The sequence below is a fragment of the Bubalus kerabau genome, chromosome X (genome assembly GCF_029407905.1).
Source record: "Bubalus kerabau isolate K-KA32 ecotype Philippines breed swamp buffalo chromosome X, PCC_UOA_SB_1v2, whole genome shotgun sequence".
Taxonomy (NCBI): Eukaryota; Metazoa; Chordata; class Mammalia; order Artiodactyla; family Bovidae; genus Bubalus; species Bubalus kerabau.
The window spans coordinates 24,022,048-24,093,157 of NC_073647.1; the positions used below are offsets into that span (position 1 = coordinate 24,022,048).

The following is a 71,110-nucleotide window of genomic DNA, read 5'->3' on the forward strand; positions in this document are numbered from 1 at the left end:
TGCTTTCTTCCTTCTCAGACCTTCTAGGGTTCTGGGATTCCAACTGAGAGAGAGGGAGGACCATGGGAAAGGACCCAGTATACACCCAATATCACATCTATTTAATAATAATGCCCAGAAAAGCAATGTTTCCAATATCAATTTGGTCAAAAGAAAAGTAATTGACTTTTAGAAACCTTGTAAGATTTAACATATCTGTGAAATCCCGTGTATTGGTCAATTGGATGATTTCTGCTGGTTTTCCCCTATGGACGGAGGAGCCTGGAAGGCTGCAGTCCATGGGGTCGCGAAGATTCGGACACGACTGAGCGACTTCACATTCACTTTTCACTTTCATGCATTGGAGAAGGAAATGGCAACCCACTCCAGTGTTCTTGCCTGGAGAATCCCAGGGACGGGGGAGCCTGGTGGGCTGCCGTCTCTGGGGTCGCACAGAGTCGGACACGACTGAAGCGACTTAGCAGCAGCAGCGGCAGCAGCAGCAGCAGCACAGGAGAGGGCCTTGCCTGGAAGCCATGCTCCTTTTCCCCACTAGATGGCATCAACACTCAGCCTTGCCAAATAGTGTCTTTTCTGTTGTCATTTCTGCCATGCTCACTCTTATCTATATGTTGGATCTGGGACCTTGATACTTAGTATTTATAGTTCTACTTTCCTGAGCAACTAAACACGTTTCATTTCAATTGTAAGTAATCATCAATAATGGCACAGATTCTAAAAAACACAAAATGTAAAGCTAGGAAAGAAGCAAAGCCACAAGGGAGTAGGATCCTTTAATTTGTAGAGGATGGAACAGAAGTGGAGTGACTTGAGGTCACCAGGTAGGTAGTGGCACCTTAAGAACTAGAACTCAAGTCTCCTGAGTCACAGTTCCCAGGTCTTCTTTCCTTCTTTGGGGAGGTCAGTATGCTGTTAGTTTCATTGAGAAGCTGTGTATCCTGGGGCAGATTGAGTTCCTCATCTGTAATATGGGCATAATAATAGTATCTACTTCATAGAGTTTTACTAGAATTAGAGACCATGTATGTAAGAGACCAGGAGGCACAGCACACTCAGGGAGGCATGTCCCAGACAGGCAAGTGTGTCACACAGGTGTGCCACAAGCAGGTATGCCCAAAGGCATCTTGTTCCACAATTTCCCATACGAGTCTAATACAATATATGACTTACACAGTGTTCCTTCTCTTTTCCCCATAGGGACAGTGCATACCTTTCAAACAAAAACAGTAAAACTCAATTAGCCTCTTTCAGGGCTAACATCCTCTCAATGGCTGGTCTCTGGCTCAGGTATTAAGGTGAACTGTGCCTAACTCCTGGTTTCTCCCTCAGGGACACAGCCACTCCTTCACTTACTTGCCAGCTTCTTGATTCATCCACGCCAATAAAACCTGAACCAGGTGAGGACCACAACCCCATCTAGCTCACCGAACGACTTTTGAAACATGGATCACTCCATAATCGGGAGCAATGGCACCGGCAGCGGTAAGTCTTTCTCCTGATAGTTCTATTGAGGGGGAGCACTGTATTTGCAAATATCACAGTGTAACTGAAATCAGGGACCCCCTTCCCAGAAACTGTTCTTAAAATAGAAACGACTGAGTCTCTCCCAAAAGCCTAGAGCTGTGCCAGGTTAGAGTCCTAGAGCATCACCATGACCATGTGAAGTCGCTCAGTTGTGTCTGACTCTGCGACCCCATTGACTGTAGCCTACCAGGCTCCTCTGTCCGTGGGATTTTACAGGCAAGAGTAGTGGAGTCGGTTGCCATTTCCTTCTCCAGAGGATCTTCCCAACACAGGGATCAAACCGAAGTATCCCGCATTGCAGGCAGACGGTTTACTGTCTGTGCCACCAGGGAAGCCTAGAGCATCACAGTAGCCGAATTAAATCCAAGTGATGACCACGCCTCACATTTATAAAATGCCTACACATCTATACAATGTTTTGTTTACTCTTTGCAAAGCACTTTGGGGTTTTTCTCTCATTTGATCCTTGAAACAACACTGGAGTAAGTATGGCAGGTAAGTCCCCATCTCATAAATGAGAATATAAGAGGCAGGACGAGATCAAGCACAAAAAGACCTTAGAATCAGACCTGAGTTCTTATCACAGCTCTTGTACTTCCTAGGTGTGTGACTTTGGGAAAGGTAATCTTTCTAAGCCTCGGTTTCCTCATCCGTAAAAGGAGGATGAGCGTGGTAGTTATGACGATTAAATGAGATGATGCATGGAAGCCAAGGTCTTTAACACTCAAAATATGTAACCTGTTATTGTTAAATAATTGGTAATTTGTGACAGAAGTCAGAACAGATATCTCAAGTCCACTGGGCCAAATGGTCAAACCAACACATGCAACATAGATCCACAGTGAGATTTTTCTCTCTGAAATGGCAGGTTTTTCTTACCAACTAATCTTTGAAACCAAAATCACCTTTTTGTCCGTGATGGAAATTTACAAGTGAATCACCTTTCATTTGGTGAAGCCCTTGAGGCAGTCAACTTCTGTATGTTGCTTTTCCTAGGTTTTGGCCACTTACTGATACAGAACTGTTCATCCTCTTCTGTATTAGCATGCTCACTTCTGCTCCAAGACTCTGTGCAGAAGCAGGAAGTTAGGAAAAGGCCAGAAAAGCACTAACACTGCCAAGGGCTGAAGGGTGGAGCGCGCAAGGCCAGGCTAGGGAGTTTCAGCCAAGAACTCGCAAGTTCCTTTTCTATGCCCAGACAGAAGAGTTAAACCACTTTTTTTCTGACTGCCATAGCGTGCCATCACTGATGACACACAAACACAGTAAACGTGCTATTTCTCTAGAGAGCAATCTTCTTTGAAAGCTCTTTATATGCCTCGTTCCATTTTTGAGAACATTTTCCAAAGAAACCAGCTAAAAAGGACCGCAGTGGGTGGGAGGGTGGCAAGCTGTATAAGGTTGTTCCAAGCCTCGCTATATATAATGGTGAAACGCTAGAAACCACCCAAATGTTCAATAATGGTAGCGTGTTAAAAAAAAAAAAAAGTAGGGTATGGACCAGATGGAATGTTCTTTAAGCATTAAAATAGTAAGTATGGGGTCTGTGTTAAGTGAAAAAAAGAGATCAAGATGTGATATAGACACAAACATTACAACTCTGTAAACTCAAAATGTATGTGGACATAAATATCAAGGAAAGAAAATGTGTAATGCATAGAACCTTTTAATTTCATTTGCCTTAGCAACTGTGCATGCCACTTTGCAGATGTTATTTTAATCCTCCTGACAACTCATCAGCTAATTTCAACACACAAAAATGCCCCCTGCTGTGGTGATCATTTGGATTGTGTATAACAGCATTTTGAAAACTTTACCATATAGAGCTCTGCCGTTTACTAGCTGTGTGACCTTGGACAAGTCAGTCTCTCCAAGTGGCTTCCTTTGTAAGACGGGAGAGGACAGCGGACTAAATCTCTAAGCTCCGGAAATTGAGTGTCTTCGAGGTATCCAAAGAGTCCCAGTTTGAGTTTTTCCATCTTTGGCCTTTCCCCAAAGTGTCCCTTCACAACAGATTGCCTCGGAGTGTGATGTAAAATGTCAGTGGAGAAAAACAGGACTTTTTTATTTTAAAACTAGACATAATACAAAATGTTACATTACTCTCTGTCATGTTTCCATGAATTCTGGGGACCTGGCTGACTGTGCTCCTTTGCGACCACACACACCCAGAAATTTGGCAGAAGTGGCAGGGAGGGGGAGACGTAGTCAGAAAGAATTTGGGACCAGGCTCAGACAGTGTTAGGGAAAAAGGGTGAAATTCTCTGCTGTGGCTTCCTGGAAGCCAAAGGGAAAATAGATTCTGCTTTGTCTTCAGTTAGCATTGAAATAAGCCTCTCACGCCGGAGGCAGCACTTCCCGCGGGTGTCTGCCCGGCCAGCGGAGGTGGGCGGGGCGGTGTGTTTAGCCACGTGACTGGGTTACCCCCTTCTAGAGCTTAAAGGCCAATGTGCTTCCCTCTTTGCGGTAAACTGCTGAGGCTGAGGATGAGCTTCCGAGGCGGATTCTCATCTGAGGCTGCTTTAGCTTTCGATTACCCTCAGGGGAGATCCTCTCTTCTTGCAAGTGCTAGCTTCCAACCAGGCCGTTTCCATTTGTAAGAAGAGTGTCACAAGCATCCTAGTGACAGCCATCTGTGTGTTTGGACTGTTATCTGCTCCCGCCTTGTGCGTTCCCCACCGGAAGAGGGGCCTGGGGGAGGGGACGGCTGGATTCTTGCCACCTGAAGGGAAAAGGCCCCACCTTGACCCCGCTTCCCCGCCCCCCACAACAGCTGAGGGAAGCAGAGACGGAAGGAGGGTGGTAGCAGGAACACAAAGAGTCCCGGCCTTCTGTGAAGCTCCAGTATTCTGCTTTAAAAGGAGATTTCTGAATGACCCTCATGTTTGTTCCCCGCCCCCCTCCCCCGCAAATAAGCCCTTTTGTTAGATAGTTCCACACTATTAGTACTCTTTGCATGAACATTTGATCTCTTATCTCTGACTGCAAAGCCTTCTTCCAGCATTTGGGTTGCAAAATGTTTGTGCTCTTGGCCTCCTGTGTTCATTCCCCTGTCTGGTACCTGGTGAGACAACTCCAGCGCTCTGGACTCAAATGAAAACTCTGTGCGGAGGAGGATGGGGAGGTGTGAGGGCAAATGAGGGCGAAAAAGCAGGATTAATAAGTGTGGGATTATCCTGATCTGAGCTGTATTGTATATCGTCATGATTAATAGTATTAGGCATTTTAGGGGAGAATTCTTCTGACCTCATAGAATTATTGTCAAACTAAGTGGATCAACGTGGGGAAAAAGTGCGTAACTCAAAGCCTGGCACATAATGCATGCCTCTGAAATATTAGCTATTGGTATTACTATTATAGCTATTGTTATTATTACTAATATTAGCTATTATTACTACTACTTTATGTCTAGCTCATACTGTATACTGAACATCTGATGCTTTACCTCAAGTGATTTCAAGATTTATCAAACAGTTTTAAGCAATTGTTTCCTCATTTTACAGATGAGGAAACCTAAGCGCAGGGTCAAAGAGTCTTTAGGTGGCAGGACTGGGAAGCAAGCCCAGATATTTTGAGCTCCAAAGCCCATGCTCTTTTTACCACACGTGCATGTGTGTTAAGTTGCTTCAGTTGTGTCCAGCTCTTTGCAACCCCATGGACTGTAGCCCTTCAGTCTCCTCTGTCCATTGGAATCTCCAGGCAAGAATACCGGAGTGGGTTGCCATGCCCTTTTCAGGGGATCTTCCCAACCTAGGGATTGAACTTGCGTTTCCCTGGGAATCCTGCATTGTAGGCAGATTCTCGACTGATGAACGACCAGGTGACAGTGGGCAAGAGGCAAGTTGGTAGCCAGCCAGTCACTAAATTTCGAACGTTTATATATAATGGCAGCATTTCTCCCTGAACGAATTTGCTTCAAATATCATTCCCCCTTCTTTAAACAGAGCAAACACATCCCTGACTCACATGTGAACAAAGTCCTTTCTCATTTAGAATGTTCTTTCCCCTGCAGTCAGCCCTGTGGCAATTCCACAGGCCTGGGGCCAGATTCCAACTCACAGTGGAGGATGTGTGAAGACCATAGGCTAAGAAAATCACACGAGACCAACTGAAAGCGGTCCCCAAAGTGCCATCTTACCCAGTTCTTTCCCAGCAGGCTGAGGATTAAGATATAAGTGAAACATATGGAGATGGGAAAAGCATATGTCAGGCCTGCTGTGGCCCACGTTCCTGTTAAGTGCACACACGGGGTCATTTTTAATCATGAAAACACCATCAAGCAGGCTGCCCAAATATTTCTACAGAACTGAAATTGAAATCAGTGCTTTATTTCTCACACTTTCTTTCTGAAGTCAGCCTCTTCAGCAGTTTCCCAGGGTAGGCACATCCAGAAGGAACCAGAATTTGGCATCCAGGCTCCTCCTCCCAGAGAAAGAAAAGAACTGGGTAGATCCAGAAGACTGAACAATTCCTCCTGGGTATGTTTCAGTTGAATTATCTCCAGGCATAATAATATTGACAACAACAAAAACATATTGAACACAAACCCTCCACAGAGCACTGCGCAGGGTTCTGAGGGTAACACATACATGAATTTACTATCCAATAAATAGTCACTATTTATAAAGCCTGGTTTTAAAAGCCACTTCTTCCATGAAGCCTCTCTGGCTTGGCTGGTGCTTGATCATCTCCTCCATCCCCACCTCCAGATTCAAGTAACAGCTGTATATGGCCACTCTTTTGGGATTCCTAGGTGGCTCAGTGGTAAAGAACCCACTGCCAATGCAGGAGACGTAAGAGACATGGGTTCAATCCCTGGGTCAGGAAGATCCCCTGGAGAAGGGCATGGCAACCCACTAGTGTTCTTGCCTGGAGAATCCTATGGACAGAGGAGCCTGGAGGGCTACTGTCCATGGGGTCGCAAAGAGTCGGACACAAGTGAAGCAACTTAGCATGCATGCTTGGCCACTCCTTAAGCCCCAGCATAGACCACCAGGCACTGTTTTGGGTGGCTCTCGCCTGTTCTGGCTCCTAATACCTCTGGAAAACTCGCGAGAACTCTAGAGTTAGATTATCCTGAATTCGAATCATGCTTCTGTGAGGCGGGGTGAGGGTAGGGGGAAGCGTAGAGATCAAGAGATCGGCTTGAGCCCAAATGTTTGTCTGGTTTTGCTGTTGCAGACAGAATAGGGTTCCTGTGAGGATGTAGTGAGAATTATGTGGAGCAGCAGGTAGGAGCCAGTTCACTGGTTCCTTCACAATAATAACCGTTGTTCAACATCCTTTAAGTGTGTCTTTCATACCTCAGCAGGATCTCCATCTGTTTCCCTCCCATGTCCGTTTCAGTTTCATCGGGAGGATATAGGTCAAATTCCAGCTGGATTACATAGTGGTTCCTAGCACTGGGTCAGCAATTCTCACTTTTTTCCTTCTTCTTCTAAAAGATTGTGTGCACAGCCTTTCACGGGTGTGCAGAGGAAAGTTCATTAGATAGGGTGCTGGGAGACCTGGGTTCCATCAGCTGTGGGAACTTGCATCAGCAAACCTCTCTGAGCCTCAGGGGAGAATAAGAGGACTCAATGTAGTGGCCTTGATGTTCCTTCTCAGCGCTCACATTCTGTGATCTGTCCTCGACACTAATATCTAGAAACTAAAGAAAAGCAATGTCAAGGGAATGTGTCTTTCCTGAGAGCAGGGAAAGATGTTCTATTTACTTGGCCTCAGAGATAATGCTCTTTTCCTTTCCTCTGCCCCCCACCCTCCATCTATCCCAACACTTTGAAAATTCTGGAGGATTTTCTTTTCAAGGGCTTGGATGTCTGGCTGACTCGTAAGTTTTTTTCTATGTTACTGAATCTTTCAGCCCAGCTGCATAGAGAGATGACAACCCGTTGGAAGCCTGCTTCACCTCTTGGCTGCCCACGTGTGCATCCCCGCAGACCCACGTGCCTCAAAGCATGTGCACAGAAGTTCCCCTTTGCCCTGTCAGGCCCTTTTGTCTCTAAGAGTACACATTCTCTAAAGAGATCTGTGAGCTGGCCATGAAAAAACAATGAGGCTTACGGTGCACGCTTTTGACTCCCCAAGGATATCAGCCCAGTGACAAACAATTGAGTTTTGCAAAGGGATTCTCAAGAAGAGCCCGAGTTAGGGACAGAATTGTTGAGTCCTTTGGCTGACCCTGGGAAACTTGTCCTTCTTGGGTGGCAAGGAGAGGAGATTCTTGTGCATTTCACTTCCTGTGTGTGATCTGGCTTTCTTTGGAGAGGAGATTCTTATGCATTTCACTTCCTGTGTGTGATCTGGCTTTCTTTACCTTCCCAATACCTGGGTTAGCTTCTTTTCAAATGTAGGTATGACTGTGTGATATGGGTGAACTATCCTATGGAGGTGAGGGTGGGAACGAGAAGGAAAACTGTCTATTCAATGTGTTGTACCACCACACTCTGTCTCAGGAAATTGTGGTACAAAATGTTCTCAGGCTTCCCTGCCTGGCCCCTCAGGGTCTGTGACGTTCCTCCCTCCATTGTAATGCTCACCCCAAGGCCTTGGCCAGACCTGGCTTTCAGTGAACCCTAGAGCAAAGCATTTGCCTGCCCTTAGTGAACAAATGTCAAGTATCAGGATGTACATGACACCAGATCTGTATTTGAATTTTTAATATTTGTCATCATCAAAGTGTAATGATGATGCTAGATCTGGATTAGAATTTTTAAATATTGATCATCATCAAAGTGTAATGATATTAACCACTCAGGCTGAACTTGACATCACGCTAGACATTCGGTACATTTCCTTGGTGGTATATGTTCTACAGTTAATCCCACTTATAGAATCAGAAACTCTGGGAATGGGGCCCAGCAATCTGTGTTTTAATAAACCATCTCAACGCCTCTTTTCCTCTCCTCTCCCATCTGGATTTTACCAAGGTTTAACTCTTTTAGAAATTTCAAAGTGTCTTTAAAGGGCATTCCTTGATATTTTATGCTTTTTGGCATCCCCTGAAGCTCCTTTTATATTCCAGGCCCTGTATTTAGAAGGAGAAGACACAGCCCATGTTTGCTCTACTGTATTTGAAGTCAAGCAAAAAATATAAGGACATTTTCTTGCCCTTTAATAATTTTAAGTCTAGACCTTTTCAACACCCCAGTGGCCATTGAAAATATTTTCATTTCTTCCTCCTTCAGTACTGTGGAGGCTTTCAGTACTCTTTCATTCATTCAGAAATATTCATTACAGGATAAACAGTGAAATAGATGTGGCACATTTTCCTTTACACATACATATTGAAGTCAGCCCTGAGTACCTGGCATTTACAGTCTTAGCTGAGCCTTCTAGAAGAAAGGCTGCTTAAGAGAAGTCATATTTATCTCTATTGTCAGATATATATTAAAAATCCATTTTCAATGGTTTCTTATTGAATAGTTTGTGTCCATCTTATTAAAGACTTAAGAGACTGTCATAGTGGTTTTGAGTTAAAAGATTTAATTTTAGGAAGACCTCCCCAGTGATAAAAAGTGCATGTCTAGGGACTTCTCTGGTAGTCCAGTGGTTAAGACTCTCTGAGCTTCCAATGCAGGGGCTCAGGTTCCATCCCTGGTCCTGATGGGGAAACGAAGATCTCATGTGCCACAAGGCTGAGCCAGAAAAAATAATAGGCTGAGTGTGGGGACTGCATCAATGGAGAAGTGAAGGCATGGGCTAGGAATTAAAAGTGGACTAGGGCTCATCCTCGGGTACATTAGAAGACACAGTGCAAGAAGTACTAGATATACATGGCCTTGAATCCTGGCTCTGCCACTTGCTAACTGTGCTAACACCAGGGAGGTTAACTCTTTCCTTATCTGTAAAATGAGGAGATAACAGAAGCTGCATCACGAAGTGGTATAAGAATTAGATGAAATAATCCATGTAGAACCTTAAGCACTGTGTCTGCCAATGTGTAAGTACTGGACAAATGACATCTGTTACTAAGTAACAGTAAGTATCTAAGACTCTAAGATGCAGCCACTGCTCCTAGCAGATTGCGCCACCACCGTGACGCCCTTCCCATCTGTTTGTCTGCTCCAACTGACAGTGCTGGCCTCTTCCTCCTCTCCCCAGAAGCTCACGCCCCCCACCCTGGTGATCTCAGGACATGAGAATCATTCCCCCACCACATCCCAGGAAAGAGCAAGGTCACCCTGGTCCTCAGTGCAAAGGGAAGGGGAAAGGGGGGAGTGGGAGAGGGGGACTGAAGGGTCATTGGTGTGGGAGGGGGTCGGGGCAATGTGCTGCAGTAGGAATTTTGGAGCTGGGAAAGCTGCTATCAACCAAGCAAGAAATGACCAGAGCCTGAGGTGAGCCTGGAACTCAGAGAGAAGGAAAGTGCAGATTTGGGAAAAGGGAGGAAAACGTGTGAGTCGAATTGGAAGAGATGAGTCCAGAATGAAGCATCATTCTTCCCCCTGTGTCACGGCCAAGCGGCAATAGATGTGAGACAAGAGTCAGAAATGAGAGAATGAAAAACCAGAGCCCTGACTCGACTGTGTATATAACGGATGAATCTGGCAGGTAGTCTAGGATGCAGAGGGACAGTTGTCTCACGGCTGTGAAGCTTAGAACTCTTCCCGCAGGGCTGTGATGGTAGCAGTTTCAATACAAATTGTTAGACTTGATAAGTGCACTGAGTGTTTATTACATATGAATTCAATGTATTAGTAGAAAAAAAGTGACAATTCCTAGACCTAGTATGAGTGGGGTTTCTGAATATTTTTCCTGCTGGTGTCAGGTTTAAGGGAAAAAACAGCCAAGTAGGAAAGAAATAGCAGGAATTCAGGGTTTTTTTGCTCACTGGGGAACATAGGCTTTCCAAACAGAGGCGGAGAGAAGTTAAGTGGCCTGGGTTGTTTCCCAGCTCTGAGTGAGTTGGCTCCAGAACACACTCAGTCTCCCCAAGATGGCAGTCTTCAGTTCCAAAATTTTTCTGAGAAATGTACAGACAGTCCTGCGGGGGCTCCTTAGGGAGCTGCTGTAGCCCCAGAGATACATCTAAGGGGGTCTTCCCTGTCTCTTTCTAGCCAACCAGTCAGGCGCAGGATGGGTGGTCATAAAAGCTTTTGTTGAATGACTCACCTACTGAATGTTTCACAGTGATCTGTCAAAGATGTTGGAGAAAAAGAAGGGTTTATCTATCGATTAAAAGAGACCTGTTGGTGACGTTCCAGATAAATTCATCAAAGCTGAATTTCTGTGTAGGTATATGTGCTTTGCTTGTGCCCTAATCATGTGTCTTAATAATCATGGCTACCATTATGTATATCATGCAGAACACTGGTGTCTCTATACAAGTAGGAGCAGGGCTTCAGGTACTATAGTGCCGAAAGTTCCCCGCCCCCCCCAAAAAAAACACACACTAGTATTTTTTCAAATTGAAGTCTAGTTGGTTTACAGTATTATTTTTCTCCACCAATATTTAAACTACATCTTCACCAACACTTACTTTCCACTCTTAAATTTTTGCCAAATCTGTAGGTGTAACATGGTATCTTGTGGTTTTCATTTGTGTCCTCTTGAGTGCTTAAGAGTTTGAGAATCTTTTTTTTTTATGCTTATTGCCATTTGTGTTTTCTCTCCTGTGAAAGGCTTGCTCATGCCTTTTGCTCCCTTTGGGGGGAATTGCTTTTTTCTTAAATATTTTTTAGATCTTTATGCATTCCGGATAGGAATCGTTTATGAATATTATATATGTAATATATAATTATGTATCTGGAGTGATTAACATCCATAAGTCCTCTCCTTCACTTTCAAGACCTAAAGACACTCTAAAGATAATTCACACAACTTTGAGACCTAACAGTGTCACGAGTTATTCTACAGTTTTAAGAAAATCTTTCCTTGTGATCAAGCCCCCTAGAGCATCACAGGAACCCTAGAGCATCACTCTTCCCTCAACCTGGGTCTTTCCATCGTGTTTCAAAGACTAGCAAACTCATGATGCAAGCGCACCAAGGAGGCACTCAAGAAGACCTCCATAAGTGAACAAACGAATGAAGGGAAGATGTTCCTGCGTTGTTAGGTCAAGTGAGGAAAAAGGAAATGTTGGATGGCCGGCTGATAATCGGCCGGCCTCCAGGATGCACGGTGCGAGGAAAGCAGGGGAAGTAGAAGAGGGTGTCTTTATTCACACCTGGTCGTCACCGCCCAGCGGCTCACAACTTGGTGCGCAGAAGGCAGCGCTGACCGGTCGCGGGTCCGAGGTGGGCGCGGCGGCCCTTTGGGCCCCGCCCCTTCCCGCCCCCCGACGACGCCACGGCGTCGGCCCCGCAGCGGCCGCGCCAGAGCCTGCGCACTAGGGCCCCAGCGCCTGTAGCGGCTCCCGGCTCGGCTGCTCCGAAGGTGGCGGAGCGCGCAGGCGGCGGCACATCCTTGAAGGGACTGCGCGAACGGATGGGTGAGCGGGCCGGCGGCTCCCGGGGGTTCTCGGGCCCGTGCGGGACGCGGGATTCCCGCGGCTTCGGGGATCGTCGGAGCGGGAGAACTCGACTCCGGAGTCGCCTCGCGCGCCGTCGGGTCCTCCTCTCACCCCCGTCGGAGCGCCCTGGGACGGGACGGGTCGCCGAGAGGGACCGAGGGCGGGAGGGGAGACCAGCCCAAGTCCTTCAGCCCCGCGGTCCAACTGCCACTGCCGACGGCCGCACCCCCTCCGGCGGGCGGGGCCCGAGAGAACTAACGGGCGCTACTGGGGCGGGAGGGCGGGCGCCTGGCCCCCGGGAGCCCGAGGACAACCCCGAGCCCCGCCTGCCTTTGGGGGGCGGCGGGCAGTCCTGGAGATTTCCCTGAGCCCTCGACGCTCGAGCTTTCTTCGTCTTCCACAATCGGAACCCCGGGCTCTCCGGAGGCTTGACCTCCAGCACTCTCCTGGTTAGGATCTGGTTAAGGTCCTGTGAGGAGGGGGCCGTGAGGGTCTTGATTTGAAATTTGGGATGAGACTTGTCCCCATCCCCCGCTCCTCTTGGCTTGCCTCCTGTAGCACGTGATCGCCAGGGTGTCACCTTCCGTGGGACGTCTTGCAGACCCTAGGCTGAACTGAACGAAACTCAGCGCTTCTGGGTGCTTTCTTCTAAACTGGTCTCATCACCAAAGAAATTTTGATCCCAAATCGTTTTATTTTATAAAATTTGGCAGCGCATGGCTTAGCCCAGGAGACTGCTCCAGTGCTTGAGCTAGTATATGTTGCTTGTGGGAGGTTGCTTTTAGTTCTCGAGCTAGTTTCCTCCTATATGAGCTTGAGTACAACCGTCTTCTTGATTTGATTGAAGTCCTTCGGGAATTTTCCATTTGCAGTTAAATTAATTTAGACTGGCTGCAATTGGAAGGGTTTATGTTACTTCAGAACGCTTTGAATTAACTCCGCAGAGACTATGTCAGCAGCAAATACACTTTCATTATGGCACAGGGGGAAAAACTCTTATGTCTTTAGTTTATTATGGTTCACCTACAGGGAGAGTTTGCAATAAATTCAGATTGTTTTATTGCTTATTGGCACCTAAGGTTCTCTGACATTGACTTATTTCACTGATTTAAACTAACCAGCATTCTGGATAACCGCGCCCCCCCCCCCAACGTATTTTTTATATTGAACATTGTAAAGTATTTTTAAAATTTTACATGGGACAGTTGCTTGTAATTCACAGTATTTCAAACCAAAAACTTGAAAACAAAAAAGGCTTAACCCAGAACCCTAGTTGACATCTTTGCTGCCCATTTCATATTAGAAATGAAAACATCACATATTAAAGTTTTCAGAGGATCACCTTGATGAGAAAGAACTTACTTCATGGTCACAGCATTTTCCTGAAGGGGACAAAGGGTCAATGAAATGTGCTGCCACTCTGTGGCAATTGCTACTTTTCTCCTATACAAATAACAGTGAGTAAACTTTGTTGCTGTTTTAGGCAAAATTCCTTGAATCCCCCTTATTTTTGTTGTTCCCTGATTGCAAATTTCTTTGGTTTCTTTTTTTTTTTTTTCTTAATATTTTCTCACCCTCTCCCTGGCCTAATGACATGCAAACTTTGAGTAATAAGGCCATGAACAGAGAGCCTTGGTGCGGGTGGAACGGATCTGCAGGGGACCCCACCACTCCAAACTACTCAGCTTTGAAGAAGGGTGGATCCAGGACTGGGCCAGCAGCTGTGTGGGAAGGCTCAGGGACTGGGTTGCTGGAAGACAGTCTGCTGCTAGATACCACCGGCAGCCTAGCTTTGAAGACTGCATCCAGCAGGAGCTCAAGACTTGTAGCAATTTACCTCTTATTCTGTTACCCAAACAACAGTGAAGAGCACTATATTCGTTAATCTGTAGCAATTTGGTTTCATGGTATGCTTGTTTCTTGCCACAACCATAGCCCTTCTTAAAATACTTTTTAAAAAACCTTTCATTAATTTTTTTTTGCAATCTATGCCCTTTGCTAAGTAATAAAAAATACTATTTCACTAGTTGATGTGATTTAATGTTTCCAGTTAGTACTGAAGAAAGGCCATGGAGAGGTGGGGCTGTAGATTTTATGTGGAACTCTGTGATGTCAAGAGCAACAACTGTGGCAGACAGTGCAGAATTGCTAGTAAGTTTTGGGATGAATATTTATCATTGATATCTCATAAGGTTAAACATTTTGGGGTGATCGTGCTTGGGTGCAGATTTAGGAAGATTATTACCATTCTTGAAATAACTGTCTTAGAAAAATGTTCTTCCTTTCTTGCATTTTGCTTGCCCTAGTAGAGCAGAGCCCTTATGACACAGATTATGTGTTGAGGTAGGAGGTTTAGGAGAGAAGCAGAAATTTTCTACTATGTTGAAGTCAGTAATGACCTAAAATGCTTTATGTCCAGAAGGGGCCTCAAAATTTCAATGATATCTTTTAAAAGTCTACCAAGTGTAAAATATTCTTTAACTTTGGCATTCTAATGGCACCTGTTTTTGGTTCATTTTATTCTGAGGCTTTTATTGGGTTAGATAGCTGGAATGATTTTTATTTTCTCCTCGTAGAAGGAGAATGGCTGAGTTCCCTGGTGGTCCAGGGGTTAGGACTCTGCTGTCACTGCTGAGGGTTCATCCCTGGTTGGGGAACTAAATTGCCACAAGCCTTGAGGTGCCACCAAAAAAAAAAAAAATTGAGAATCGTTTTCTTTTTGTATTGTTTTTTACACATTTTCTTCAAAGTTAGGCTTTTCTTAGCCACAGCTATTTCTTTAAAAAAAATAAAAGGGTAAATGCTTTATTTTAAAATAATTTCCATTGCTGTATTTCCAAAGTATGTTTTATACCAAAACCAATATATTTCATTTACTTATTGTTGAATAAGTTGTATACATTTAGATCTTAATTCCTTGTGGTATTTTAAAAAGAAGTAACCTTAAAAGTAGCTGAAGTAGGAGTATTAAACTAAGTCATATAAAGGTTGATGTGGGTTTTGTACAGTCTGGTCCCTCATAATTATGTAATATTTCAAAGTAAAGTTGCAATTGAAGTAAGTTCTGGCTTTACCAGTTCCTGTCTGTGTAATCTGGGAAAGTTATATTTAGCTTCAGTTTGCTCATCTGTAAAGAAAATAATATCCACTTCATAGGATTATTATGAGAATTAAATGAGGTAATCAATGAAAACAACTTCATAAATGGTGAAAGTGATATACATTATTGATTATGGCCGTTTTTTGGAAATACAGATTAAGAGTCATAATTCAGTTTTAGTAATAAAATCTACATGTTTTCTTATTTAATCTCCAGGCAGAAAGTAACTTTTAACTTTAATTTGGAGTTTAGAATTAGTATAAGAACTATAGAAATACTCTATTGCACCTGTTACTTTAAAGTGAATTAAATTCTGCATTGAATGGAGTTGAATAAAATGTTTCTTTTGTTAACTCCAGACATGGAGGCTTTCCCCTAGTGTCTGGACATTTTTAGAGCCTGTCCTTTTGGTGAATATATTTCTTGTCAGTAGGAATTTGGAAGTAAGGGTCTAAAAATCAGATTTGAGGGACATTTTCTGGTTGTCTAATGGTTAGGACTTGGCACTTTCACTGCCATGGCCTGGGATCAATCCCTGGTCAGAGAACTGAGATCCCGCAAACCACCCTGTGCAGCCAAAAAAAAAAAAAAAATTAGATTTGATATTATAACCTGTATATGGTATGGTTAATTATTGCCACAACAACTACTTTTACGTTTACTTGTGATTAATAAGATCTTTAACTGTGGTAAAATTGTACATTTTGAGGGAAATTGTCCTTATGGCCAACTAAATTGTGCCAAAATATGGACTTTCCTTAGGACTTTTAAGCAGGAAAACGGAATATACAAAAGCAGCGGTGGTTTTCTCTATGCTCACATAGAAATGTGAGTGGAAGGGGTGGGTGTAGGATGGTTTATTTAACTTATAGACTATATAAGAATTGTCTTAATACACCAGGACTGAAATTCAGAGAATAATTGTGGTCCACAAAATTGATAAATTCCTGAAGAAGTTTATAACTGAAGAAGTTTAGAAGAGTCTAATCTTCAATTCAGATTTAGCTAGATCGTGGATTATCTGAGCTATTTGGTCTCTGGGATTAAAAAAAATCATTTCCCCTTTTGAAACGGTGGTCTCTATGGCAGCAGTTGTGTGTCACTTTCAGGGTTACTCTGTCAAATGGCTCCCAGATATCTTTCATCAGTGGCAAGTAACATCTCAGAGTCCATTCATTCTGAGTACAACCACAGACCCTCTAGTCTCTTATTTTAACTGCCCGTCTTCAACTGTTGTGCGTTTTTCTTGATATGTAGAGACCAGAACTGTATGTATGCAGTATCACAGGGGCATGTTTCCTGTGCTTTTATACTAGGGTAGAAGAGAGTTTTCAGTGTTCTTCTCCAGGTCCTTCCTGAAGATGCCTGCTACTGTGAGGCATTTTAGATACAGTCATACATGGAAAGAGTTCAGGGAATTCCCCAATAACTTGTTTTGGTATCACCCACAATTTTAGTTTTTCTTACTTTCCCTCAAATTGTGCTCCCACACTCTTATACTTAACCCTTATTGAAGTTTATTGACCATTTTCGACCTGTTTACACAAGATGTGTTAATATTTATTAACTTGGTATTTTCCTACCTCGAAAAATACCATCCCATTGGAACTTCTTTGAGTGTTTCTCAGCAACTGCAGAGGCCTGGGCCCCATTCTCAGAGAGTGGAAGTGGGGAGGGGAAAGCATTGCTCATTTTTTTTTTAAAACAATTTGGGTGACTACTGGGGAGCCAGGGTCGGTAGCCCCTGATCAAGGTAATTTATAAATGTTCTCCTTAATATTGGGCCCAATCTCTGAGGCTCTCACTGTTGACACTTGTGCTACCAAATTCAAATCTATAAACTCCAAATCTTGTTTAAATTCGCCCAATTTATGGCGAAACATTTTTTCCGACTCCTTGCCAGCTCAGTTTTCCTAGTACTTGGTGTAATGTCTTGTCTGAGGCATTTTTGAGATCTGTTACTCATGAGCTGTTATTCGTCCACCAGCTCATGCTGCTGCTTCCACTGACAACTGTGTGCAGATAGGCTGGCATGTCTACAGTAAACAGGGTTAATTCTTGGTTGAATTCTTGTTGAACATCATAGGTGCTCAGTATGTCTTTGCTGACCCCGAGTCATCTGTCATGCCTTCTAGAAGAGATGCTATCCTTTATTCTCGAAGATACAATTTGCCGCCCCTGGATTAGCTGTTTGTCTTCTTAATATTTAATCCCTTTCCTTTATCTCCCTGTATTATAGTTGCTGCTGCTAATGCCATTGCTGAAGAAAGACGAAGTCAAGGTAGCTTTAGTTCACTTGCATCTCCGCCTTCAAATATAAAATCACCATTTAAGCCAGGTATAATTTCTAAAGTACTTTAATCGATGTCAAAGTGTTATTTCCTTTACGTTTGATATCCTATTGATATCTAATTATATTCTTTTTTTTTAGTAATAGATGGCTCTGTGCTTAAAAATGACATCAAACAAAGATTAGTAAAGGAGCGGAGACAAGAGAAAAAAAGACAAGATGATGGTATTTTTTAAATTAATTTTTATTGGAGTATAGTTACGTTATAATGTTGCATCAGTTTATACTGTACAGCAAAATGAATCAGGATGATGGTATATTTTAGACTTTAAAAAAAATCAAAATGAATACATTTTACATGAAGGTTACATATTTTCAAAGTGGTTTTACTTTTTAATCTTTTTTTAATAGTATATGTTATACAGTATGTGTTACTTTTTAATTTGTGTTATATTGGATTAAAAGCATATACTAAATGAGATAGAGAACAATATTTGGCCAAATTGTTTTATTTTTGAAAGAGTAGTTTCTGTTAGCTTTAATTTTCTGAAAACTAAAGTATGAAAATTTCTTCAGTGTTTGTAGAAACAAGCAAAATGGGGATTTCAGTAAAAATGACTCTGAAAACAAAAATGAAGGAATTCCCTGGAGGTCCAGTGGTTAACCCTGTGCTTTCACTGCCAGAGGCCTGGGGTTCAATCCCAGACTGGGGAACCAAGATCCCACAAGCCATGGCACGGCCAAAAACATAAATGAATTTGCTAATAATCTTACCATAGATATGGTGTCTTTCACGGATAGCTATGCTGTCTCAAGTGTGACTTGGTATCAATGAAGATCTAAAAGAATCCTCCAATTAAAATAAGTAAATTTATATTAAAAAATAATATTCTTTTCTAAAAGAACCATAATCTTGAGAGAATGCTTTTTCAGCTATTTATTTTCCTCATCTGGCCCTGTAAATCCACTGCAAAACTAGTGCTTACCTTCATTCAAATGGCATAGCAGTTGTCTCTGTTTTGGTGAGGAGCAGTTTCTTCCTGTAGCTCTTTAGAAGAGTATTTTTACAACTGCATGGATGCTCTTCAGGCTTTAGTGAGAGGAAATTTGAATGTCGGAAAACATCATGCTGGTCAGTAATATGGTATGTGCCTAAGCTCATGAAGGTCAAATTGGCATGCTTAATATGGTCTGTTTAGATGAGGCCTTTAAAAAGAAGTTGCGTATTAGAAGGGAAAAAGCCATATGTTCTGGCCATGTGTTTTTTAATTCTTATTTTAATGTACAGCATATTAATCTGATGGGGTTTGACTTCAGCTCAAGTCAGCAGAAACATCACATGAAAGACAATATCTCTTTTGAATTTGGAATTTTAGTTTGGACAGGAGGAGAGTCATTTAAGCCAATTCAGTTCTCAGGAGTTAAATGAACACCCAGTGGAAATGATTCTTTCGTGGCCATCTCTGGTCATTTATATAATAAATCTTTAGTTATTAGCACAGGTTATGTTATTTTTAAGAAAGAGAATAAAATACACTAACTTTCCTGCTCTGTAATGTGGAAAACTTAAACATTTTCTTGGCTCTTACCTTGCTTTTGGAATATTTCAGCTAATAGAGAGACACAGCTACTTCAAAAAGAAAGAAAGTCTAAGATCATATATGAAAAACAGATGGAAGAAAAACAGCGAAAGCTGAGGGAACAGAAAGAAAAGGGTGAACAACGGAGAATATCTGCAGAAAAAAAGAGAAACGAAATGTTAGAGGAGGAACGGGTATGTGTTTTTCTTCTTTGTTAATCAGATGATACACTATGTTGCCTGGTTCTGCAGTACTTTTTTCTTAGCCCTTCTCTGCATTTATTGGAACCGACCCCGATTCTTCTGGAACTAGTACCAATTCTTCTTTGGTCTTTCCTTAAACATTAGCGGCTCTTGCCCCATCCTGATCTGAGGCCTGAGTTGAGGCTTAGTAACTGAGGTGAAGGCGAGCCTTGCGCATCCAGGGAGAGAGCCCTGTGCGCCTGCAGGGTGCCTGCAGCCTGGGCTTTGTTCTGAGGCGCGCTCTCTCTCCTACCAAAGGTGTTGTCCCATTGCCTGGTATTCACCACCCACTCTCAGGCCCTCTCTGATAGGGCCCCCTCTGCCCATGACCGACCACCCCCCTTCTCACCACTGCCCTCATTGTGAGAGTGGCAGAGCCCAGCTGGATCAGAGCCTTCCACTCTCCCATGGTTCCCGGCTCCCTTTTGTTTGCTCTCTCTCGCTCTCCCCTTATTGTTCCTTTCTCTGTGCTGTGGCCTTGCTCTCTTGCTATCTGGACTCTGTTTGGGTGTCTTTGGCACTCTGTTGATACGAGTCACTACCTTTGTCCTGCCCTCTCTTTCCCTCCCTGTCCCTCTTCAGTCAGTTTGCTTTTGGCTCTTTCTCTGTGGGCATCTGGTTACCTATCTGAATTTGTAGGATTCTCTCTGACACCAAGTTTTTCTCCTCTAGGTTGTTGCACATCTTTACTATGAGTGTCCTTGGCTCCTTTGGAATTGGCATGTTCCATCCTATTCTTCACTGTCATTCTCTCTTGCTCTTTGTTCCAGTGCCCCTCAAGTGTCCCTGAGGGAGCCTTGGCCTGTCTCTGGCTCTTTGTCTGGCTCTGGCCCTTTCCCGCCAATAGCACCCCCTTTTTCTTTCTCCTTTCTTTGTCTTAGCTTCTCCCTCCTTTTTGCTCCTCATCTTTGGAGTTTCTGCCATTGTTCTCTCAGTGTGGGGGTTTTTAACCTCTCTTTTTTTTTCTGTTGCTCTAATTTTAAAATATTTTTTCTTTCCTTTTCCCTTTGTTTCCATTTCTCTCCCAAGAGCCCTCTTCTCTGTGTCTTTCTCTAGCGCTCACTTTTCTTCCTAACTTTTACACACAGTTGGCTCTTGAAAATGCCTAACCCTCCCCACCTCCTTATCCCCGTCGGTGAATCTTCTTTATTTTAGGACTATTCCTGTGGTGTTTCTTCCCTGTCCATGGTTCACTAGCACCTTCTGTGTCTTTTTGCCCACATTCCAGTATTGAATGAATTCTCATTCAGAACTTGTATCACTCTATCTTCCTCTGTGAAATGTCTCCTTAAAATTACTTCTCTGTGGTAAAGAGGAGTCAAGGCCAGAGAGACTGAACTTGACAAAGACAGAACCAAAGAGAGTAAAATAGGAAACTGTGCTGGGTCAGGAAAGGCCCCTGGAGGACAGAGGGAGAGCCCCAAGGACTGCGAGTAGAAAAGACCATCTTAGGAGAAGAGGAACCTGAGAGAGAACACAGGAAAGGAAGAAGCAACAAAATGGCACTGTAGACAGGGTGGGAGCCAGAGAGAAAGCGCCAGACAAGAGCCCAGAAGGCAAGGGGAAAGGTCCAAAGAGAACTGGCCCCAGAGAGCTAGTGCGGGAAAGCCCTAGACAGAGCAGGGACCGGTCATCACTTAGGAGGCTGCACATAGAAAAAGAGAATGATTCAGCAGAGCAGGAAAAAACCCCAGACTCAGTGGTGGGGAGGAGGGGCGAGTGTGAGGGGCACATGGGAAGGAGGACAGGAGCTTGCACATGAGCTGCAGATGCCAGAAGGAACCTGAAAGAGCATGGAGGGTCAGCACATCTGGAAACAGCAAAAGAGCTTAGGAGAGAGGTTTTAATAATACAAGAATATTCTGTGTGTAATCTTTATTATACTTCTGGGGTGTCTAAGTAATTTAGGACAACTTCCTTTCTGTTAGAAAATATAATTTAAAATGTTGTCATTAGATAAGTTTCATTTTAAAATTGCAGTTGCTTTTCTCCTCAGAGGATATGGATGATTCCAATTTCCTAATATGTTCACCCTCTAAACTGGGAACATTGTAAGGATGATGTTGCTAGGAAACAGTTGCTGTCAGGGAAGAATAGAAAACTTTCTGGCCCTGAGGTTGATTTGCTTACGTGAGTGTAGTCCATGGTATGTTACAGCACAGAGATGAGGCATAGAAAACTGCATCTCATTTCTGACAGTGGCGCTGTTTGCCCACTGTGTAGCATTTGCATTCATAGACCTGTTATCCTGCACGGTTTAGACTAAAGCTGAGGTCAAGACAAACACATCTCTTTTTAAAAACTTGATTAGTTAACACCAGAATTTAAGAAGTTAGAAATGTGGATATAATAGATGATCTGGCATAGTTTCACTTACACATATTAGTTGATTTTTTATCCTGCCTCATTCTACAAAGAATTTAAGGTATATTTTTAAAACTATATACCACAACCAAATGAGAAAATAAATGTTTGAGGGAATCAAGCAGAGGGGGAAATTAAAATAAGAAAATAATAAAACATAAGGTATGATGAGCATACATCGAAGCGTACTACTCAGTCCTTGTATAGTTGCTGGAATAGGCTACACCTTTATTTCTAAATTTCCTGATGAAACAAGCAAAGAGGGAAGCATGGTGAGTTTCTCGATTCCTATCCGTAAGATTAAAACCTACTTAGTTGGGAAAGTATGGATTCATACCTGAGGTGTTTCCAATTTTAACTTTTCTCTTTTATAAAAAAAAATTTTGCCTGATTAAAAAATTTGGTGGTAGGGGTATTTTATAACTGATAGATCAGAATTATACTAGTGAATATAATACATACGTAAACATTTATTGGCTTTTATTTTAAATAGGAGAAAGTCAAAGCCATCCTTCATCGTACACTGGAAAGGAGCAGCTGCATTGACCGTCAAAAAAGGGGGTCGTGGGCAGGCTCTACGACAGTAAATTCCCAAAATAAGACCGGTAATTAATACAACTGCTAAACTTTGAAGTTTATTCATTTTCACATGTAAATATTAGCTGTTGGTATAAGGTTGCATTTACAATGGGTTTTCAGCTTTGTCTCCTAAGTGAAAACACTGCCATATATTCTTTGGCATGCATTGAAGTTTGTGTCGTGTGAGATTGCCAAAGAAACAGGTGAAATTTTAGAATAACTTTATTTTATACAGTATATCCAAAATCTTAACCATTTAAACTTGTAATCTGTGTTAAAATGAATAATTGATAAGCTTTACACACCTTTATCCAGTGCATATTTTAAAAATAAATTGCCCTGTTTACTAATGATGTACTATAATTTTTCCTATGTGTGGATGTAATTCTAAGCAATTGCATAAAATGTAAGTTAAATTTCCATAATTTATAAGGAATGATCGACAGTGAGCATTGTGTACCTAATTAATACATGTTTATGCTCTGTATAAGTACATCATGAGCTCATCTTGTTTCAGCTAATGATGCTCTTTTAAATATGAGTACAGTAAATCTTGTATCTTTTCTCAGTCAACAAACATACTACATCTGCTGAAAGGCTTGAGCAGGGGACTTGTGGATTACATAGACAAATGTCACCTACTGGTCTTCAAAATTCTGTTGCCAAGAGTAAGTATTTATTTCATGTATTTTACTGAATTTCAAACCAGTGAAATCAAGTCTTTATATGTATTTCTATAGTACCACTTACTCTTTAGATCGTAGGACATTTAGATTTATTTTAGAAGAGCACCACGTTCCGCAGTAGAGATGGTCATTACTTTTTTGTATTTTCATCAGTATAAATCCGTTTCTTTACAAAAGAATTTTTAAATTTTTGGCTGGGTCTTTGTTGCTTCGTGGGCTTTTCTCTAGTTTGAGTGAGCAGGGGCTACGCTCTCGTTGCAGTGCATAGGCCCCTCGTTGTGGTGGCTTCCCTTGTCGAGTGTGAGCCCTGGGGCGCATGGGCTTCAGTAGCCGTGGCACATGGGCTCAGTAGTTGTAGTTCCCCAGGCTCCAGAGCACGGGCTCAGGAATCGTGGCACACGTACTTATTAGTTGCTCCAAAGCGTGTGGGATCCTCCCAGATCAGGAATCCAACCCATGTCCTCTGTGTTGGCAGGCAGACTCTCCACCACTGTGCCACCAGAGAAGCCCCTTGTTTCTTGGTTTGTGTACTACTGGTATCAGATGGGTTTGTTGGGCTCAGGTAGCCCAACAGCTATGAAATATATTTTGACCCAAAGACATTGCCATTAAGTGACACAATAATTTATTTTAGAATTAATCCATATTCTGTCTAAGCTAAAACTGAAATCCGTTTTTCCAGAAACTAGAGTAGTCCATTCAGTTTCCGTTAAGTTTCATGAATATTACCTAATTTAAGAAAAAGAATAGCATATATATAGCAGTGGACAGGTTGATCTGCTTCATATATATGTAAAGTTGACAAGCAAGTTACCTTCCTATTTTATAATTAAGACCCCAAGAAATGCAGTGATTTCCATTCCACCCTGCTCTTCTGTGGGTTATATTTTGGTTATCTGATCATAATTTTTTGGTCATTCGATCATAATTTTAAACTGTACATTCCACTAACAAGTCTGTGTTTTTCCTCAAAGCAAATAAAGTGGTTTTTAACTGTTAATGAGAGAGTATTTCTAAGCTCTACTTTACAACTCTTTGTAGAGGTAATGCAGCACTCTTTAAAAGAAAATAAAACTTATCTACTGCAGATACTTCAAATACATTTTGCTCCTGGTGTTTGCCCTTTGAATTAGCACTCCTTAGTTTCTTGACCAGGAATTGAACATGCACCCTTGGCAGTGAAAGCGTGGCGTTCTAATGACTGGACCACCAGGGAATTCCCTAGCATTCCTTATTTTAAAAAAAATCTTGACCTGAGTGTGTCATTGACCGTATCTGGCTTATACTACATGGTGCTTTTCACTGACAGTTGGAATGGATTAGATAACCATACCCATCAAAAAAATCCTTTTTCTTTCCAGAGAAAAAAACAGACATGATCTTTGCAGGAAAAAGACATGGTAAACATATTCCACTTCATTCTCTCAAACTTGGCTGTAGAAAAGATATACAATTTTTGTACCTTGTGAATTGAAACAGGCATAATTTTAGTTTGAATTCAAAATGTTTCTTTTGTGTTATTAGGTGTCTGAGCATTTTTTGAGCATGCTGATTGCTCTAAAATTCCAGTGTGGAAAAAAGATGCTGGATATCATTTAAAGCATATATTTAGTTAATTGTAGCAGTGGTTAACTTAGTGGGCAAGATGTCCATTTTTGTCTAAATATATGCTGAAAAAGGATTTTTTGTTTTGTTTATACTTAAATTACATCATTTGTACTTTTAGAACTCTTAAAATTTTCAACAGTGAACTTGAGAGATCTTTTGTTGTCAGTTTTGACACATCTCATTTTCTCTTGTAGTAAATAGTCCAGCAGAAGTTGATCCACTTTCCGTCATTAACCTTAGTATGCTTTTCCAGAGCACTTTTGCATATAGCCCAGGTTCATTCATAGATTAATATGGGAAGATTTTCTCTAGCACCTTGCTTATCATATAATAAAATTAATTTATTATTCACAAAACTCAATCCTTTAGAAAAAGTAGAGAACATTCATTGCCATGTCATATTTGTATATTTTCATTTTAATTGTTTCACAAGTGTTGACCCTGTTTTACTATCTAATTGATTGGAGGAATTCGCAAAGATTTCTCCACAGACATTTCTTACATTTTTATTATAGTGAGCAAACGCTAGTATGTTTTCATTAATCTGTGTATCTGCTGTATTTGTGAAACATGTAAAGAAAAGGGACAGGTGATGGCTTTCAAGTTAGTAATGAGTTGAAGTGCAATGAAGAAACAATTCCAAGTAATTTTTTAAATTATATCTTGACTTGTTTTTAATCCAAGAAGGTATGTGTGGAAGATACTTTATGAAATAACTTGCTTTATAGTATATTCCTCTAAGTCACTTCAGTCGTGTCCGACTCTGTGCGACCCCATAGACGGCAGCCCACAAGGCTCCCCTGTCCCTGGGGTTCTCCAGGCAAGAACACTGGAGTGGGTTGCCATTTCCTTCTCCAATGCGTGAAAGTGAAAGTGAAGTCACTGAGTCGTGTTGGACTCTTAGCGACCCCATGGACTGCGGCCCACCAGGCTCCTCCGTCCATGGGATTTTCCAGGCAAGAGTGCTGGAGTGGGGTGCCATTGCCTTCTCCATTGTAGTATATTACACACTCTGAAATGATTAATGCTGTAATTAATGATTCCACGGAAAATAAAATCAATATTTTCACTGGCTTACCTTTGTAAAATCCCTTCAAACTGAAATAAAACCTGTTCAATCCAGAGAGATGAACATTTCAAACTCAAATGAAGTTCATAATCTAACCTGTGATATTTCAAATAGCTCGCTTTATATTTTAATTTTTTAAACAATATGTTTGGCTATGCTGTGTGTACAGCATGCAGGATCTTGAATTCTCTAAGGATCAAACCCACGCCCTCTGTGGTGAAAATACAGCCTTAATCACCAGGGAAGTTCCTAAATAGCCTTTCTTTAAATCTTGACTGATTCAAATCATCTGTTTTTCTTCTACTCAGTGCTGACGTACCGTAAATTCACACTATTTTGTCATTTCTTGCAATGTGATAGTAAGGGATAGGTGATCTTATCACATGATCGAATTGATTACATTTCTGTGGATTGTGCTGTGCAATTACATTATCAGTTCTAGAATTTTCAAATGATGCTACAGTATCAGTATTTACTTTAATCTATAGCTCCCCCAAAGAATTCTTGTTTTCTTCTTTTGGCCACTCGGCTTGTGGGATCTTTGCTCCCTGACCAGGGATTGAACTCTTGGCAGTGACAGCACAGAGTCCTAACTCATGAACTGCTGTGGAATTTCCCAAAGGGTTCTTCTTTAAACAGACTTCCATCAGTATTCTGAGCCGGAATATTTAAAGTGAAATGGAAGTGTCTACACAAAAGGGATGATTTTCCCATATGACTAGTTTGGGTTGCTACCACTGTGACATCTGTGCCAAATATTAATTATCATTTTTATTTTAAAAACACTAGTTGAGAGAATTCCTTGGCAGTCTGGTGGTTAGGACTCGGTGCTTTCACCTCTTTGGCCTGGGGCTCAATCTTTGGGGAACTAAGATCCTGCAAGCCATGCAGCGCAGCCAAAAAAATAAAACTCATTAAAACTAAAGTGTATAAATTAGTTTAGTAATAGATGTCATGGACTGTGTCTAAAATTATACATTGTGTATTCCTAATTTGGGAACTTTGAAATTGTCAGTCAGTATGAGACATTTTCTTTCTTTTTATTATTTCCTAGATAATTTTATTTCTCTTTGGATAACATACTTAAAGAGTAACCTGGTTTTAACTTTGGGCATGTAGAATCTCTTCATAATACTTGAAATTTAAAACAATTCTTACAAGGAAGAGTACTGAGGATAAAAAAAAAAAATGTTTGGACAAAAGGAGTGGCTCACTCCTGAAGGAATCTGTTTAAACAGCTTGTAAATAGTAATGTTCCTGGACTTCTCTGGCGGTCCACTGGTTAAGACTCCATGCTCCTAATGCGGGGGTGCGGGTTCGATATCTGGTTGGGGAACTAAGATCCCACATACTACGTGGCATGACCAAAAATTTTTCTTAATGTTCTTAAAAAGTATTATTTCTTTGCCTTTGATCTCCAGAAACACCAGAAAAGAGACGAAGTTCATCTTTGAATAGAAGATGTAGCAGACTGCATTCATCTATAGAAACAGAACAAGTAGAAGAAAAACGGCCTGGTTAGTTATTTCTAAGTGCCAGTCTTCACTGCTGGTTTAAATGTGTTATGTTTATGTCAACATTCAGCTGCTTGAGAAGCCATTCCAAAACATTGGAAGCCAAAATATCCCTTCTTTAACTAAAAAATATACTTTGGTGACATGCCTATTTGGCTGAAGCTAGAAGAATCTCTTTATTATTATTTTTTGCTTTTTCCCAAAACTGAATTTTATGGGAAGGTCTGGTTCTCATTAAGTGTCATACAACAATAAAATCTGTAATTCTGCCATGAAGCAGAGAACCAGACCATAGAATGTTGGTATAGATAGATTTGTCCTGAGGCACTTCATTCCTTCGAACATTTCATTAGTTCGTATATAGAAAGTAAAGGGAAAGGGAAGTTGCTCAGTTGTGTCCTACTCTTTGCGACCCCGTGGACTGTAGCCTACCAGGCTTCTCCGTCCATGGGCTTCTCCAGGCAAGAATACTGGAGTGGGTTACCATTTCCTTCTCCAGGGGATCTTCCTGACCCAGGGATCGAACCCGGGTCTCCTGCATTGGAGGCAGACACTTGAACCTCTTAGCCACCAGGGAAGCTCTAAATTACTGGCCACATTTTGAACTTCAGAGATTTGCTGCTTCACAGCATAATCCACATCTGTCCTTTGGGGGTGTTTTCACTGCTGATCATTACACACAAGATTTCAAAATTATTACTGAAGTACTTGTTTATTTAAAGTTGTTTCTGACACCTTTCCCTTAAGTTTTCCCTATTAAACATGATTGTTCCTTTTTGTTTCATAACAAAGTGTTCACTTACAGAGGATTCAGGTCACATCCTATTAAAACAAATGTCACTGTGGCAGGGATCTTCATGAACTTAAAAGTTGATTGGAGCAAGCTATTTACAGCAAGATTTACTTCATTCACTCAGTCCCTGGGAGCTAGTGGCAATGAACTTGACAAATGTGACTGCCAGTGACATATATCTGGAGGAATCCATGTCAGAGTGCTTTTGTCATTTACACCTTTTTTCTCCACATGTGAGTTTCTCCATAGAGACTCCATACATTGGAGATGGTAATAGATACATTACCTGGAGCCCCGCATTGGGATTATTGTGGTATGCTGGGCCTTTGCCTGTCTATTCAGGTCTTATCTTCCCTCACCGTGCAGTCCCGTCAGGTGGCAGTGTTTGATCCTGTTATGTATGTGTGGTTCTCAATTGCCTCTGCTTTTAGGCTGGGATACTTATCATTTAGAGCAGTTCACATTGCTCTTTCTTGCTTTCTTCATTTATTTGTGAGACCTCAGACTGAGTCCTTTCTGTTTGTGCTCATCATTTAGTTTGTTAGCTATATACCTCTCTTTGGGAGAATACTTGAATTGGTTGCGTGCTCATCCCAACAAAAGTGTCAGTAGCCAGGAACAAAGTACTGCTTCATTAGTAGTTTAATAGCAATAATCCAGGTAATAAGCATAGGATAGAGTGCCTGAAAATGTTAGCATTTGTGCTTAAAAAGTAGGTTTGATCACTTAATTTTTTACAGAAAGGCATAAAACTAATTTGAATCAATACTTTGCAAATGAGTAAGTCTGCACAATATTTTAGGTTGCATATTTATTTTACGATGGCAAACAGTGGGGTAGTTATCAGGGTAATTTATAGGATGAGATCAGGAGTTTTGGTGGTGGTTAAATTTTAATTCCGTGGGTTTCTTGACCTGTGCTTAAATATATCACAGTATTATAAAAAGGGCTGGATTTTAGGTACATAGAAAAACCTAAATAATATCAAGAGAGAAAGCCAACCTTCTTTTTTTTCTTAAAATGTGGAAGAATAACATTGAGTGGCTCTTTAGCTTTTAATTAAGAACATAAAGATTGTTAGTAAAATAGGGACTTCCCTGGCAGTCCAGTGTTTTAACACTTTGCCTTCCAATGTAGGGGGTCTAGGTTTGATCCCTGTTCGGGGAGCTAAAAATCCCACATGCCTTGTGGCTAAAAATTCCAAAACCTAAAACAGAAGGAATATTGTAACAAATTCAGTAAAGACTTTAAACATTAAAGAATGTTTAAAAGAAGATTGTTGGTAAAACAGATTTTCAGGGTTATGGGTCACATATCATGTTAAATATCCCTCTGGGTAGTAAGTCCTCAGTCATAGAGAGCTCTAATGCATTGTTCCCGTTTTCTCCTTTTTCCCTCCACTTTTTCCTTTCCAGAATATATCCCGCCCCCTTTCCTTGTTTTTCGGTCAACATCCATATGATTAGTGAGCCAAAGTGCTGTCATAGACTTTGTTGTAGCACAGCTTTATTTCTCTTGATTCGAATTCCTGACTTTGCTTCTGCCTAGTTGTATGTGTGTCAAATTATTTTCTGCCCATCTCTCCCCAGTGTATTGTGAGGTATTCTAATTCAGCTCAGTTCAATTCAGTTGCTTAGTCAGTCGGACTCTTTGCAACCCCATGAACTGCAGCACGCCAGGCTTCCCTGTCCATCACCAACTCCCAGAGCTGGCTCAAACTCATGTTCATTGAGTTGGTGATGCCATCCAACTATCTCATCCTCTGTCATCCCCTTCTCCTCCTGCCTTCAGTCTTCCCCAGCATCAGGGTCTTTTCTAATGAGTCAGTTCTTTGCATCAGTATGCAAAGGATACTTTGCCAAAGTATTGGAACTTCAGTTTTAGCATCAGTCCTTCCAATGAATATTCAGGATTGATTTTCTTTAGGATTGACTGATTTGATCTCCTTGTAGTCCAAGGGTCTCTCAAGAGTCTTCTCTGACACCACAGTTCAAAAGCATCAATTTTCTTTATTTAAGCGGTTGTGTGCTCATCCCAACAAAAGTGTCCTTTTTGGACATCAGTCAGACTCATGCTTTCTTTATGGTCCAACTCTCACATCCATACCTGACTACTAGCAAAACGGTAACTTTGACTGTTTGGACTTTTATCGACCAAGTAAATGTCTCTGCTTTTTAATATGCTGTCTAGGTTTTTCATAGCTTTTCTTCCAAAGAGCAAGTGTCTTAATTTTGTGGCTTCAGTCACCATCTGCAGTGATTTTTGGAGCCCAAGAAAAGAAAGTGTGTCACCGTTTGCATTGTTTCCCCATCTATTTGCCCTTAAGTAATGGGACCTGATGCCATGATTTTTGTTTTTTGAATGTTTTAAAAAGTCAGCATTTTCACTCTCCTCTTTCACTTTCATCCAGAAGTTCTTTAGTTCCTTTGTGCTTTCTGCCATAAGGGTGGTATCATCTGCATATCTGAGGTTATTGATATTTCTCCCTGCAGTCTTAATTCCAGCTTGTGCTTCATTCAGCCTGGCCTTTAGCCTGATGTACTCTGCATAGAAGTTAAATAAGCAGGGTGACAATATACAGCCTTGATGTACTCCTTTCCCAATTTGGAACCAGTCCGTTGTTCCGTGTCTGGTTCTAACTGTTGATTCTTGACCTGCGTACAGGTTTCTCAGGAGGCAGGTAAGGTGGTCTGGTATTCCCATCTCTTGAAGAGTTTTCCATAGTTTGTTGTGATCCACACAGTCCAAGGTTTTAGTGTAGTCACTGAAGCAGAAGTGGGTGTTGTTTTCTGGAATTCTCTTGCTTTTTCTGTGATCTGGTGAGTGTTGGCAGTTTGATCTCTGGTTCCTCTGCCTTTTCTAATTAGAATTCTAATTACTTTTTAAAATATGTTACTCCCATCAAAAATCTCAATGGTTTGTCTTAAATTTCTTGAGCTATTAGAAATCTAGTTATTATACTTTTATTTTCTGTAGCACAAACTGTTAGTGTTAAATAAGTGATTAGGCACATACAGGTATGTAAGTAAAATGCTTTCTCTGCCAAAAGTGAGGACCTGAAAAATAGCTGAGTCTTTTTGGTATATTTACCAAGTCTTAAAAAAGCTACCATCAAATACCTTTTTAAAAATATTTAGGGACTTCCCTGGCAGTCCAGTGGTTAGGATACCGCACTCTCTCTGCCCAGGCTGTGGGTTTGATCCATGGTCAGGGAACCAAGATCCCACAAGCTGCCTGGTGAGGCCCACACACACAAAAAAGTGTATTTTAAAGTAATAAATATTTAAACCAATAAATATTTAGTGAAAAAAATTTAATGTAATTTCCTGTTCTCCCAGTACTCACTGATAACTGAATATTTGCATTTATATATTTTTAATAAAGTACAGTCATAACCTGCTTTTGTTTAGATTCAAAATATACCATTTTCTGTGTCTAAAAATTGCGTATTATTACTCTTAATGACTGCCTTAGTATAGTCCAAATTTTGTGTTGACTATTTAGATTATATTTTCAGTTGTTTCAGTATTATAAACAATGCTGTATTAAGTAACAACATACATACTCATTTTTTAATATAATTTTCTCTTAAGGATAACCTAAAAGTGAAACTGCTGGAACAAAGAGTATGTAGTTTTCAGAGTGGCTTTTGATACACTGTTGCCAAAATGCTTCCATGGAGCATGTGCCAATCCACCAGCCTAGTTCCCAACATTGGTATTATCGCTTTCTTCCATCTAACTAGTACCAGATGTTATAATTTTTTCCATTTCTTAAGCTAAAACTATTTAGATTGTTAAAACTGGAAGAGACCTTGGAGATCCAGCCCATTCTGATTACTGTGTGTTAGTTGCTCAGTCATGTCTGACCCTTTGCGACCCATAGACTAGCCCACGGGGCTCCTCTGTCCATGGGATTTTCCAGGCAAGAATACTGGAGTGGGTTGCCATTTCCTCCTCAAATTCTGATTACTGTCTTACTACAGTTTTTAGCATGGATGAGAAGATGCTCTTGTTTATACTCTATCTTAAAAGAATCATATATAGAGTGTCTTATGTAATCACCTGTAATGGCAAAATCCCTGGCCCTGGTGACTTTGTTTAGATTACTTTTTATAAGTGTCCAAGGTTTTGTAATTGTCTATGAAAATGATTCTGAACTATAGTGTGATTAAAATAGAAATGCTTGTTGCAGACATCAGCTTTGGAGAAGCATCTTACTTTAATCTAGAGAGCTCTGTTGCTTTCACAACGCCTCTCTTTTAGTGGTAGTGCCTCTGAAGTACCAACTTTGAGATGTTTCTGCCTTGTGTCTGTGATCCATTTCACTAAACATTTCTGTATGGTGTGTAATCCCTGTGATTTCCTGATAAACGACTCTGATTTTGTTTTTATACCGCTAATGGTACATTTCCGTCTTGTCAAATTTCTACCTGTGTGGAATTTCACTCTTTGTTCTCATTTATCCACAGGCATCCACAGTGTAATCCAGTATGTAAACATCCCCCTGCTTAGGCATAGCAGTGATGAATTGAAGAGTACCATAGTGCCTTGCCAGTCAACGGTGGTGATGCCTTTCCAGGAGAAGGTAGAAATACCTTCCAAGACTAGTGTGGGAGAGGCCCCCAAGGCAAGTGTGGAAGTGCCCCCTGAAGTGAGCGTTGAAGCACTCCCCAAGGCAAGCTTGGATGAATCCCCCCAGGTGAACGTGGAAGCACCCCCTGAAGTGAGTGTGGAAGCGTTCCCAGAGGAGAGCATGAAAAAACACCCCACGGTGAGTGTGGAGGCACTCGCGGAGGAGAGCGTGAAAGAACACCCCGCGGTGAGTGTGGAGGCACTCGCCGAGGAGAGCGTGAAAGAACACCCCGCGGTGAGTGTGGAGGCACTCGCGGAGGAGAGCGTGAAAGAACACCCCGCGGTGAGTGTGGAGGCACTCGCCGAGGAGAGCGTGAAAGAACACCCCGCGGTGAGTGTGGAGGCACTCGCCGAGGAGAGCGTGAAAGAACACCCCGCGGTGAGTGTGGAGGCACTCGCGGAGGAGAGCGTGAAAGAACACCCCGCGGTGAGTGTGGAGGCACTCGCCGAGGAGAGCGTGAAAGAACACCCCGCGGTGAGTGTGGAGGCACTCGCCGAGGAGAGCGTGAAAGAACACCCCGCGGTGAGTGTGGAGGCACTCGCCGAGGAGAGCGTGAAAGAACACCCCGCGGTGAGTGTGGAGGCACTCGCGGAGGAGAGCGTGAAAGAACACCCCGCGGTGAGTGTGGAGGCACTCGCCGAGGAGAGCGTGAAAGAACACCCCGCGGTGAGTGTGGAGGCACTCGCCGAGGAGAGCGTGAAAGAACACCCCGCGGTGAGTGTGGAGGCACTCGCCGAGGAGAGCGTGAAAGAACACCCCGCGGTGAGTGTGGAGGCACTCGCCGAGGAGAGCGTGAAAGAACACCCCGCGGTGAGTGTGGAGGCACTCGCCGAGGAGAGCGTGAAAGAACACCCCGCGGTGAGTGTGGAGGCACTCGCCGAGGAGAGCGTGAAAGAACACCCCGCGGTGAGTGTGGAGGCACTCGCGGAGGAGAGCGTGAAAGAACACCCCGCGGTGAGTGTGGAGGCACTCGCCGAGGAGAGCGTGAAAGAACACCCCGCGGTGAGTGTGGAGGCACTCGCCGAGGAGAGCGTGAAAGAACACCCCGCGGTGAGTGTGGAGGCACTCGCGGAGGAGAGCGTGAAAGAACACCCCGCGGTGAGTGTGGAGGCACTCGCCGAGGAGAGCGTGAAAGAACACCCCGCGGTGAGTGTGGAGGCACTCGCGGAGGAGAGCGTGAAAGAACACCCCGCGGTGAGTGTGGAGGCACTCGCGGAGGAGAGCGTGAAAGAACACCCCGCGGTGAGTGTGGAGGCACTCGCGGAGGAGAGCGTGAAAGAACACCCCGCGGTGAGTGTGGAGGCACTCGCGGAGGAGAGCGTGAAAGAACACCCCGCGGTGAGTGTGGAGGCACTCGCGGAGGAGAGCGTGAAAGAACACCCCGCGGTGAGTGTGGAGGCACTCGCGGAGGAGACCTTGAAAGAACACCCTAAGGTGAGCGTGGATGCACTCCCGGAGGTAAGCACAGAAGAACACCCCAAGGTGAGTGTGGAAGCGCTACCAGAAGTGAACATGGAAGGACCCTCTGTAAATGTGGAAACATCACCTGAGACCAGTGAAGACCTATCCCTTGAAGCGCATGTGGATCCATCCCAGGAGGTGAGCATGGACTCATCCCCAGATGTGAGTGTGAACCCATCTCCTGAAGTGAGCATGGACTCGTCCCAGGAGGTGAGCACGGAAGCATCATCTGAGGCTAGTGTGGACATATCTCCGGAGGCGAGCATGGTAACACTCCCTGAGGAGAGTGTGGAAACATCCCCCGAGGAGAGTGTAGAAGCATTCTCAGAGGCAAGCATGGATGCACTCCCAGAGGGGAGTGTGGAGGTGCTCCCCAAGGAGACCACGAAAGGGCCTTCTGAGACAAGTGTGGACGCGCCCCTGGAGACCTCCCCTGAGGTGACCATGGAAATACCTTCCAAGGTAAAGTGAAAGATTCTCCACAGGTTCGAGAAGTGCCTTTCATTGACAGATTTTCTATTAAAATCTATATTTTTTGTTGTATAGATGATGATGGGTCAGATTTCACAACATACAGCATTCTATGATAAAATATATTCACTTGAATGATTTAAAATTATCTGATACTCATTGTCTCAGAGTTTCCCCCCAAAGCTGGAATAATAGATCATTTTTAATAGAAGGGATAAAATAGAGTGGTTTATATGAATTATGTTTCTAAACTCTGAAGGAATGTTTTTGAGAACTATCACAGAGCTCAATTAGGATTTACAAATACAATTAAGTTTTGAAGTAAAAGAATTATTTTAAATTATTTCTATGGCCTGTTTGAATTGTATAATATAAAATGTTAGTCTGGAAGAATGAATGAATGTACCTAAGTCTCATGCATGAAAGGAGAATTGGGATTTTAGGAGCATTTTATTCAGAATTTTTTTCTTTTGAAAGGGCAGCCGCAAAAGGTAATACTAGTAATTTTTTTATATGATCGTATTGATTTGTTCAGAAATCAGAAATGGACGAACAGCCCTCAAACCCTATTACCAAGAAGCGCGTACCACCATCGCAGATACCGTGTTATAGATGGTCATCATCTCCTACAAGAAGGTGGCGTCCACCCTCACCCATCAGTGCTAGGTAAGTAGCTTATTTGCAGCTGTTCCTGATACATGTTTTACCAGGATAAACCTCGCATCAGTGTTTCATAAATAATGGAGTATGCATGGTAATGAGAATATAAAGGGAAAAGCCTTTAAAAATTAATTTACCTTTTCTCTTATAAAATATCATATCATGATGTCAAGACATGCTAGTGTGTGAAATGGTACAGTACAAATCAGCACATATGTATTATCAAGTCATACCAGCCTTCCTCCATTAACTGTTTCTTTTTCCCTGTAGGCAAATTCAAAAGAATTGCCCCCCGTCACCTTCACCCGGCACGTCAAAACAATCGACACAGTTTTGTTTTTCCTATCAAGTAATTCCTATGCAGCGTACTGTATTTGCACAAAATGCATTAGGTACTATGGGAATGAAAAGCAAAGCCGTGTCTAACACCGTTAACAACTCTGAGGCTGCAAGCCCAAAGGATATGATCTGTGAAGGTGAGTTCCTTCACTAACAAGTTCATTTCAGCCACCAGAAAATCTCAAGGTAGTTTGGGAACTGTCCTTTTATTCCCCAGTTCAGAGAACTATAGGAAGCAAACTTGATTTAAAATAAAGAGCATTGCACCAGTCACACTGGCACAATGCTTGTTTTTTCTTGCTGCAACTTCTTCTTTAGCCCCATTTTTGGAACTGATGTTTAGTGTGTACAGATGGGTTGGATGAATGCCATGGTCTAGGTGGTCCCTGCAGTTCCTTCCAGCTCTGATAGTGGATGGCCCTTAGGTATTTTCCATCCTTGGAGACAGCACATCCAGCCATTTGTGGCTGAGCAGGTCTCCATCAGGAGCTGTAGGGTAGTTTTTATGCATAGACCCTAACATGCGTCAGGTCTGCATGTGGGTTCTAAAAAATACCATACTGGTTTTTTGACTATCACATGCATTCTTTTTTTTTAATTGAAGTGTAGTTGATTTAAAATTTTGTGCTACTTTATGGTGAACAGCAAAGTGATTTCAGATACACATGTATAGATACTCTTTTTCATATTCTTTTCCATTATAGATTATTATAAGATACTAAATATAATTCCCTGTGCTTATGCTCAGTCCAAATGAGGTATAAATCTTTTATTTTTCTTTTTTGGCCATGCTGCACAGCTTGGGGGAATCTTAGTTCCCCAACCAGGGAGTGAACCCAACAGTGAAAGCAGTCAAGTAGGACCTTACTGTTTCTTTTGTATGTAGTGGGCACTGGCACCCCACTCCAATACTCTTGCCTGGAAAATCCCATGGACGGAGGAGCCTGGTGGGCTGCAGTCCATGCAGTCGCAAAGAGTCGGACACAACTGAGCGACTTCACTTGCACTTTTCCCGTTCATGCATTGGAGAAGGAAATGGCAACCCACTCCAGTGTTCTTGCCTGGAGAAGCCCAGGGACGGGGGAGCCTGGTGGGCTGCCGTCTATGGGGTCGCACAGAGTCGGACACGACTGAAGTGACTTAGCAGCAGCAGCAGCAGGGTGTATCTGCTAATCCCAAACTCCTAATTTATCCCTTCCCCCCTGCCTTCCCCTTTGGTAACCATAAGTTTGTTTTCTATGTCTGGGAGTCTGTTTCTGGTTTTTTTTTTTTAATTGAAATATAATTGATTTATAAGAATTTTCCACAGTTCGTTGTGATCCAGAGAGTCAAAGGCTTTAGCATGGTCAATGAAGCAGAAGTAGGTGTTTTTCTGGAATTCCCTTGCTTTTTCTATAATCCACCTGTATGACTTACTTTTAAATACACTCATGAATTTTGCTTTTTGAAGGAATTCCACAGTGAATTCTTTGTAACATAAACAGTCTTTTTATTATGATTTATTGATTCCTGATTTCTTAAAATCCTCATTTTCATATATAGTTTATTTAAAACAAATTTGTCACATGAACTAAAATACTATGCCTCCATGTGGTCACCTTATTTTACTGATAGTCTTGCTTTCTTTGGTTATCCACAGTTAGCCACTTTATGATCAACCAAATATATTAACATGCTGTTATCAACACTTAGTGGAATAATTTATTTAATAAAAATGATGCACACTTTTCAGAATGTATGCTGGATATATTTTTGTTTAATTGACTTAAGATTTGTACACTTCAGGGAATTCCCTGGTAGTCCAGTGGTTAAAGACTCGGCACTTTCACTGTGGGGTTCATTCCCTGGTTGGGGAACTAAGATCCCCCAAAGCTGTGCACCATGGCCAAAAAAGAAAAAAAAAATTTATACCTCATTTGGACTGAGTATAAGCTTATCTTCCTCCATATTCAGTATATCTTAATCTTTTTTTCCATAGAGGTAATTTAGTCTCAGGTATCTGAAAACAGCTAAACCAAAGCAGGAACACATTATTTCTTTTGGGGACAAGTAGTTGTTAAAAGTTAACAGAATGGTACTTCTGTTGGTGGCTTGGGGTGGCCATGAGGGCATAGGAATTGGGCTTGTGAACAAAAGCTATTACATAAATCATTTATAGTTTATTTATACATTTTATATCATGGACATACTTTTTTTTTTTTAACATTGCACGTTGTCTTGCACCTCTTTATTGGACATAGAGGCAGTAGGTTCGCTACACTTAACTGTTTTGCATGTTAATTTAAACTAGAGTCTGGTAGTCAAGGCACACCAGGACCTAAGAATGCTGAGGAGGCAACACAAATTTTGGCCGAAAAACGACGCCTTGCTCGTGAGCAAAAAGAAAAAGAAGAAAGACTACAAAAAGAGATGGAACAAAGGTTGGCACAGAATCATCCTTTCTATACAGTAAATCTTGGTTGGGACCCAAATTCTGAAAGTCATGCTTTAAGTTAGATATATATAAATTCTCAAAGAGTAACTGACTTTTCCTTCAATGTGAATCAGTGTGGGGAACATTTCAAGCAGACAGGACGCTAGCGTAGATGAGTATATGTTCCTCTGTAGTCTGCCTGTGTCATGTGCTCTTGAGGTGTGCTGTCAAGATGCATAAAGAGATCTGCACTCACCTCAAGGGCCTAGCCCTCAGCACCTTAGTGATCACCCAAGACTGGCGCTGTTGGCATTCACTGGTGTCAGCCCCTTTCTTTATTTCAAAAGTCCTTTATAACTTCAGAATTTGTAAACCTGTTTATGAAGAAGTTGCATACATCGTGACCCTTTCCTCCTAAATACTTCCCTGTATACTTCCTAAGAAGAAAAGCATTCTCTGATGTAACCAGGGTATTAATAACTAAAATCAGGAAATTTATTATTTTATTTTCTAATCCAGGGTCAACATACAATTCAGTTTGCTATTTGTCCCAGTGACAGTCTTCTTTTTAAAGGTTTTTAAAATGACAATTCTTTCTTAAACGTTAACGTGTGTGTAATAGGAAACTAAAAAACACAAGAAGCAAAAAACAAAGTCATCCATAATCACAAGCAGTTTACCTTTTGATGTGTCCTTCTACCAGTGACATACTTTATATAATCTTTTCAGTTCAGAATTCAGTCCTTAAACAGTTAATTAAAAATAATATATACACACATATAGAGACAGTAACTGGTAAAGCAACTTTGCTTGAAACTTGTTTGTAAGTTTGAAATGAAAAAGTTATCCCCCCAAATTTGTAAACTTGGAAAAGATACTTCCTTATGTTTTACTGGGTTTCCAATGACCTGCGGGCTACAAATGTCATATACAGGTGTGGGCTGCTGCTGCTGCTGCTAAGTCACATCAGTCGTGTCCGACTCGGTGCGACCCCATAGACGGCAGCCCACCAGGCTTCCCCGTCCCTGGGATTCTCCAGGCAAGAACACTGGAGTGGGTTTCCATTTCCTTCTCCAATACAGGTGTGGGCTACTTCAGTCTAAAGGTTTCTTGATCTTTGAACTCGAGGCCCATTTGATATGGGTCCCTGTAATGTAAACCTCTGTCTACAACCTGCAAAGAAGAATGACTGATGTTGTTTTTAACTATTATTTTTAAATCACAGTCATCCTTTCTATGTACCTTATATGGGTTTGGGAGAAAGGAAGAGACGTTTTGAATAGCAAAAAAAACCCTATAACTTGAAGGATATTATTTATTAAGTTCATGTAAACAGAGCTAGTTTCACATTTTAAAAGCCCTGAATACCAGTCATTTTGATTGGCCTTTCCTCCTCTGAGCACCACCAGACCCTTCTGTAAATTCCCTCTCTCACACCCCCATGTGAGATCAGGTGTGAGCATACATTTAGTGCAGTTAAGAAGGAGTGATTATATGTGTGTGTGTGTGTGTGCGCGCGCGCGTTTGTGTTTTAAGATGCAAAGTAGCCCACTACTTGATAAAAATCTTTTTCTTCTCCCAAAGGCTAGTTCCCCCTATTTAAATAGGTGAAATTATGCACATCCTGTGGAATAACAAAATGTAGGGAGTCTGGTGTAAATATAAATTGTATTACTATACACAAGCAGCTTCCCTATAAAACTGCACATAAAAAGAATTATTATTTAATTTCATTTTCATCAGGAAAATGAAAGATGTAGCAAAGAAAGTGGATGAAGGTCAAGAAGACGAGTTTTCAAAATTTGGAGATGGACAACAACCAAAGGAGATGAAGAAGAGAGAGAGTCAGGAACAAGAAGACCAAAAAGTAGAACTCCAGGTTTGCTGGCTGTCCTTGAGAACCAGATTGTAAAATTCAATAGAAACCCAAAGCAAAAGTCTGTTTATCCAAGAAAGAAAATGGCCAGATGCTGCATGCTCTGGCTGCATTTTTACATTATGGTCTAGCTTTTACCCGGTGTTGCTGGCAGTCCTCCATTTCCATTAGCAGAATCCTAGGATTTTTCTAAGGGAAACAAAAGCAGAAAGCAGCAAATGACAGATGATCAGTCCTCTAGTTTAAATACATAAATAATATTACAGGTTGGCTTCAAGAAATCCAGATTGCTCACAGAGATTAAATATCCTGTGTGATATTTCCCAATCCTGCATTCTGTGGTGACATACCTGCACCACCCCCCTAACAGATGAGATGAAAATTATGAATGCCTCAGCAATTCACCAATTAGAATGTCTCACTAGTGTAAGTTAAATCACCTAGTATAATAAACCCCAAAACTGAGCTCAGACAATATTCAGCTTAAATTATTATTACAGCCTAATTTATATAACAGTTTTAGTGTATCACTTATCAAAATCAGTTACATGTTTCATAAATGACTATGCATTTGCATTCCTTGAGAAAGTATCTTTAAGAATCCTCTTGGTGCTTTTGTATTTTTTTTTTTTGTACTTTTATTTCACTATAAACTGTTATTTTTTTTTAATTTTATTTTATTTTTAAACTTTACATAACTGTATTAGTTTTGCCAAATATCAAAATGAATCCGCCACAGGTATACATGTTTTCCCCATCCTGAACCCTCCTCCCTCCTCCCTCCCCATTCCATCCCTCTGGGTCGTCCCAGTGCACCAGCCCCAAGCATCCAGTATCGTGCATCGAACCTGGACTGGCAACTCATTTCGTACATGATATTTTACATGTTTTGAAGTGTAAGACTTAGCTCCTGGTACCTGTGTCAGTGGAAGACTACACAGTCACATATTTCAAAATGATAGTGGTCTGACAACCTTGAGGTCCTGAAGGGGATTAACATGCCTTCTAAATCGCTAGCCATAATAGTTAGCCTAGTTCTGTACATTTTTGCTAACACTTTGAAAACTGATGATCCATGAATGTTATATATATGACTCTCAATCCAAAGGTTACATTTTATTTTGGATAACATCTTACTGTTGTACTGTTGTTATTCAGAGAGATTGAGAGTCAGTGATATTTTTATACAAATTTCCTAGAAAAGTGATGCCAAAATAAAAGCTCAGGAGGAGGCTGACAAATGCAAGAAGGAGGATGAGAGGATTATGTTACAGAATCTGCAGGAGAGATTAGAAAGAAAAAAGGTATGCCTCTTCTCTGTTGGGGGGATTTGATTCTTTGTTTAAAACAATGTTGGGCACATGGTTCCAAACTATGTTTTTAAAAATGACAAGTGATATGCTAGCTGGGGTTGTTTTTCCTCTGTACTCTCTCATCTTAGGATCTGACCCCTTCTCCCTAGAACGGGCTCCTCTTGAGAACCATAGCTCTTCCTTGTGGACCACTGATGACCATCACAGGGATGTCTCTCTACAGCAAAGCTCCTTTGAACAGAATCCCTTGGGTCATGTAGGGGTTGGTAGAAGTTGGAGGTTTTTGTTTGTTTGTTTGTTTGTTTGTTTTTTTGAGTTTTTTCTAAACTGGTCTGGAAATTGGAGCAACTGAGCTTGAAGAAGCAGAAGGTGTAGGCTTCTCAGAGAGGCCAAGGTGCAGGCTCTTTGTAAGGTTCGACTTTTAATTTGTGCAACCCATGTGTCTCCTCTCGGAGCAAGGAAGACCTCAGACCAGGCTGAGGGACTTCCTGGCCTCTCCATCAGGAGATCAGTAACCTTGAGGAGGCCAGAGAGCTAGAGCTCTCCTTACCTTCAGGGACGAAGGGAACTCTTAGCCTTCCTGCGTGTACTCCTAGTTACAAAACCCGTGACAGCATTGCATCGTTGAGATGCATTCTTTTCATTAACATCAGCTTCACTCATGGTCTCTTTAGACAAAAATCATGTTCACAAGTTCTGATTGGTTTGCAATAATATGTGCTTAATCTAGTAATAAATGTCCACGTTGGCAAAAATCAGGAGTGAGAAGTCATATGGATTTCTGCGTCAGGGTAACAAGTACACCTGTCACCATTCAGAGTGTTTTCTAGATGACCGACGGTGAAACTGGGCTTGGAGGAAAGTGCCCACCCAGCTGCTGGCCCAACATCTTGCATTGACTTTGGCACAGACAGCAGTATTGTCTGCTTCTGGAACACAGAAATAATCAACTTCTTCAGGACCAGTGTTTTGTTTGTAATTATGAAGCGGACGAGAAAGCCAGATTCGAATGCCTCAAAGGTCGTCTGTGTGTTCCTACCAGCAGTGTATAAGAATTCCTGTTGTTTTACATTCTTGCCAACTTTTTAATTTGTGCCAGTCTCGGGTGCGAATGAAATAACATTTCACATTTCCTTGATTATTAAAAAGGTTGAGCATGTTTTTCCCCATCTTTATTTAGCTTTCATGTTTTTTCTTGTATGGAATGCTTTGTTTAGTCTTTTGCCCAAAACTTTCTGGCTGACTTATCTTTTTCTTACTCATTGGTAGTTCTTTAAATGTTCTAGGTACTTCTTTCTTGCTTGTATGTGTTGCAAGTACCTTCTCTCAGTTTGTGGCTTATCTTTTCTTATTGCTGTTTGCTGCTACATAGATGTTCTTGATTTTTCACATCATGGAATTTATCAATATTCTTGGATGACTAATGGAGTTGAGTCCCTTATTGGCCATTTGGGGATTCACTTTGGTGAAGTGTCTTTTCAAGTCCTTTGCCCCAGTTTCTATTCAGTCACTCGCATTTTTCCTACTGATCTGTGGGGGAATTTACAAGTTCTGCTTATGAGCCCCTTGGATATTTGTACTGCAGGTATCAGCCCCCAGGCTGTAGTTTGCCTCACACTCTCATAATGTCCTTTGATGAACTGAAGCTTATTTTAATGAACTCAAATTTAGCAGTGTTTTTTCTTTTATGGTTAGTGCTTTCAGGGTCTCTCATAAGTATTTGTTTATCCCTCCCCCCAGCGTCTTGTCTTTTGATGGTTTGCATTCTTCTCCGATCTTCTGGGGGGCTTCCCTGGTGGCTCAGTGGTAAAGAATCTGCCTGCCAATGCAGGATATAGGTTCAACCCCTGGGTGAGGAAGATCTCCCGGAGGAAATGGCAACCCACTCCGGTATTCATGCCTGGAGAATCCCAAGGACAGAGGAGCCTGGCAGGCTACAGTCCTGGGCTTGTGAAAGAGTCGGACACAACTTAGCAACTGAACAACAGGTCTTTTTATCCCCAGATTCTGTGTTCTTTACCATCTGAGCTACAAAACTGATATTTTGCCTATTTAAAATTGCCTAGCTGTGGTCATTCACATCATTATGAAAATGTAGAATAGAAATGTCATTTCTGAAAAGTGATGGCAGTCACCCTCTCAGAGAGCAGGTAGCACATTGGCTTGAGAAGTCCTGCCTCAAGCAGCAGCCAAGAACATTTTAGCCGTGGCACCACCTGAGCTTAGGGCTCCAAGGAGGCAGAGCCTCTACACCATCCCAGAGCTGTTGTCCCTTGGCTCCCATTCAGGGAAGTCTGCCATTTTTGGCTGTCTTTCCGTAGCTGAAAGACACAACTTGGGTCACCTGTCCTGTCCTCTGTAGCTTCTTGGGGCTAAAGAGGTTAGATTTCTTTTTTACCTTTTAATTGAAATGACAAAAGTTAGCAGGCAATCCAGGCGTGAAATCTACCTTCTCTGAAATAACTGTCAGGATGATTGAATGTTAGATGCAATCATGACTTTCTTCTCTCATTGTAGGCTACAGAAACACTGAGCGGTGATGCAGATGAGGAGGACAAGTCAGAAAGTGACAGTGATTCCTTTGATGACGTGCATCCATCAGGTTTGCTTGCCTTTTGAGTTGTGTTCATCACCATTTAGGAGCTAGACTGTCTAGGTTCATCCAGACTTCCTCTGCTTGTGAGCTGTTTGACTTTGAGCAAGTTACTTAACCTCTCTGGGTTCAGTTTTCCTGTCTGAAAAAGGGGATGCTTATATTGTTCTCCTGGGGTGGGCATGAGATTGCAGTGAGATCCCGAAGTACTAAGAACGGTGCTTGACACACAGTAAACTCTCAATAAATATTAGCTGCTACCACAACTGTTCTTTTGTTTTGTGCTGAGAGACTGCAGATGGCAGCTCTTTCTCAGCTCAGTGTGAGGCTTATTAGCATCTCACAGTTCAGGACCCTGTGTGGCATTCATGACTGACCACAGGTAGAAGGCCACTCCCTGCCTCACAGGGAGAAAATGAGGATCCTGGAGTTCTGTGAGTGCCCCTGAGGTACATCGTTGAGTCTCATTCCCTGGTGAGTGTGAACCACAGTAATGGCATTTGAGAAAACACAGTTTGTCCACCCTTTATGTCTTAGTGGGTATCAGGCACATGGGAACCCTGCTAGCTTCTGGGGCCTCGAGGAACCTCAGCCATTGGGGAGCCAGACATGAGCAGATGGTGGTGCTGCCACATGCCGGTTGCGCTAAAAGAATTTAGGCCAGAATGTCACTAGAATAGAGCAGCAGGAGCAGCAGAGGGGTAGGCTGGGCCTTAGGCCATGGAGAAAGGTTCAGATCAGAGGTGAGACTAAAATGAGAGGGTCGTCAGAAAGAGGGACAAGAAGCACGGAGCTGTCCTGCCCTCTAGCCACCATTACTTGCTGGCAGAGGGGAGAGGGCACGGTCCTTCAAGGTGGCCCTTGGTGCTTTCAGGGCACAGTGGGCTTTTGGCCTGACCCTGCCTCCCCAGAGTCCTGCCTCCAGACAACTCCTGTCTTCAGGTAGACGTCCCTTGCCCAGACTGGCAGGCTCACAGCCTTCACTTTGCTTGTCTTTCTTGTTGAAGCTCCAATTTTAATCTTGCTGCTTTTCTTTTTTTCCCTCTAGCGACTATAAATGGCATGGATTCATCCCCAAAACCAAAAACACATGTTAAAAATGTGAAGAACACTAGCAAGTTTTTAGATGTGACTTCTGGCCACATCCATAAAGAGACAAAAGCATTTTTAAATACTGACATGAAAACCTTCAGCCAAAAAGGAGGGAAAGACCCATTGAATCAGACAAAGAGTCCCAGGTGAGTCACTCAGTGAGTTCATCAGAAGACACCTGGAAGGGGTTATGATTGGCATCCTCAGAATGATGCACAAGATTACTGACTGAACTCTTAGTTTGTCCCAAACACTATGTCAAGTGCTCTACTTATAGGAACAAACTCAGTAAGGATGAGCATCCCCATTCTTACAGACTCGAAGACTGAGGCATGGGCTTCCCTGGTGGCTCAGTGGTGAAGAATCCGCCTGCCAGTGCAGGAGACGTGGGTTTGATCCTTGATCCGGCAGATCCCACCTACCATGGAATAGCTAAGCCCAGGCACCACAATTATTGCACCTGTGCTCTAGAGCCTGGAAGCCACAACTTGAGCCCCACTTGCACAACTACTAGGGTGTGGCCCTTGCTCACCGCAGCTAGAGAAAAGCCCATGTAGCAACAGAGATCCAGCACATCTAAAAAATAAACAAACAAAATTATTTTTTAATGAAAGAAAGCTCAGAAATGGAGAGATGATGAGCCTTATTCAACCCAGCACCCCACAGTTCAAGGGCAGAACGTAAATTGAACCCAGAAATACCTGATTCCATTCCGAGTTGTTATTCACACTGGTTCGTGTTGTCTCATACAGTCAGGGAAGGGGACGTTGAGTGACTGCAGTGTAACAGACACTTTCTCTGTCTGAATTCCCATTGCAGCTCTGCGCATGATATTAAAAGTCCTCATTGTACATTTGGGAAGCTGAGGGGCAGAGATAAGGTCAGAAGAACAGGACCAAATTCTTAGAAAGGAAGGCTCATTGGGTGATTGCCTGAAAAAGAGTGTTACTTGCCACTGAGGAAGGATACCTGGGAGCCATTTTATAGCGTAACCTTGAAAGTGACCTCACAATTTCGGCCATAAATACCACCATTTCTGAAGGGGAAACGGATTTTTTTTTAAATCCCAGAGACCAGATAACTAAGATAATTCATGATCTAGCTAAATTTGACTTGAAGGTTAAACTCTTCTAAACTTCTTCAGTTATTTCTATCATCAATTTTGTGGACCACAGTTATCCTCTGAATTTGAGTTTTAGTGTATTAAGAAAATAATAAAGCTTCTGTCAGGCAAAGCCTTGGTTTGGGGACAATCAGGATTATAACCAAATATCTTGTTCCAGATCCTCCACCAAAAGACCAACCAACCGAGCAGCAAAAACTGGAGAGATGGAAACCAGCAGCACCATGGGGCCTTCTAGGAGTTCACATTCAGAGGTTCAGAAGTGGGTGTGTGACCGAATCATCGACTTCTCAAGAGAGACAGAACCACCTGTATCCAGTTTCCCTCCTGAGAGCCCGAAACTCCAGCTGAGAGGCTCTGTGATACCCTGCCTGAGTCACCAGCCACCTATAGACAACAAAAACAGAAGCAAATCTGTGCCTGCTCCACCAGGTAAGGCCTTCTCCCGTTTCCACTTCGTTTGAAAGGTAGTTGACCTTCAACCCTCCTCTGTTTCCAGCTGTGCCAGGGCTTGGCACCGTGTAACTTTGGAGGTGAGAGAGAAGACAGTGGTGGGTCTAAAACTAGGTTGAAGAGCCCCTCATTAAGTTAGTTTTGAAAACATTCGTGGTATGACCAATTGTTAATACACAGAGTGGGTTCATTTCAGACCATGGACTCCTCTGCACTCCTGATCCACTGGCTGCTCTGCAGCACACGGATCATTCAGGGCGGCGGTGGTGGTGGTATAGTCGCTAAGGCATGTTCAGCTCTTGCAACCCCATGGACTGTACCCCGCCAGGCCCCTCTGTACACGGAATTCTCCAGGCAGGGATACTGCAGTGCATTGCCATTGCCTTCTCCAGTTTAGGACAGAGGGTTGGTGAATGTTTTGGAATTAGTCCCTCAACTTGTGTTTCCAAAACCAAAAGGCCTTGATTTTTCTTTCCTTGAGAAGCTCTGTTTGAAACTGAGAGGCAGCTTCAACCCATTTGGAGGTTGGGGAGCATTTATAAGAGCACCAGTATGGCAGCAACTTGGGGTGGGGGGCCTGCTGCTGAGGGTCCCAGGCCAGCCTCAGTGTGGGGCGAGAATCCACTTGCTATGGAACCAGCATCTTCACTAATAAACCTTTCTTTTCTTTTTCCCTCTGGTCAGATATGTAAACCTCGTCCAGCCTAGAAGAGAATCCATTCTCCACTCTGGATTTTGACCTCTGGGCCCACCTTTCAAAATTTCTCTGCTTCCTACATGAACCCAGCAAAGAAAATGACTCTCAAAAAAAAAATCATCTTAACATATCTCAGAAGATGCTCATATCATCTTGAGTTTTGCCCATAAGCAAGGGTTCTGAGTAAAGAGTCATTTTACTTGGCTGTAAAAATCTCCATTGTCTGTCATTCTTGTATTTTCATGCCAACACATTTGTGTATCAAGTGTGTCTTTATAAAATGTTCACTCTTAAGCATATATAAAATGCTAAGAGAATCTTACACCAAAAGAAAAGTTTTTTGTCAGTACCTATTTGAAACCTTAAAATCATGTTTACTGCATTTAACAGTTACATTTGTTTTTGTTGTTTAGTCGCTGAGTCGTATCTGACTCTTCCAACCCTGTGGACTGTAGCCCACCAGGCTCCTCTGTCCATGGGATTTGCCAGGCAAGAATACTGGAGTGGGTTGCCATTGCCGTCTCCAGAGGATCTTCCCGACCCAGGGATCGAACCCATGTCTCCTGCCTTGGCAGGCAGATTCTTTACCGCTGAGCCACTAGGGCAGCCCCAACAATTGCTTTAATTTAGCAATAAAAACTCACATTCAGTCTGGTAGAGAACATAATGGGTCTTAAGGGTCTCAAGATTCCTCACACAAGTTTTGTTGGATTGTTCTTAATATACAAATACAGAAAGTTGCAAGATAGAGTAAATCACATTTTATCGTTAATGTATGTTTGTTTTTAACTCGGCCATAGTCTGCCGGTCCTGAGCACAGACACTGGTACCTTCAAATGCTGGCGGTCCTAGAAGGTGTAATTTTTTTTTTTTTCTTTCATCTTTCCTGCTTTTGTCAGCATTTCATTTTGGAAGTACATATTGAGGTTTATAGGAACATGTTCTTTTTATTGTGTACATAAGGCAGTATTTGGCTGTTGTCTGACGGGGTATGTTCAATTCCTCGACATGTTTACCGTGTATACTCTTTTTCTGCTTATGTTCTCCAGGCCTGCCATTCAGTGTACACTCAGGCTTGAGATGTGGAACCAAAATTTGTTTGCCGGCTGCAAGTGTGTAAAGGGGCAGTGTTTTTCTTCGGTCCCCGCTGTAGATAAGCACAGCACATACACAGTGGACATGCACACATGTATACATACACACATGTGTACACAGGATATATGTTTCCTGAAATCCACTGAATCATGCTTAAATGATTGACTAAAACTTGAATTCAGATTGGTTGTCCTAATGCCAGTGAGTTTTCTGGTGGATCACGAATAGCTTGAAACAGGCTCATCTTCCTTTGTAGCCACCAGTCTTGAATTAGTAAAAGGAAGTAGTTATTCTGATTCCCTAGTTCTTTGCTATTCAGAGTACTGTTATCTTTGTTATAGATCAGAGCTTGGTGCCTTAGATTTTAAAACTTTATATACACAATCTCTTTTATATAAAAGGCAGAGACAATCATTGTAACAATGTGTTTCTGATATATTTCTGCACAAATTTCACACGTTGAAACACTGTTAAACCTTCATATGTGTGCTCTGTGCAATAAACTTTGCAGGTAAAGCAAGTTTTCTTCATGTTTTAATAGCAAAAAATGTACTGAAGGTGGTATAAAGGTGACACCAGCTTGTAACCAAGCTATGAACACAGGCAGGCAGTACGTTTGATAAATAGTAATCACATCGTCTGATGCCCCTCTGCAGCCACTTGGTGGTTTGGCGTGTGCCACCGCGTGCGCCATTAAGACGTGAATTTCGAACTCTGGTTTTCTCCCTGCACCTGTTTGAGTGCTTGTTACTCCTGCCTGTGATGGCTCTGACTTATATTTGAGGCCAGTAATTAAAGTATCTTTCTTTTCACTGTGGTAAAATTTACATGAGTGGCATTTAGTACATTTAAAACGTGCAACTGTCACTGCTATCTAGTTCCAGAATGTCTTCATTACCCTAAAAAGAAACCCAGGACCCTTAAGCAGTCACTCCCCATTCCCCCCTGCGCATCCCTTTTAAAGCTCACATCTGGTGCTGGCCACACGAAAACACAGTTGCTTTTGACAGTCTGCGCATGTGCTCTGGCAGTCACTGTGCTCCGTTGCCCGTACGTGACATCACTTCAGGACATCACTGTTACTGTGTGTGGCCAAACCGCCGTTTGGATCTGCCCGTAAATGTTTAGCTTCTACTCTGGAAACATGTTCCACTCCACTGGGTTTTGTGTTGGGCAAAGGGGCGGTCCTTGTTTATCCCTGATCTGTGGCATCTGGTGCTTTGAGAAGAGTGGCAGCCGTTGCCCACTTGGCATTCCGTGCCGGGCCATGCACTAGGATTGTTGAACCAGGGCATTCCTTGGTATGCACGCAAGCTAAAACACCAATATAGCACCCTCCTGACAGCTCTGAGGTGTTGACACTGACCCAGCCTCCACACTTGCCATAGGCTGGTGTCCTCTGGGGATACGCCGGTCACCTCACGTTTCCCTTGCTCTCTGGAGAACCTCTTGGTGCCCACTCCCCTGAGCAATAGGCCCCTGGCCTCTCCCAGTGGCACCCCTCTCCCCTCCCTAGTGTGCAGTGAAGCCTTGCAACAGTTTCAATCCCCAACAACCACAAAAATGCAGTAAGGACACTGGAAAGGATGCTGGACAAGTCTGAAGACCTGAATCCCAGCTGAGGTGGCTGCAGGCCCACCGGGTGACTGCACACGTCATGGACCTCTGAGCCCTCTGCTGTGGCAAGTTGGAGGCTGGGCTCCAATCACTGAAGGCTTTCAGTTCTCAGGAGTCACTGACTCCCTGCGGCAGGAGCTAGAGGGTTGAGAAATGGGCATGGAACTGTAGCAGCAGCTGGTGCCAAGAAGCACAAGCCTGAAGCATGTCTTACCAGGGAATATCCAATAGGTCCACCCCCACCCCCACTGTTGCACAGGCCTGGTTGGTTGCAGACCACTTTGACCTCCGTCTCCCTTCCCACCAGTCTACTTTTGACTGTTCCTGGATAGGCTTGTCTCATAATTTCTCAGACTGTTGTAATAACCGTCGTTACATGTTCTATATGCCAGGTACTTTAGAGGCATCATTTTAAACCCTCACAACAACCCTGTGAAGTGTGGGTATTCATTTTTACCTAGGACACAGATTCGTGGAGGTGGGTATTGATTCAACGTTATACAACTAGAAAGAGGAAGATCTGGTGCTCAAATTCAAGTCTGATTCTAAAAGTCTTTTGGCTTTTGTGGTGGGTAATACACTATCTTCGGTGCTAGAGATAAAAATAATTGCTAATGTTTGTTGAATGGTTTTCTTGGATGTTGCTTTTCTTACATGCCAGTCGGTTGCCATGCTTAATAAATAAGCATTTGTATAACCATGTAATGTGCCTGTGACTCTGCAAGGTAGGAATTCTGTCTTGTTTCACAGGCGAGGAAGCCAGCTCAGAGAAGTTAGGTGACCTGCCCGAGGCCTCCTACTTAGGAAGTGGCAGTGCAGCCGGGATTGGAATCCAGGCAGTATGGCTGCAGAATTGACCTTGTTACCGAAAAGTAGATTATGTTCTTGATACTCTGATCCCCTTCATGATGAGGGAGAAGAGGGTTCTCGGCTGAAAATTCTGTAGCTAGAATTTCCCCTCCTTCGTCCTGAGTCTTAGGTTGTCATTGTTAGAATTGACTACTGAGCACTGAGCGTGATGCTTCCCTCGTTGTGATGTAGTGGACAGTGTTCTCCCCTATGACAAGGCAGTGTCATAAGCCTTATAGCCTGGGCTAGAGGTGTGCCCAGGGGTGTGTGTGACCTTCAGTTTTCTCACGTGGAAAATTGGGGCATGAGTGCCAGTGTTGGCTGTGAAGACTTGGTATAATTGTATAAGGTGCTTTTCAAGTGTTAAGCAATATCTGGGGGCCCAATGTTGGCAGGCCTGTTGCTGGGGGACAAAGGTGGAGCCTGGGAATGGCAGGAAGGGTGGAGGGGGCTACAGGTGATCTCAGGCAGGGTTGTGCAGTCGAGTCGTACAGCTTTTTCTCCGCAGAGCTCTTTAGCCTTGGCATAGGCCAGGGTTTTGCATGCCGAGTGGGATGGGAAGCAAAGGGTGACGGGATTGAGGACTACAAGATGGGGTCAGTGATAGGGTGGAGCATCTCGGGGAGGTGAAGATGGAGAAGGGCTGAGAGGTAATTGAGCCATCAGTGGACCGGAGAGCTAAAAACTAGTTCAGTGAGATGAAGAGAGAACAGGAAGGGAGGGAATGCCATCAGAGATGCAGGTCCCAGTGCCGCGAAGGCCTAGGATTTCCCTGTGCCAAAGCAGCAGAGGTGGGGGCACTTGTGTCAGGGTTTCCCCCTGGGGCCCCCGCCCTTGCCACTGCCATCACCCAGCTCCTTTAGGAAGCAGAGGGCCACCATCTCAACTCCCCACCTCACCCCTACTTCTTGGGGCCCCAGGAGATGACCCAATCGACTCTTAGAAACAGAGTTGAAATGATTTTAACTGCTAATTTCTCTAGGGAAACACACAAGAGGCTGTTCTCCATTCATAGAAATAACTTGCTACAAACAGGTCTTGATTCATAACGTGGCAAATGCTAGCTTCAAACATGTTCTGTCCTTTCACTACCCCGGGTGTGAGAGTTCCTCCAGAGACCTCCGCCTTTAGCCGAAATGTCCGTCCACCTGAGGAGCCTGCAGCAGACACCTGTGTCACTGGGCCTCCGGCACCATCCTGAAACGACTACGTGTTGTGGGCAGGTTGGATGCCCCAAGAACCGGAGCCTCGGGGTGTGGTCATGAGCCATGATCTAGAAGCTACCTCTACCTCTGTCCACACCATCTCCACCTCCCCGACCCGAGACAGGGGCCCCAGTGAGCAGTCTCCCAAATGACTGGTGTGCTTGAGCAAGATCACCTTCTTCTGAAGGTTTGGCAGTGGAGCGGCCGCTGAGGCACAGCAGGGCTCCACAGGGCACAGAGAAGGGCAGTCAGAGCATAGACGGGATGACTTCTCGACACACTTCAGCTGCAGTTCCCTTGCTGGCCGACCCCCTGGTCAACGGAAAGCAATGTGCTCTTTTTAAGGTGATCAACATCTGGGAAATGTTATTTGGGGTCCGAGTGGGGTTTTTCATTGTTATCGTTCTTAACTGGATCCAAGTGCTGTTACGGGTTTCTTGTATCTTGTTTATAATTCATGTAATTGAACTGAACTGAGTACGTCCTTGAAGGAAGGAAAAGTCATTCAGGTTTCTGGATCTGCAGTATCACCTTAGAACAATTCCACCCAGCAGAATTAGAAGTCAGGAGGCAAGTTATTTATATGCTGCTTTATTTCTGTAAGGATACACGGAACCGTTAGATGATCATTGCTAATGACAAAATGTAGAAATGAGGCATCGGCTTCTCTAACCACTCCTACGAGAATGTTAATATGCATCATCATTACATGTGTACTCTTGATATCGTCTCATTATACTATGTAATATAACATTGTAGCTAGAATACAGTAATAGGGGATCCTGCGACTCAGGTGAGCACTGCGTGGAACTCTGGTTCTGCCTGTGGGCACAGTGGCCTCCATGCTCCCCTAGAGCCAGCTAAGCTCTGGAGGAACAGTCCTCAGAATCACAAGAGAAGGGAATTGGCAGGCCTGGTTAACACACCGACACAGAGCAGACAAGTACTATGTTACAAGGGATTCCACTCGTCACTGCTGGGAAATGTCATATCCGTGTCAATGACAGTTCTGGCGCCTGTTCACCTACCCCTCTTGAGTTTTATGGTTACTTCTGTAGGATGAATTCAAAACTGTAGGAACGTATAAGGGGGCTAAAATATTCTCATGCAAGTCTCCGAACCCATAAACTATGCTGCTATTAATTAAAACAAAGGAATTATTAATTAAAAAAAAGGTAAAAGGACAGCTGGGTTAGTTTTGTTAAGCTTCCAAAAGTATTCGCTGTGATGACGTTCTTCTGAAACAGGCTCGTTTTCTCAGATCTGCCTACATTTTCCAAATCACCTGCACATTCCATGCTTGAAAGTAGGAACGCTCAGAAAACACGCCACACAGGGACATCAAACGTTAGTACAGGGAAAGAGGTCAGTTGAGAATTACAGCTAAATTCAAATGTTAATTTTTTGGAAATTCGGATTAGTTATTTGAAAGCACAAAAAACAGAAGGAAGGTTTTGATGAGGAAGTTCTTTAAACCATGCATTTCAGTAAGTTCTTTCTGCTCACAGAACAGGGTGAGCAGCTGAGTTGGAGCAGCCGCTGCAACTCTTGTGTCGTGTGATGACAATGTGGGTCCCAGCTGAGCCACAAGAGGTATCTCAGTGGGGCTTTATCTCTTAGGCTTCTTGCTTACATCACTAAGCAGCTACATGGTCAGCGCTTTTCTGCTCTATGATAAACATGCAGAAGAATCAATCTACCTAAGTATTTATTTCCTAATTGCAGCCATAGAGAAATAAACTTTGCTGCAGGCTTGCTTTTTGCTAAATCCTAATATGATCACTGTGTGCCCTTAACTCAAGTAGTAACTGTAAAATGGGAGAAAAGACAGAAGGAGCGACTCTGAAGAGGTGAAAGGCCGCTCTTGCCCTATGGGTGGTGCCAGGCAGAGGGCAAGGACACAAGGAACAAGACTCAAATTCCATTTTAGGAATTTCCTAAATTCCATTTAGGAAAGGAATTTAGGACAGGAGCCCCTGTCACTTTACAGCTTTTTGGCACAGTCGGGGCAATACACTTGATCCTGATGGAAAACAAAGCGCTTGTTGGCCAGATTCACGGAGCATTTTTTGCAGTGGAAGCAGTAGTCGTGCCAGGATTGTCCTTCATAGGCCACCACACTGGAGCCTTTACCAAACCCTGTGGAGGAAACAGAAGCAGACAAGAGCGACAGCTGAGTGGACACAGGTGGCAGCCAGGCTGCCGCCTTGCCCATTCATGGAGCCGACAAGCACGCAGGCTGCATCCGCCTGGCGCCCGGCCCCCCGCTCCACCGCGCACTGTCCCCCACGCCGCCGGGACCTGAGAAGATGCCAGAGCTCCGCCGAGGGCCCCCTGCTCTCCAGAACCCACATCCCCAGCCACCGCCATCGCCCTGTGACTGACGCGCACCGACCTCCCAGCACAACCAGTTTCTTTGATTTAGGTCAGGGCCATGGCATCAAAGTGGCCACCAGGAGGCAAACTTGGGCTGTTTGTGGGGTGTGCACTTACCGGGCCTCGAGGAGCTGCTAAGCTTCGATTTTTTTCTATAAAGAACCACCACCCACGAGGGACAAGTCCTCTCTCCACCCGGATGCCTGCCCCGGAGGTTGGCGCTGGGAAACAGGGTGAGAGGCAAGCGTTTCCCGTGGCACACTGGGGGCTTCCTAGCTTTAGAGACTGGGTGGCTCACTCTTGACACAGTCCTTTTCCCTGAGGATGGCAAAAGTCTTCTCAAATGTACATTTCAAGGCTCCCCGGGAGATGGGAAAATTGGAGGCGGGGGGGAGAGGGCCCAGGGCACGTGGACCGCGGCCGCGAGATGAGGAATGAAGTGATTAGCTCGGCTCCTGATCGCAAAAGAACTGCCCACCAGCACCTCTGAGCTAGCCTTCCGCTACGGGGTGTTCTCATCCCAGCTTCTCACGCTCTGGCCTCCCCCCTCCCCGCCTCCCCCACCCAAGCTCACCGTGCTCCTCTCCCCCGCCTCCCCCCAGCACCCCCCGCTCCGCGCAGTGCCTGCCCGTGGCCGTGGGTCCTAGGCTCCTGATCTCCGGCAGCAGCGTAAGTCAGCAGTAGTCGTGAGTGTTCTGTGTTGCAAAGGCTAACCTGGCCTGGGGGAGAATCCAAACTACTTGGGGGCCTTTGGGACCACAATGGCAGGGGGAGAGGGGCATTCTTTGGGGCCTTTGTGGATGAAACCGACGACGTAGGAAAATGAGAGATGGTTACCATGCGCAAAACCTAGCCTGGCAGACTTAGCAAGGACTCTTTAGCCTACCAGTGATTGGGTTCTTGCATCCAGCACACTTCTTGGCCACAAAGTTCTTGTAGCAATCCACGCAGTAATACTGGTCCTCCACAGCGGTGAAACGCTGCCCAGCCAGCTTCTTAGAGCAGGTAACACACACAAAGCACTCGGCATGCCAGGGCTGATCCTGGTAAGTGATTCCTCCAGATGTGATGGCCTAGACCAGGGAGTGTAGCACCGGATTCAGATTCAACAACCATTTTGTTGAATGCCTACTACGTGCCAGGCACTGTGCTGGGCGCTCTGGTTTATAGTATCTCATTGAATCACCACAACGGCCATGAGAGGCAGGTGCTATTATTATCCGCCAGTTACAGATGAAGACACTGAGGCTCAGAGAAGATGAGCCCCTGTGCAAGGTTACTACATAGCAACTGGGTGCAGGAGGCCGGCCTCCAGAGCCAGCGTGCCCTTGGACAGCCTCCCTTGGCCTGGGCGCTGCTTTCTACTACCACAGTCTCCTCATCTGTAAAACGAGAATGACAATTCCTACGTCACAGGGCTGTCGTGAGGATGGAATGGGAGAGTGTGTGTGCCAGTGCTCTGCAAACTGTCAAACACTGCTAGAACTCCCTTGACACGCACCTTGTTGCATTTCACGCAGTGCTTGGCAAACTTGGCCTCATGGCAAGTCACGCAGTAGAAGTCCTCCCCTTTAGGGAAGAAGCTTCCTGTCCCAATGACTTGCTTGCAGTTGCTGCAGGTGAAGCAGTCTTTGTGCCAGACAGTGCCCTTGTATTCCACGTTCTGATCTCCTGCGGGGGGGGGGGGAAGCGAAGGGGTAGCCCCACTGGCAGTGCCCTGCAGGGGGCTGCATCCACTCGGGGTGCGGCCTGGGCCCTCCAGAGTGGATGGAATGCAGGCCCTGCAGTGCTTGGCCCCATGCGGGGAGTTCTCCACCATGTCCTGCATGTGGTCATGCCCACCCAGACTCTCAGGAAGGGAACCCCGGCCGTAGTGATTTAGGGTCAGATGCCTGAATCCCCACTCCCCCACCCCCATGGCCTTTGTGGATACAGAGATGCAATGTGACCCGGAATTACACCTTAAGGAAGAAGCATGCTTCGATCACTTACTATCCCAAATGAGAAAGCGCTACATACTTTTCACTTCCTTCTCTTGCCACAGACAGTTCTCTCCAGTGTTCTTTTAGCTGCCAGGTGTGTGCGTGTGTGCAAGCATATATGTGTACACATATATTCAGGTATATATATGCGTGCATATATACGCTGAACTCCAGCATCAGCTCCCCGCGGCTCCAGCCCCATCCCCGCAAGCAACCCCTTGCCACGTCTGCCCTCAGGGCCTCCTCCCTGGCTGCCCCGGGGCTGAGTGTGGCTGGTACCTGCTACAATGGGCTTGAGGCAGCCCTTGCACTTGGGGTTGTCCTCCCGAGTGGTGCACTTGTTGCACAGGATCTTGTTGTCCTTGGCCACGAAGGTCTCACTGGCCAAGGGCTGGAGGCACTTAGAGCAGCGGAAGCAGGTGTCGTGCCAGTAGCGGTTCTTGTAGTGCACCTCCTGGGAACCGAGCAGTAGCCGGGCATGGTAAGCAAGACCTCCCACAAGACCACACAGTCCCCCCGCCCCCCTGCCCAGAGCCCAAGCAGAAGGGCCAGGGCCCCATCCACATCCCCCCCTGACCCCGCCCGCCTGCCCCCCACAGCCGCCACTGCCTTGGAGTCGGCGCCGATGGGCTTGCGGCACTCCACACACGTGTTGGCGCAGAACTTGTCGAAGCACTTGAGGCAGCAGTGGTGGCCGTCCTTCTGCACGTACTTCTTCCCCTGCAGGTTGTCTCTGCAGTAGTGGCAGTTGAACTTCTCAGCCATGGTGCCTACTTTATAGCTGGAAGGACCTGTGAGGGGTGAACGGGAGGGACAAAGAGCCAAGGGTTAGGCTGGAGAGTGTGCCTGAGGGGCTCCAGGGAGGCCACCCCGGGACCCAGGCAACAGGCACCTCACCAAGATACCCGCGACAAAAGCATCCTGCCATGAGTCCCTGGCACCCTGAAGGGGGGGTGCGGTTGGTGAGCGAGGGCAGGGCTGGGATGGGCAGGCTGGAGAGGGGAGGCTGGTCTACACCAAAGGACATGCTGCTCTGGGTCGAGTCTGCAGGTGGCAGCTCGTGGGCTCCCCCTTCACAGGAAGGAGGTGCCCAGATCCTCACTAGAGACCCGACCAGGAGCCCCGTCACCCTCCCCAACTTTCTCAGCACAGAGAGTATCATCTGGAGGCCCCGCTCTCCTGGCTACAAAGCTCAGTTCATCTGAACAAAAACTTACTGCTGACTCTGGACCACGCTAGGCATGGAAGCAATACTTAGTCATTTGGTTTAAATGTCTGCATTTATTTTAAACATGCCAGAGCACTTTTTAATCCCTACAAAGATCCTAAAGAATTATTACAAGCTACTTGACTAACTTTTGAAGCCCAAGCATTCAGGCAAAAGAGGACTTATTAAAATGGCATCTCCATAGGTACCAGCCAGTTTTGCAAGTGAAAACGATCTGTCACAGTGACGTTTGGTTTTGAGATGAGCCAAAATCAAATTCCCCTTCATTAGAGCATGAGAAGATCAATATGGTTAATAAACTATACGATTTAGGACATTTGCTTTTTTAAAAAAAAATTGCAACTGTAAAGTATAATGACTTTATGCAGAGTAGCGAAAGTGTTAGTCGCTCAGTCGTGTCCAACTCTTTGTGACCCCATGGACTGTAGCCCGCCAGGCTCCTCTGTCCGTGGGATTTCCCAGGCAAGGATACTAGAATGGGTTGCCATTTCCTTCTCCAAAGTAGCAACAAACATCTGGAAGGAAATGAACAATACAGCCATTTTTTAATCACGCCAAAGGAAACGTAACACTTAGGTATAAATCTAACAAAATGTGTATAGGATATCAGTGCTGAAAATTTTAAAATGAAGATGCAAGAAATCAAGGATTTAAATAAATGGAGAGACACACCTTGTTCATGGATTGGAAGACCCAACATAGTAAAGATGTCAATTCTTCCCAAATTGATCTGTAGATTTAAATGCAATTCCTGTCAAAATCCCAGCAAGATGTTTTATACCTATAGACAAGATTATTCCAAAATATATATGGAAAGGCAAAGGAACTAGAATAGCTAAATCAGTTCTGAAAAAGAATAAAGTGGAATGGATTACCCTACCTAATGTTAAGACTTCACTATGCCTACAGTAATCCAGGCAGTATATCAGTAGTTCCTCCTTGAATATGTGCCACTAGATCTATGCAACCTTGAATCTTGACTATCAAAAACATAGTTGGGTCACAGTGTGTGAAAAATAGACTCATAGATCAATGGAATCGAATAAGGATCCTAGACTAGATGAATGCAAATAGGTTCAATTGATTTTTTATGAAGACCCAAAAGTGATCCAATAGAGAAAGAAAAGCATTTCCCAATAAAGGAGGCTAGAATCATTAGACATCCATATATAAAACCAAAATGACCCTCAACCTAAACCTTACACCATTTACAAAAATTAACTTCAAATGATAACAGATTTAAATAAAAACAAAATTAATTTTAAAAATTCAGAAGAAATCATAGGACAAAATCTTTGATATCTAGGGCTAGAGAAAGAGTTCTTAGGACATGATGCTAAAACCTTGATTCATAAAATTTTTTGAAATTAATAAATTAGACATTATACAAATTAAAACTTTTCCCTGGCAAGATCCATTAAGAGAGTGAAAAGATCAGGTAGAGACTGGGAGAAATTATTTATAAGATGGGTTCACTTCCTGAGGCTGCCATAACAAATCATCATAAATTTGGTGGTTTAAAACAGCAGAAATGTGTTCCCTCACAGTTCTGCAGGCCAGAACTCAAATATCAGAGAAAGGTATCAGCCTTTCTCTGAAGGCTGTAAGCAAAGAACTCTTCCTTGCCTCTTCCTAATTTCTCATGGCTGCTGGCAAATCCTTGTCATTCCTTGGCTGCAGATGCATTGCTCTAATTCCAGCTTCCTTTGCCACATGGTGTTCTCCTTAAGTGTCTGGGCCCAAATTTTCCTCTTTTTATGAGGACATCAGCCATTGGATTAGGGTCTGTCCTCCTCCAGTATGACTTCATTTTACCTTGATTATATCTGCAAAGATCCTATTTCCAAATAAGCTCACTGTCATAGGTACTGGAGTTTGGGGGGAACACAATTAAACCCACAACTTAAATCATATATTCAACACAAGCTCTGTATTCATTATATAAAAAGAACTCTCAAAACTCAACAGTAAAAACACAAATCCATCCAATCATAAAACAGGTAAAAAAACATCAGCAGATATTTCACCAAAGAGAAGATGTGTGGCAAATAAGCATAGGAACAAATGTTAAATGTCATTAGCTACTGGGGAAATGCAAATTAGAACCACCAAGAGTTGTTACTACACACTTATTAGAACAGTTAAAAATTAGTGATAATACGTGGTGAGGATGTGGAAAAACTGTATCACTCATGTACCACTGGTGGGAATGTAAAATGGTACAGACACTCTGGAAAAAAGTTTGGCAATTTCTTATCATTTTAAATGTATACTTACCATATGACCCAGCGATCACACTCTTGGGGATAAAGAAATGGAAACTTAGGTCCACACAAAAAGTGTTCACTATTGTTCATAGCAGTTTTACTTGCAATAGCCAAACACTGATAATAATTCAAATACTCTTCAGTGAGTGATGGTTGCACAAACTCTGGTATATGGTGGAATACAGTAAAAAAAAAAAAAGAAAGAAAGAAAGAAATGAGCTATTGACACATGCAACAATTTGAATGGATCTCAATGGTATCATGCTTAGTGAAAAAAATTATTCTCAAAAGGTTATATACCGTATGACTCCATTTATACAATACTTTAAAATGACAAAACCTAAGAGACGCAGAACAGATCAGTGGTTGCCATCGGAGAGGGATGGGGGTTAGGTGCAAATCCAAAGACACAGCACCAGGGAGTTACTTTGTGGTAATGGAAACAGTTCTGTGTCTTGATTGTGGTAGTGGTTATACAAACCTATACTTGGGATAAAATTACATAGAGCTATATACACATAAGTGAATGCAGTTTTAAAAATTGTGGAAAATGAATAAAGTCTTTAGTTAACAATATTATACCAATGTCAATTTTCTGATTTTGATATTGTATTACAGTTATATAAGAATGTTGCTGTTGGGGGAAGCTGAGGGCAGCGTGTGCAGATCTTTCTACTATTTCTGCAACTTCCTGTGTGTCTATAATGATTTCAAAGCTTTGTTAATCGTCTGAATGCCAGGTGTGTGGATTCCATTAAATTATTTTTATCATCTTTGCAGGATCATCAGAGTTATTATAAGCTCTGTGTAGTAATAATAACAATTTATCAAGCACTTAGTATGTGTGAGCTACTGTGCTAAGCATTTTACATTCTGATTTGATTCATGCTCTAGCCAGAAGAAATAGGTAGCATCATGTCACCTACCTTTTATAGATCAGGAAACTTAAAATTGGAGAAGTTCTGTAATTTGCCCCACGTCACAGGGCCTTAAGTGGCAGAACAAAGGCTTGAATATGGATCCGTCTGACTCCAAAAGTGTGTGATGAAAAACACAATGCCATAATGACTCCAAAATGAGGCATATGTCAGTTGCCTTAGTGTCTGGAACACGACCGATATCCCGTGACCTGCAGGCTTTGACTATCATCATCTTCACCATCACAGATGACCCCAACTTACAATGGTTCAACTTTAGGAAGGTGTAAAAGCGATATGCATTCAGTAGAAATCTGACTTCAAATTTGGAGTTCAATCTTTTCCCAGATTAAGGATATGTGGCAGGAGACTCTCTGTGACGCTGAGCAGGGGCAGCCACCACAACTCCTCTTCAGCCACATGACCAAGAGGGTAAACAACCAATATACTTACAGCCACTCTGTACCCAGACAACCATTCTGTTTTTCACTTTCAGGATAGTATTCAATACATTTGAAAAAAATCATTTAATTATTTTTTAGGGGGCACCACTTCGAGTAGCTTATGGGATCTTAGTTCCCCAACCGGAAATTGAACCCGCACCCTTGGCTGTGAAAGTGTAGAGTTCTAACCACTGGATACCAGGGAATTCCCAGAATTCAGTGAATTACAGGAGCTACTCCAATTTTATTATCAAAGAGGCTTTGTGTTAGATGATTTTGCCCATCTGCAGGCTAACATAAATGTTCTGAGCATGTTTAAGGTAGTAGGCTATGGCGTTCTGTAGGCTAGGTGCATTAAATGCATTTGGACTTACTGATTTTTTTAAACTGATGATGTGCTTATCGGGATGCAACGCCATTGTAAATGGAGGAAAATACGTATTTACTAATTGTGGTCTTACCTTTAATATTGAGAAACATCTGGTCCTTATGCTTAGGGCAATGCGAATAGGGCCATAAGAAAGAAGTCAGATTCTCATCTGTAAAAATCATCAAAATAACGACCTCACACGGTTATTGTGAATTTTGTGTAAAATTAAAGGTGATAATATACATGAAGAGTGCTTTGTAAACAGCAAAGCTCCTCTGATGCTAGCTGCATTCTCTTTTATTCTATTACTTTACCTAGAGATTGGCAGCTAAAAAGCTTTTTGCCTCTCAGCCATGCCACAATCCACAAGCTCATCACCCTGCTCTCTCGCTGTGTGTTTCTATGGCATCACCATAGTTTCTAGACTCTCTTACAGAAATATTAGGTGAAAGGCAGTTTAACGGAAGGAATCGGTGAATGCAATTCAGAGAACTCCATCCTCTCCAGCTTGAAGCAGAGTTTAGCTGAGCAGCAGGTCACATATCCACTGTTTTCCATTCATTGCTTCCAGATTCCTTTTGCAAAGCTTAAAGGGATGAACTTAGAGTTTTAAAAATTATTATTTTATTGAATTATAATTGCTGTACAACATTATCTAGGTTAGAGGTGTACACTATAGTGACTCACAATTTTTAACTGTTATACTCCATTTATAATTAATATAAAATATTGGCTATAGTCCTTGTGTTGTAAAATCTATCCTTGTAGCTTCTATTATACCTTAAACTAATGCAAGCATGCATGCTAAGTCACTTCAGTCATGTCTGACTCTTTGTGTTCCTATGGACCATAGCCCACCAGGCTCCTCTATCCATGGGATTCTCCAGGCAAGAATACTGCAGTGGGTTGCCATGCCCTCCTCCAGGGGATCTTCCCAACCCAGGGATTGAACACAGGTGTCTTTATGTCTTCTGCATTGGCAGGCGGGTTCTTTACCACTAGCACCATCTGGGAAACCTAATGGTTTATACCAAATAGAGTTATTTTTGAGGGTTTCAATAATTGATAGGTTTCCCCCAAATCATCTTTCCTCCTAGTGTAGAATTTCACAGTTGTCCCTCTACATCAGGGGTTGGTTCACTATGACCAGTGAGTCGAATATGGCCTCCCATTTGTTTTTGTATGGTCCTTGAGCTAAGTGTTTTTGTCTTTACTTTTTTTAGGACTTCCCTGGTGGCTCAGACTGTAAAGCGTCAGCCTACATACAATGCGGGAGACCCGGGTTCCATCCCTGGGTCAGGAAGGTCCTCTGGAGAAGGAAATGGCAACCCACTCCAGTACTCTTGCCTGGAGAATCCCACAGATGGAGGAGCGTGGTAGGCTATAGCCCATGGTGTCACAAAGAGTTGGACACTACTGAGCGACTTCACTCACTCACTTTACTTTTTTTATAGCTTGAGTAAAAAGTAAAACATAATAGAATATTTCACACCATAAAAATTACATGAAATTCACACTTCAGTATCCATAAATAGACTTTCATTGGAACGTAGATACTCTCATGGTTCAGACAGAATTGAATAGTTGTAAACGGAAAATATTTCCTAGCTGGCCCTTCACAAATGAAGCTTGCTGACCCCTGCTCTACATGATAAGAATATCAATCATCTTATCTTCGAAACAGAAACAGACTCACAGACATAGACAACAGACTTGTGGTTGCCAAGGGGCGGGTGGTGATGGAGGAGGCATAGATTGGGAGTCTGGGATTAGCAGATGCAAACTATCACATGTAGGATGGATAAACAACAAGGTCCTACTGTATAGCACAGGGAACTATATTCAATATCCTGCGACGAACCATAATGGAGAGGAATAGGAAAAAGAATGTATAACTAAATCACTTTGCTACACAGCAGAAATTAACACAGCATTGTGAAACAACTATACTTCAATAAAATAAATTCTAAAAAGAAGAACATTGATGATTCGTATTTCCAACCAAATCTATCTCCCACACTGTATCACAAGCCTTTTATAGGGAAAGACCCCTTTTTTTCTCTCTCTTTGTATCCCACAAGTTGCCTGGCGCAGTGTTTTACTCATAATAGACAATTGATGAGTGTTTTTTTAAACAACAGAACTGGATCAGATTTCCATTGCATCTGGGTTTCTGAAGTGTCACCAGGCAGAATTCTTTATACTCAAGCCATTCCATTTCAGTGCCTGAGGTCAGTTGTAGAGATGCTACGGGTAAAATAATATTACAATCAATAGCAGAAGGAGTCGAGAATTATAGTTCTGTTTCAGTGTCTGTTGTTTTTTACTCTTGGAGAGGACTTTCTCAATATAGACGTTCTCAGAAAACCCCAAAACCATAACAAAGATGGATACATTAGACTACACAATAATAAAGAATGTATGTATGGCAAAACCACCTAAACGAAGTAAAGAGATAAATGAACTGAGGAGAAGAATTAATATCAGATAAAGAACAAAGTTCCCCAAATGAACAGCTCTCACAAATCAATAGGAAAAAAGACCAACAAGCCTTAGAAAAATAGATGAAGATGAACACACAGTTCACAGAAGAGCAAATAAAAATAGCTGTTGACATATGAAAAGATGCTCAAAGGGGTCCTAAGAGCAACCCTGGGTCATGGCTAGTTCTTGCCCTTGGGAGGCAGTGGAACCTGTGAGAAGTCCAGCACGAATCCACCCTTGCCCATCATCATCACTCAGGGCACTGGCATTTCATTCAGCAGTCCTTACCACGCACCTGCTACAAAACAGACTGTGGGCACAGTACTTAAGTGCTTATCTTTTTTTTTTTTTCTAAATTGAAGTAGCATTCATACCCAGCACCTATCAAAATTAAGAATATTTTCATGGCCCTGGAAAAATATCTTATACTTCTTATACTTCTTTCCAGTCTATCTCTGCCCCAGACCTTTATTTTGATTTCTATCATCATGGATTAGTTTCACCTCTTGGAGAACTTCATATAAATGGAATCATGTAGAAAAAAAGAAGATGCTCAGCTTCAGTAATAATAAGAGAAATGCAAATGTAAACACCATGATATAATTTTTGCTGCCTGTAACACTGACAAAGCTTAATGACACAGTTCATTCTTGAAAGTGTGGGGAAGTAAGCGCTCTCATGCATTGTTGATAGAAGCATACATTTTCTCTGTATAAAAATACTCATGCCTTAAAAAACAGGAAATAAAATATATATACCTTTTGGCCAAACCGTTTCACTTCTAGGAATTTATTCTGCAGATATACTCAAACATGTGTTAAATGATTTACACACAAGGTTAGTCATCACAGCATTTTAAAAATAAAAGCAACATATTAGAAACAAGAAAAATACAAATCAATAGGTGACTGGGTAAGTAAATGATATTACATCTATAAATAGAATACTCTGCAGTCATAAAAAGAATAAGGAAGGACTTTACATAAATGAAAATGATAGAATTTTCAATGTATGTATACCCTCTTGTAAATTTTGAATTTATAGCATGTAATGCATTACTTATACAAAGGAAAATTTAATTTTTTAAAATGTATCCATTTCTCGTTTCTTGATGGTGGATATTTGGGGTTTGTTTCATTGTTATTCCTTAGACGTATGCTAGACATTTCTATCTGTTCAGTAGTTAATAAAACTTATCAAACATGAATGTTTATTTTGAAGGGTAAGGATTTGTCAATTTAGGGAAGACTTTTTAGGCCATTGGTCATGAATGGGAAAATTTGAGTCTGGGACTTTGTAATGAAAATCAAGGTTTGTGGAAATAAAAACGCATTTTCATTTCGTCACAGGCACTGATGGTGATGACTATAGGCAAAACTGCTCACTTATAGTGAATCATTAATTTTGACAATAGACGTGTAAATAGGAACATAAATAGAATTTCCAATTATTCTCCAATGCCAAATACGTCAGATAGGATTTAGTCATGACGTTTATAATGAGGGGTATTTCTTCCTTATTTTCTGTGCCCTGTTCTGTGCAGTCTAGTATTGATCATGAGACAATGAAGGACTCTGTCTTTCTTCAGGTCTGTTTTGGTTTGTTATCCTTCCAGACAAATGTCAAACAAATTGGGATTTTTTTAATGGTTACTTCATAAACTAACCAAATGAGGAAAATTCTTTCATCTCCGAGTGTATTGTTTCTAGGGATGAGATTTGATTGAAAGTTCATCCATATGCATATAAAATTAAGTGTTATAATAGCAATTAATTTTGCTTATACTAACTACTGGGTCTGAACATCCTCCAAGTCCCATGTAAGTCTTTAGTACCCAAATAACATACTCTATGATTTTAAAACTCCGGGAGTAGTCAAGTCAATGCTTTCCAATGACACTAACAATATCACTCTCTAGTTCAAGTGTTACTGCTTATTGGCTGTTCTGTCTCCTCCACTGGCTTGGGAGCACTGTAAAGGCTGGAATCATCTATCTTTTCATCTTTTTAGCTTCCTTCTGTAGATTCTCATAATCATGGCAACCCACTCCAGTGTTCTTGCCTGGAGAATCCCAGGGACGGGGGAGCCTGGTGGGCTGCCGTCTCTGGGGTCGCACAGAGTCGGGCATGACTGAAGCGACTTAGCAGCAGCAGCATGTTAATAGATGCGGTCCTCCCATAAACTTTGTAAAAAAGAAATAAGCAAAAGTAACCTTATTATAATACGACAAATATTATTTACTGTAATCAAAAAAAGTATCACTTTAAATAACAAAACTTAAAAATCACTTCAATTAAATCAGGAAGCTTATAGTGATAACTATCAAAAGTATTATGTAACATTGTAGTTTTCAGCAATAAGAAAAGAAAATTATTAGACAACATTTTTATACTAACATGATTTTCAGCCTAGGTAATCTAAGATATTCCCATCAACTACTAGAATTAATAAAAAATATTATGAAATTCACATACATAAGAAAGAGGTACCAAAAATACACAGTTCTCTCTTGTAGAAAAAATAATCTAGAAATTAAAATATATACATCTGTGTTTTCCTCCTTTTCCAATACAATGTTGAAAAACTCTAATGTATTAAATCTACTTACTAAACAATTCAATGCTACAATTGGTATCTTTGGAACTAATTATGTCTCTTTACAAAAATCTTAGTACAAAAAAGATCTTCACAACCCAGATAATCATGATGGTGTGATCACTCACCTAGAGCCAGACATCCTGGAATGTGAAGTCAAGTGGGCCTTAGGAAGCATCACTAAGAACAAAGCTAGTGGAGGTGATGGAATTCCAGTTGAGCCATTTCAAATCCTGAAAGATGATGCTGTGAAAGTGCTGCACTCAATATGCCAGCAAATTTGGAAAACTCAGTAGTGGCCACAGGACTGGAAAAGGTCAGTTTTCATTCCAATCCCAAAGAAAGGCAATGCCAAAGAATGCTCAAACTACCGCACAATTGCACTCATCTCACACGCTAGTAAAGTGATGCTTAAAATTCTCTAAGCCAGGCTTCAGCAATACATGAACTGTGAACTTCCAGATGTTCAAGCTGATTTTAGAAAAGGCAGAGGAATCAGAGATCAAATTGCCAACATCCACTAGATCATCGAAAGAGCAAGAGAATTCCAGAAAAACATCTATTTCTGCTTTATTGACTATGCCAAAGCCTTTGACTGTGTGGATCACAATAAACTGGAAAATTCTTCAAGAGATGGGCATACCAGACCACCTGACCTGCCTCTTGAGAAACCTGTATGCAGATCAGAAAGCAACAGTTAGAACTGGACATGGAACAACAGACTGGTTTCAAATAGGAAAAGGAGTACGTCAAGGCTGTATATTGTCACCCTGCTTATTTAACTTCTATGCAGAGTACATCATGAGAAACACTGGACTGGAAGAAGCACAAGCTGGAATCAAGATTGCCGGGAGAAATATCAATAACCTCAGATATGCAGATGATACCACCCTTATGGCAGAAAGTGAAGAAGAAGTAAAGAGCCTCTTGATGAAAGCAAAAGAGGAGAGTGAAAATGTTGGCTTAATGATACTGGATGCTTGGGGCTGGTGCACTGGGATGACCCAGAGGGATGGTATGGGGAGGGAGGAGGGAGAGGAGTTCAGGATAGGGAACACGTGTATACCTGCAGTGGATTCATGTTGATGTATGGCAAAACCAATACAATATTGTAAAGTAATTAGCCTCCAATTAAAATAAATAAATTTATATTAAAAAAATAAAAATAATAAAAATAAACTCCAAAAAAAAGTTGGCTTAAAGCTCAACATTCAGAAAACGAAGATCATGGCATCCGGTCCCAAAACCTCATGGCAATTAGATGGGGAAACAGTGGCTGATTTTATTTTTATGGGCTCCAAAATCACTGCAGATGGTGATTGCAGCCATGAAATTAAAAGACACTTACTCCTTGGAAGGAAAGTTATGACCAACCTAGATAGCATATTCAAAAGCAGAGACATTACTTTGCCAACAAAGGTCCGTCTAGTCAAGGCTATGGTTTTTCCAGTGGTCATGTATGGATGTCTGAGTTGGACTATAAGGAAAGCTGAGTGCTGAAGAATTGATACTTTTGAACTATGGTGTTGGAGAAGACTCTTGAGAGTCCCTTGGACTGCAAGGAGATCCAACCAGTCCATCCTAAAGGAGATCAGTCCTGGGTGTTCATTGGAAGGACTGAGGTTGAAGCTGAAACTCCAGTACTTTGGCCACCTGATGCGAAGACCTGACTCATTTGAAAAGACCCTGATACTGGGAAAGATTGAGGGCAGGAGGAGAAGGGGATGACAGAGGATGAGCTGGTTGGATGGCATCACCAACTCAGTGGACATGGGTTTGGGTGGACTCCAGGAGTTGGTGATGGACAAGGAGGCCTAGCATGCTGCGGTTCATGGGGTTACAAAGTGTCGGACACAACTGAGCGACTGAACTGAACTGAACTGAAGTACAAAGATATTAATCTGTAAAGCAATTATCCTTCAATTAAAAAATAAATAAACTTTTGAAAAAGATAATAAAGCACCATAGATCTCTGGATGCCAATATAAGCTCTGCATTGCTAAGGAGGTATAATTTCGACCGGCAGTCTTGATTCCAACTTGTGGTTCACCCAGCCCAGCATTTTGCATGATGTACTCTGCATATAAGTTAAATAAGCAGGGTGAAAATACACAGCCTTGACATGCTCCTTTCCCAATTTGGAACCAGTCTGTTGTTCCATGTCGCTTCTTGACCTGTATACAGATTTCTCAGGAGGTGGGTAAGGTAGTCTGATCTTCTCATCTCTTGAAAAATTTTCCACAGTTTGTTGTGATCCACACAGTCAAAGGCTTTGGCATAGTCAACAAAGCAGAGTAGATGTTTTTTCTGGAATTCTCTTGCTTTTTCTATGATCCAACAGATGCTGGCAATTTGATCTCTGGTTCCTCTGCCTTTTCTAAATCTAGCTTGAACATCTGGAAGTTCTTGGTTCACATATTGTTGAAGCCTGGCTTGGAAAATTTTGAGCATTATTTTGCTAGCATGTAAGATGAGTACAATTGTGAGGTAGTTTGAGCATTCTTTGGCATTGCCTTTCTTTGAGATTGGAATGAAGACTGACCTTTTCCAGTCCTGTGGCCACTGCTGAGTTTTCCAAATTTCCTGTCATATTGAGTGCAGCATATTTCACAGCATCATCTTTTAGGATTTGAAATAGCTCAGCTGGAATTCCATCACCTCCACTAGCTTTGTTCGGAGTGATGCTTCCTAAGGCCCACTTGACTTTGCATTCTAGCTTGTCTGGCTCCAGGTGAGTGATCACACCATCGTGGTAATCTGAGTGATTAAGATCTTTTCTGTATAGTTCTTCTGTGTGTTCGTTCTTGCCACCTCTTCTTAATATCTTCTGCTTCTGTTAGGTCCATACCTTTACTGTCCTTTATTGAGCGCATCTTTGCATGAAATGTACCCTTGGTATCTCTAATTTCCTTGAAGAGAGATCTAGTCTTTCCCATTTTATTGTTTTCCTCTACTTCTTTGCATTGTTCACTTAGGAAGGCTTTCTTATCTCTCCTTGCTATTCTTTGGAACTCTGCATTCAGAGGGGTATATCTTTCCTTTTCTCTTTTGCCTTTCTCTTCTCTTCTTTTCTCAGCTATTTGTGGGCCTCCTCAGACAGTCGTTTTGCCTTTTGGCACTAGCCATTTTGCCCTTTTGCCTTTTTCCATCTCCTATGGATCCAACACGTTTTCTGAATGCTAAATCTTGTTTGAATAGGCAAGGGGTGGGGAATAGCTGAGCTGTTCATGTCAGTTAGAATTACAGGAAAGCAACCAATGAGAACTATTCACGCTAAATTCCTTCCTGGCTTCTTCTCTAGGGTGACAGAATGGTGACAGTTATAAGAAGTGGTGTGAAACGGAGTATGTCTGAACCAGCACCTTCTCACGTCTTTAAGGTGTTTTCCCTGGCCCTTAAACAATCTGACTACATCCTAGAGGTCAACGTCCAAACTATGGAAATAGACTCCCTGGTTCAAACCCCAGTTCTGCCGCTTACTAGCTGTGCAAATTCTTGCAAATTACATAATCTCTTTGTGCCTCTGCATCCTCATCTGTTAAGTGGGAATAATGATAAAACCTTTCCCATAGAGATATTGTGAAGATTAAAGGTTGTTGCTGTTGTTTAGTTGCTCAGTCATGTCTGAATCTTTGCAACCCCATGCTCCACTGTCCATGGGATTTTCCAGGCAGGAATACTGGAGCGTGTTACCATTTCCTTCTCCGGGAGATCTTCCCCAACCAGGGGTCAAACCCACATCTCCTGCATTGGCAGGTGGATTCTTTGTCTCTGAGCCACCAAGGAAGCCCTGAAGATTCAAGCTGAGATTAAATGAGACGCTTTGAACCATGTTGGGCACATGGAACACTACCTCAGTGTTGGCTATTGTATCTATGTGTATTTGTTGGGTTTGTAACTTGAGAAAGAGAAGGATAAAAGCTGACAGGTTCACTACTATAGATCTAGCATTTAGCACAGCACAGCAGCAGCTGCTCAGTAAATATATGTGAACCAGTGTCTCACCATAGAGGTCCAAAGCTTGATTCACAGAGCAATACAGACAGAAAAAGAAATGCCCACCCCAAAACCAGTGAGGCAATGCTTAATTCCTTACTTATGATAATAGCAGAATTTTGGTCCCTAATACTTGTATAACAGAATTAGACAGACATAGGCTTGAAAGAGAGACATCAAGGACAATGGCAGATATACTTACACCAACCAACCAGACAAAATTTAAGGATATAATTGGGAAGGTATATGTTGAAGACTTTGACTAGAGCAAAATACACGTGGACTGCCTCCAGGCGCATTCAAGTCAAAGACACGAGCAGAAATAATGAAGTACCACAGCAGCTGTGATACAAAGGCCCGCTTTCTGAAATGATGACGACCAGGAATTGACTAGAAATACCGGGTTTAGCATCAGTAGTGCTGTGTACAAGGTGATCAGGATTTTAGAAGGATGATCTTTCAGAAGTTTGCTAAAGGAAAAGGCGCAGTGTGAGGCAGGCTCTCTGCTTTTCATCAAGCATGGCCATGCTTTCTATGTATAATAATTAAAAGAATAAAAGAACTGCCTATTAAATTTTAATTATTCATATTATCTTATAGGTACTAAATTTTTGAGTCCCCCACCATCTTTCCAGGTAGAATCAAAATATTCCAAATAAGGTGACCTTTAGTAATAGAAATAATCATAGCTTCTCTCAGCTAAGCAGTCCCCTTCTTTGAAGAAAAGGAAGAAAAGACTTCCTTGTATACTACAATTC

At 42.6% G+C, this 71,110-nt stretch overlaps 2 protein-coding genes and 1 long non-coding RNA gene across 4 annotated transcripts; 2 read left to right on the forward strand and 1 right to left on the reverse strand.

The window, feature by feature from the left end:
• The first annotated feature begins 1,342 nt into the window (after positions 1-1,342).
• On the forward strand, positions 1,343-3,626 carry LOC129638718 (uncharacterized). 2 transcript variants are annotated; one of them, XR_008707988.1, is made up of 2 exons: positions 1,343-1,482; positions 3,349-3,626. It is a non-coding gene; the product is annotated as an uncharacterized LOC129638718 (long non-coding RNA). The 2 variants fall into 2 exon arrangements; XR_008707989.1 differs by having other exon boundaries at positions 1,344-1,482; positions 3,233-3,626.
• Positions 3,627-11,826: 8,200 nt separating this feature from the next.
• LOC129639593 (MAP7 domain-containing protein 3-like) lies at positions 11,827-48,543 on the forward strand. Its single transcript, XM_055564721.1, has 19 exons — positions 11,827-11,956; positions 14,028-14,128; positions 17,317-17,415; positions 17,509-17,592; positions 18,978-19,141; positions 22,047-22,158; positions 22,702-22,800; positions 26,917-27,012; positions 32,274-33,199; positions 33,335-34,360; positions 34,905-35,035; positions 35,300-35,505; positions 37,659-37,788; positions 39,525-39,660; positions 40,857-40,961; positions 43,488-43,572; positions 44,612-44,801; positions 45,939-46,210; positions 46,916-48,543. The coding sequence occupies exons 2-19, from the start codon at positions 14,047-14,049 to the stop codon at positions 46,921-46,923; spliced, it is 3,951 nt and encodes a 1,316-aa protein (XP_055420696.1). The 5' UTR covers positions 11,827-11,956; positions 14,028-14,046; the 3' UTR covers positions 46,924-48,543.
• A 4,301-nt stretch (positions 48,544-52,844) lies between these two features.
• On the reverse strand, positions 52,845-56,852 carry LOC129639107 (four and a half LIM domains protein 1). The gene is made up of 5 exons (XM_055564014.1): positions 56,662-56,852; positions 56,332-56,506; positions 55,572-55,741; positions 54,957-55,143; positions 52,845-53,833 (listed from the first exon to the last, which is right to left on the reverse strand). The coding sequence occupies exons 1-5, from the start codon at positions 56,815-56,817 to the stop codon at positions 53,679-53,681; spliced, it is 843 nt and encodes a 280-aa protein (XP_055419989.1). The 5' UTR covers positions 56,818-56,852; the 3' UTR covers positions 52,845-53,678.
• Positions 56,853-71,110: the final 14,258 nt, after the last annotated feature.

What these genes read in the sequence shown, in the direction of transcription:
- LOC129639593 (XM_055564721.1), top strand. Translation starts at nt 14,047, where the DNA reads ATGGAGAGGTGGGGCTGTAGATTTTATGTGGAACTCTGTGATGTCAAG. An exon ending in GAAAAAAAGACAAGATGATG is followed by an intron (nt 17,593 to 18,977) that starts GTATTTTTTAAA and finishes GGAATATTTCAG; the next exon opens with CTAATAGAGAGACACAGCTA. An exon ending in TCAAAATTCTGTTGCCAAGA is followed by an intron (nt 22,801 to 26,916) that starts GTAAGTATTTAT and finishes TTTGATCTCCAG; the next exon opens with AAACACCAGAAAAGAGACGA.
- LOC129639107 (XM_055564014.1), bottom strand. Translation starts at nt 56,817, where the DNA reads ATGGCTGAGAAGTTCAACTGCCACTACTGCAGAGACAACCTGCAGGGG. An exon ending in CCATCGGCGCCGACTCCAAG is followed by an intron (nt 56,507 to 56,661) that starts GCAGTGGCGGCT and finishes CTCGGTTCCCAG; the next exon opens with GAGGTGCACTACAAGAACCG. An exon ending in ACTGCGTGAAATGCAACAAG is followed by an intron (nt 55,144 to 55,571) that starts GTGCGTGTCAAG and finishes TCCCTGGTCTAG; the next exon opens with GCCATCACATCTGGAGGAAT.